Genomic DNA, 72,089 nt, shown 5'->3' with positions numbered 1-72,089 from the left:
GCCCTCTATATACTGCACAATCACATTTTGAATATTCTTTATACCCAATTAGGGGAGCGGCTTTATGTTCTTATAGTTTTTCTAGTATTTACAAATAGGCGTGGAGCCCTTATCACTTTTTCATCCCCATGGTATGTGCAGGCTTTTTATTTTACTGCACAGTGCAGTGGACCGGAGAGTTCCCCCTACTGTAGCACAGAGCTGAGGAGGTGTTTCAGGGCTCCTCTGCTCCATGCTACAAAGGCTGAGTATCGGCGACAAGCAGGGATGGAAGCTTCCTCCCGAATCACCGCAGCAGCTGAAGGTCGGGATCTGGGACCTCACCAGTGATCGAGGGCAGCAGCCCTGAGTGTCCAGCGCTGGCACAGAGAAGCCAGTAGAGGAAGTGCCCTGTGCAGAAAACTTCATGACAGGATGGAAAAGAGAGGAGAAGGTCACCAAAGGTTCCGGATAGCAGTGGGGTGCTCATAAGCAAGGCCTGCCTGGGTGAGAACAGCGTGTTGATTGTTAACATGGGACAAACTACAGAAACAGATCTAAGGATGACTCTTCCCCAGTGCAGGAAAGAGACTTAAACTGCAATCAACTCCACTCTATACTGTCAATATACTACATCCCTTCAGCACTGTATAATGATAATATGTAGGAAAAATAGCACATAGCAGGGGCCCGGAAGCACTGGGGTAGGCCCAACCTCCCCGTTGAACAAATGGGGTCTGGGCCTAGTACTGGAAGACTGATGGCCCTGACCCTAGGTATACTCTAGCTGGGATGTTGGGTGTCTGATGGCATGTGGTTTAGGGGCAAAGCCAGATGTAAGGATCTATCAATGTTCTTCTCAGTGATAGGGTTACTCAGCGTGCTCCCAATCTCTTGGGCATGTGAGACACTTCTGATGTAAGCACTGCAGAAGCATTATTCCCTATTGCTTACATTGCCTGCTGCCAGCGCTCCTATGGCATAAGCTCAAAAGCTAATCAAATCTGCTCCTAGGCTTAGTGCTAGACCATGGCTGTCACTGACTGGTGGAGATGCAGGAAAACAGTGAAGTATATACGTAGCAGCATGGAAAAAGGCCATTGTGTCACTTTACATCAAACCCCCCCTCCCCTTCCTGTGTCCTCACCAACCCATCCAGTGCCACACCTGCACACTAATCCCCACCCTTACCACTGTGTATGCCAGTAGGATTAAAGAGCAGAATAATAGAGATATAAGAACATTAATCTGCTGCCTCTCCTATCACTATCCAGTCTCAGGTTGGGCATGAGGAGGGGGCCTGTAAGTGAAAGTTCGATCTGCCAAAAAATAGTATTTTTGCCCGAACCAGTCTTAAATGAATCCCAGCTCTTCCAGACTGCACAGCACAGTCAGACCTGTGTTTCTGTATGTAGCACTACCCCCGAAGGAGCTGCTGATAAAAATGTTCAATTCTGCACCCTGCCTCTCAACCCCCAAGAACGGCCCCAACCCCTCTGGTACACCTGTATAGTGATGCGAGTGTTGGACCCAGCAGTAAAGGAAACACAGTAATGATACACTAAACAGTATATTTACCGTAACCTTGGGACCCGTCACTTCACCAGCTGTAATAATAGATAGAGACTCACACGAAATATAAATTGACCATTCTGGAAGTTTACTGATATGGAAATATAACACAAGGAACAGTGTGGTAATTTGAAGGTAATTAATGACAACGGATAACAGTCAATGTATATATGAAACCATAAATTAAATGCTCACTATAGAGATGTATATACAGACAGGCGCACAATAGGACAAACGCTCAATATTCTCAAAACTTATATTAAGTGCCTTCCCACTGACCTCAAAGCATTCACATCAAATCTGCAGTAAATGTTATAAACATGCAATAGTACAATACAATATGTATATCCTGTGCTCAAGGGCTCCCCCTAGGTTGTACTGAAATGTTCCTAATGCAAAGTGAACTGCGATGCTTTGTAGAAGATGAATAAAAGTCCCTTGTCTTCTTGATCTTCAGCTACCTTATGGTATTAGACTACATTATGTTTGCAAATCCAAACAGGGAAACAAGTAGAAAGCAAATTGTAGGATAAATGATGCGGTGGTAATTGTGTACTTGCACATATAAGGCACTTATAATACTTTCTCCTTAGCAGTGGATGTGATTCAGAATTCAGAACAAATCCTAAAGTACAACTGTATGCAGCCTGTGGATCAGGGAGATCACTTCTGTGGGACTACAAGTCTCACCAGCAATCTGTAGATGGCACACTTAGTTAATAATGTACTCTACTGAAATAGGCATGTGCCCTTCTCACCACATAGACCTAGAGGCTATGAGGCTCCATCCAGACTCCCCTCTTTGTATCTCAGTCTGATGAAAGATGATTCCGCCACTCTGTATCGCTCCTCCGGATAGCTGAGGTGCAGATGGCTTCAAATGCTCTGAAGCGCAGACCAATCCTCCTGCTCGATCAGCAGAGCCGTTCACAAGGATTCCTCTGGGGTGGATGATCCGCTCTCCGCTGTAGGCCGCAGGCTCTTCCAGCCCTCGGCACACACACAGACCTCCTGCTATGTGTTAAATGGCGGAGAGAGCCAAAGCATGCCACACCTGTCCTTTTATCTGCTTACCCAGCAGGCTATTCTGTGACTTGGCATTGTGGGTAGGTGAACTGGGTAGTGAGGGTCAGTAGTTCCCAGACTGAGTTAAGCACATGAGTCATTTTCTGCATTAAACTACTAATCCCACAATGCATAACTGTATGCTTCTAAAGTAGAGAAAAGGTCATGCCAAAGTTTTAGAGACCATTTTGGTCACAACCCCTGCGTTACATACTCCCCCCCACTTGAAGTCTTTGGTCCCCAAAGATAGTCAAAATGTGTGACCTGTTACATGCTTTTAAACACAAGCGGGGGAAAGGGTTAATGCACACATGGCAACAAACAATTTGCATTTTCATGAGAAGAGTTCAAACTCAAACAGTTCATATCATGACACAGAGCTGACAGAGGAGCCTCCCACCAATTGTCACAAGAAGGGAGACTATTCTGTACACCTGCTGCTGACACCGTGGTGTCCTCGGTATCCACTTCCAGAACACAGTGGAGTAACCCTCTGACACTTTGACATGAACTCTCCCATAGCAGTGAAAAATTCTGGCCCAATCATGGCTGAGGGTTTCGTGGATGGAACTTCTTCCTTCAATACAATATGTATATCCTGTGCTCAAGGGCTCCCCCTAGGTTGTACTGAAATGTTCCTAATGCAAAGTGAACTGCGATGCTTTGTAGAAGATGAATAAAAGTCCCTTGTCTTCTTGATCTTCAGCTACCTTATGGTATTAGACTACATTATGTTTGCAAATCCAAACAGGGAAACAAGTAGAAAGCAAATTGTAGGATAAATGATGCGCTGGTAATTGTGTACTTGCACATATAAGGCACTTATAATACTTTCTCCTTAGCAGTGGATGTGATTCAGAATTCAGAACAAATCCTAAAGTACAACTGTATGCAGCCTGTGGATCAGTGAGATCACTTCTGTGGGACTACAAGTCTCACCAGCAATCTGTAGATGGCACACTTAGTTAATAATGTACTCTACTGAAATAGGCATGTGCCCTTCTCACCACATAGACCTAGAGGCTATGAGGCTCCATCCAGACTCCCCTCTCTGTATCTCAGTCTGATGAAAGATGATTCCGCCACTCTGTATCGCTCCTCCGGATAGCTGAGGTGCAGATGGCTTCAAATGCTCTGAAGCGCAGACCAATCCTCCTGCTCGATCAGCAGAGCCGTTCACAAGGATTCCTCTGGGGCGGATGATCCGCTCTCCGCTGTAGGCCGCAGGCTCTTAGAGCCCTCGGCACACACACAGACCTCCTGCTATGTGTTAAATGGCGGAGAGAGCCAAAGCATGCCACACCTGTCCTTTTTTCTGCTTACCTAGCAGGCTATTCTGTGACTTGGCATTGTGGGTAGGTGAACTGGGCAGTGAGGGTCAGTAGTTCCCAGACTGAGTTAAGCACATGAGTCATTTCCGCATTAAACTACTAATCCCACAATGCATAACTGTATGCTTCTAAAGTAGAGAAAAGGTCATGCCAAAGTTTTAGAGACCATTTTGGTCACAACCCCTGCGTTACATACTCCCCCCCACTTGAAGTCTTTGGTCCCCAAAGATAGTCAAAATGTGTGACCTGTTACATGCTTTTAACCACAAGCGGGGGAAAGGGTTAATGCACACATGGCAACAAACAATTTGCATTTTCATGAGAAGAGTTCAAACTCAAACAGTTCATATCATGACACAGAGCTGACAGAGGAGCCTCCCACCAATTGTCACAAGAAGGGAGACTGTTCTGTACACCTGCTGCTGACACTGTGGTGTCCTCGGTATCCACTTCCAGAACACAGTGGAGTAAACCTCTGACACTTTGACATGAAATCTCCCATAGCAGTGAAAAATTCTGGCCCAATCATGGCTGAGGGTTTCGTGGATGGAACTTCTTCCTTCGTGGCCTTAACTCGACTGGTACTTGGCCGAAACTGTCTGGTGTGTGTGACTGGATTAAATGAAACTCAGTCTGGTCGGCCAACTGCACGCTGGATCCTTGGAAACGGTCAGGGATCCCCTTATTCCATTCCAGTAGCACATGTGTGCATGAAGCCTCATGGTCAGGTCTGACATCGATCACCCATATTTTCTTGCCGAAGGACAATGTCTGCACTACCTGACCAATCTTCTCCTCGGTCCAGGCCTCCCCAGGGAGTTCAATCACTACTCTTGATTCGGGGTTGGCTTCTTCTTCTTCGCACCACTGAATAGCAGCGTCAGGGTCCATTCTGGTGCCTATAGGGGTCCCCTCTAGAGGAGTTGATTGCAGAGTAGCAGAGATCCCGGGCAAGCCCCCACGTGTAGCACTACCCCCGAAGGAGCTGCTGATAAATGTTCAATTCTGCACCCTGCCTCTCAACTCCCAAGAACGGTCTCGACCCCACAGGCACACCTGTATAGTGATGTGAGTGTGGGACCCAGCAGTAAAGAGAACACAGTAATGATACACTATACAATATATTTACCGTAACCTTGGGACCCGTCACTTCACCAGCTGTAATAATAGATAGAGACTCACACAAAATATAAATGAACCATTCATGAAGTTTACTGATAAAGAAATTTAACAAAAGGAACAGTGTGGTAATTTTAAGGTAATTAATGACAACGAACAGTCAATGTATATATGAAACCATAAATTCAATGGTCACTATAGAGATGTATATGCAGACAGGCGCACAATAGGACAAACGCTCAATATTCTCAAAACTTATATTAAGCGCCTTCCCACCGACCTCAAAGCATACACACCAAATCTGCAGTAAATGTTATAAACATGCAATCGTACAATACAATATATATATATATATCCTGTGCTCAAGGGCTCCCCCTAGGTTGTACTGCAATGTTCCTAATGCAAAGTGAACTGCGATGCTTTGTAGAGGATGAATAAAAGCCCCTTGTCTTCTTGATCTTCAGCTAGCTTATGGTATTAGACTGCAGTATTTGTAAATCCAAAAAGGGAAACAAATAGAAAGCAAATTGTAGGATAAATGATGCGGTGGTAATTGTGTACTTGCACATATAAGGCACTTATAATACTTTCTCCTTAGCAGTGGATATGATTCAGTACGGACTTTATAGCACAGAGAAACAAATCCTAAAGTACAACTGTATGCAGCCTGTGGATCAGTGAGTTCACTTCTGTGGGACTACAAGTCTCACCAGCAGTCTGTAGATGGCACACTTAGTTAATAATGTACTCTACTGAAATAGGTATGTGCCCTTCTCACCACATAGACCCAGAGGCTATGAGGCTCCATCCAGACTCCCCTCCCGGTATCTCAGTCTGATGAAAGATGACTCCGCCACTCTGTATCGCTCCTCCGGATAGCTGAGGTGCAGATGGCTTCAAATGCTCTGAAGTGCAGACCGATCCTCCTGCTTGATCAGCAGGGCCGTTCACAAGGATCCCTCTGGGGAGGGCGATCCGCTCTCCGCTGTAGGCCACAGGCTCTTCCAGCCCTGGGCAGACACACACAGACCTCCTGCTGTGTGTTAAATGGCATCCGGAGAGAGCCAAAGCATGCCACGCCTGTCCTTTTATCTGCTTACCCAACAGGTTGTTCTGTGACTTGGCATTGCGGGTAGGTGAGCTGGGCATTGTGGGTCAGTAGTTCCCAGACTGAGTTAAGCACATGAGTCATTTCCTCATTAAAGTACTAATCCCATAATGCATAACTGTTTGCTTCTAAAATAGAGAAAAGGTCATGCCAAAGTTTTAGAGACCACTAGAGGGAGCCAAACCCTTACTTAAGAAACAACACATTGCTTAGCATGATAACTTTGGTCACAACCCCTGCGTTACATGTACAATACAGCTAGGTCCCCTCCCCACTCCTAGCTTGTGATTGGACAGTGAAGGATTAGCAGTTAACTGATGGGGTTAACTCACTGCTTTTCCCTTGCTGTCAGCAACTTTTTTTTATAAACACATATGAGTGTGGGACACTTAATTTTTCAGTCCCTGTCCTACTCTAAGTGCAGCTTTACAGTGAATTACGAGAGGTTAATACCAAGTCAAAGCAAAAGGTAGAAATAACAGTAACACCCTTAAAATATTATAAAACCAATATAAAATAACAGCACTACCCTCTTAAGCAGCCCATAGATCATACATTTTTCTTTCCTTCCACCAGGCCTAGTCTGAACCCAGACTTAAACCCCATTGAAAATCTGTGGCATGACTTAAAGACTGCATTCCACAAATGGTCACCATCAAATTTAACTGAACTTGAACAGTTCTACAAAGAAGAGTGGGCAAATATTTAAACATCTAGATGTATAAAGTTAATAGAGACATATCCCAACAGACTAAAGGCTGTAATGAAAGCAAAAGGTGGTTCAACAAAATACTGACACAAGGGGTCCTTTTTTCAACTCAGTGATTCTGTTTTGTTTTTTTCTGACATGTTGGTGTTATATCTTTTACTTGGATGTTATAAGTTGTAATAAGAGTAAATACAGCTGGGTAAAACAAATACTGTGTCTGTCTTCATTTCAGGCTGCAAAGCAACAAACTGTGATTATTTTAAAGGGTGTTGATTCTTTTCTATACCCACCAGGGCCATAACTAGAGCCTTCAGGGCCCCGGTGCCCTGAAACCATGATGGGTCCCCCTGACCTCCCCCCCTTCCTTCCAAGCTCCGGCTTCCAATTTTGGGAGGATGGCCCCATATGCCCTCTGGGATGTGCATCCAGCGCAATCATGGTGGCCCTTTACCATGTGATCAGGTGATCACATGTAAACAGACTTTCTGGTTATCCGCAGCCCTTTCCTCCCACGCTGTGTCTGTGTGAGGAAAGGAGAGCCGTTAACCATCAAGAATGCCAGTAAATTGTTTACACTGATAATCAGTGCTGCCTAGCAGTGCTCATCAATGCCACCTATTAGTGTCTATCAATGCTGCCTATCAGTGCCGCCTATTAGTGCTCATCAATGCTGCCTATCAATGCCCATCAATGCTGCCTATCAGTGCCCATTAGTACCGCCTATCAATGCCCCCTATCAGTGCTCATCAATTCCGCCTATCAGTGCTGCATTTCAGTCCCGCCTATCAGTACTCATCAATACTGCCTATCAGTGCCCATCAATGCTGTCTATCAGTGCCCATCAATGTCACCTATCAGCGTCCATCAGTGCTGCCTATCAACTTCTATCAGTGCCACCTATCAGTGCTGCCTATCAGTGCTCATTGCCTATCAGTGTCCATCAATTCCGCCTATCAGTGCCGCCTATCAGTGCTAATCAATGATACCTAGCAGTGCCATCTATCAGTGCTCATCAATGCCGCCTATCAGCATCTATCAGCGCCACCTATCAGTGCTCAATGCCCATCAAGGCCGCCTTTCAGTGCCCATCTATTCCGCCTATCAGCGCAGCCTTTCAGTGCTCATCAATGATGCCTATTAGTGCCACCTATTGAGCTTATCAATGCTGCCTATCTGCATCCATCAGTGCCACCTATCAGTGCTCATCAATGTCGCCTTTCAGCGTCTATCAGTGCCACCTATCAGGGCTGCCTATCAGTGCTCAATGCCCATCAGTGCTGCCTATCAGTGATCAGTGCCCATCAGTACTGTGTATCTGTGCTCATCAATGCCGCCTATCAGTGCCCATCAGTGCAGCCTCTGAGTGTTGCCTATCAGTGCTCATTAATGCCCATCAGTGCCACATATCAGTGCTCATCAATGTTGCCTATCAGTGCCGCCTATAAGTGCTACCTATCAGTGCTCATCAATGCCCATCAGTGCCACCTATCTGTGCCACAGATCATTGCTCATCAATGCCACCTATCAGTGCTGTGTATCAGTGCCACCTATCAGTGCCCATCAGTGCTGCCTATAAGTGCAGCCTATAAGTGCAGCCTATCCGTGCTTATCAATCCCACCTATCGCTGTCCATCAGTGCCTCCTATCAACCATGCCTATCAATGCAGCCGAACAGTCCTCATCAATGCCGCCTGCCTCTTCAACATTTGTTTGTTTGTTTGTTTCAGTTACTTATATAGCGCCGTCAATTTACGCAGCGCTTTACATATACATTGTACATTCACATCAGTCCCTAACCCTCAAGGAGCTTACAAGGTCCCTAACTCACATTCATACATACTGGGGACAATTTAGACAGGATCCAATTAACCTACCAGCATGTCTTTGGAGTGTGGGAGGAAACTGGAGTACCCGGAGGAAACCCACGCAGGCACAGGGAGAACATGCAAACTCCAGGCAGGTAGTGTCGTGGTTGGGATTCGAACCAGCGACCCTTCTTACTGCTAGACGAGAGTGCTATCCACTACACCACTGTGCCGCCCATGGCTCTGAGCTGAGAGCGTCTCTTTCATACAGCTCAGAGCCGGCTTTGACAGTTATCCCTGCTCTTTCCCTCCTCCCTCACACAGGAGGAGAGTGGAGACAGCCGAATTGCTCCTTCTCCCCCCTCCCCTCTCCTGTGTGTGCACCGTGGGAAGTGTGAGCTCCTTAGCTTCACACTTGACTATCCGAGGTACACACACAGGAGGAGAGCGGTGGGGGCAGAAGGAGCAGATTGGCTGTCTCCTCTCTCGTCCCGTGCGAGGGAGGAGGGAGGGAGCAGGCAGAACTGTCAATGCCGGCTCTGAGCTGTATGAGAGAGATGCTATCAGCTCAGAGCCCTGGGACTAGCAACCCCGCTGGGCCCCCGACAGTGGCAGAATGCCAGGGCCCGGTCGCAAGTGCGACTGCTGCGACATTGGTAGTTCCGCCACTGATACCCAATGTAGGAGCCAAGGTGGTTGGATGGTCAATCCAAGAGAACACTGATCCTTTCACAAAAACTGGCACTGTTCAAGCATAGCGTATTTCCTTTCCTATTAGAACCGAGTAAAATAAGGGAAGTAATATCTTACTCTTTCATACAATATATACCGAGGGACTTCAGGGAGCAGTTTGTTGTGTAAGCAGCAGTTTATTTGGACTTGAAATAGTGTGTGGACCAAATGTTCATAGTTTGGGACTTGATGATAATGGTGTTCATTTTATACAAATTCATACAGTGATTGCATTAAAAAAATGATTTTTTTTTTTTTTTAGGAAATACAATCAGAACTGCGTTCATTGTTTTTTTTTTTTCTCTGAGTTTAGCTTTTCGTAGCCATGGCTAAATATAATTCTGACACTAATTAGGATACCAACTGTGACAGCTAATGGTCCCACTGGAAGGCTTTGTTGCAGTTGCTACACATGTGCCATCTTAATTCAAAGCAAAGCTTTCTGAAGGCTATAAAAGCTTCACTGGATGATCCCATAATGCATAGAATTCAACGGAAAGCAATGTAGCAGAAACCACTTAAAAAAGTATCCATAGAGTACAATTGTCTTCCCATTTCCTTAACATTATCCAGATTAAAATGTTCTGATTAGTGTACTGTGTGCTACAAGAAATAAAGCCTATCCACAATTTTATCCATGGAGAACATAACAACCTACACAAATTTTGTCCTTTTGGGGCTTGTTGAGATGGAATCATTTAGATACTTATATGCTCTATCTGCGTTTACAGTTTATTTAGCTTCATTCTTTGTGAGTGCAATGATTGTCTATGTAACCTGGACAGAGGAAAGTTTGCATGAACCGATGTACATCTTTATATGCGGCTTGGTCCTCAACGTGATGTTTGGGAGTTCTGCTTACCTCCCCAAGCTGCTTATTGACTTATTTTCTAAAAATTCAACTATTTCTCTCTCTGGATGTCTATTACAGGCCTACTGCATCCAGACTCATGCAGCTGCTGAAATGTTTACTTTTGCTGCTATAGCATATGATCGATATTTGGCGGTAGGTCACCCTCTGAGGTACCCCACTCTGATGACAAACTTGACAAGTCAAAAGTTACTACTTGCCATATGGATTCTAGTTCTTATGGGAGTATGTGTGGTTGTATTGTTAACAGCAAGGCTGACATTTTGTGCGATGAATATCAACAATGTCTACTGTGAGACCATGTCCCTTCTACGGCTTTCTTGCAGCGATATCACAGTTAACAATATCTATGGAATAACATGGACCTTGTCCATCACTATTAGCTCAATGCTTGTGATCATTTATTGCTACATAAGAACGATTGTCATCTGTCTCAAACTTCCTGGGGAAGCTTCACAGAAAGCCGCCCAAACTTTGGTGACTCATGTAACTGCCTATTTCATTTTTATGGTTGGAACTATGTTTATTGCCTTTAGATACAGACTAAGCAGCATTTCTCTCACAACTGTTGCCCATGTTGTCATCTCAATGAGTGGTATGGGTACATCTATTACTGTTAACCCTCTGATCTACGGCATAAGGACCAAGGCTCTCAGAATAAGAATTGCACGCAACCTGCAGATGATCTTAGGAAATTCAAAATAACACGTTTAGTTCATAATTTGTAGTAGATTTACCATCTTTGTAATATTTTGTCCATTACTTATTCAGTTTCATGTAGTTATGCAGTATGTAGCCGAAAATAAGGTTTCGGTCGTGAGAAGGGTAAAGCCCGTATCATGCCCGTGTGGTGAGTTATATCAGTTGCTAATGTTCATTGAGGTAAGATAGCCCATTTATTTAGAATGGGTTGCTAACGCACACCAGTGTGGTCCTAACCTTCAATTTTTTTTTTTTGCTGCAACACAGGTACATTATACTTTGGGGCGTCATTGAAAAAGAATAGCACTACAATGCACCAACACAATACAAGCAATGCAATCAATGTTGATTAGTTGATTTTTTTATGATTTTTTCAGATATGCAATTTAGCACCATATTTATTCACCAACATTTTCTGCAGGATAAAAAGGTCGTAAGCTTGCTGGTGGATTATTGATTATCGTGTGGTCCCTATGGAAGCACGTATCTACGTAAAGGATAACTATACTTATAAACAAGCTAAGGCTTACAGACCTCATTTTCTAATTCTAACTATACTTCCTTTCTTCATCTCAACAGGCGGCCTCTTCAAGAAGTTTGGCCTACAACCAACGGCTTACCTTTCTTCTTCTGAGCCATGTATATATTTTTTCTGTAGGCCTTAATGGAAAAGCTATCTACTTGCAAGCCTGTTTGTTGATGATTTGTCTGTTAAGGTTTGTGAAGAACAGGCTTATGGCCACTCTTTCAAAGGCTGCCTCTACTATAGGGTTCCAGAAGTAAATATAAGAATGAACACAGTATGTAGCATGGAGGATGAGGAAGGTTGTAAGGTTTAGGTTGCTTAGAAGGTCAGTTAGCCTTTAAAATATGGTATACTGCATGTTTAGAGAAAAAAAACATGATAAATTTCTATTATTTTAAATAATAAAAAAAAATGATTCATATTTAACTTTCTTTTTTTTTTTTGAAAATCAAAGTGTAAGTTTTTTTGTAAAGTGAACAGCTAGAGAAGGAGGTCACACGCTGTGAACTTGCAGAGTGATCGGCTTAAATGGCTTGGAGTGCCCCCCACTAAAATTGGCCATACAGGAGTTAATTTTTTTTCGTTCAACCAGCAGGTTGAGTAAAAAAAAAAAGGCCTGCATCCCCCATCCACACGAATCCATTCGATTCCTTGTATTCTGGCAGAGGGGAGTCTCCCCTGCCCTAAGAATACAGCCTATTGCCTGCAATGCTGATCAAGTGAAAATATACAAACAGGGCAGTTGAACTTCTGTTCAAACCTAATTGTGCCACATGGATCGAAATTTGGTCATTGCCTGCTGAACTGGCCAAATTTTGATCCATGTATGGCCAGCATAAGCTAAACTGGAGCTGGGAGCATGCATCCTGGTCCTCTTTTTCTGGAGATTAGGGATGAGCCGAACACCCCCCGGTTCGGTTCGCACCAGAACCCGCGAACGGACCGAAAGTTCGCACGAACGTTAGAACCCCATTGACGTCTATGGGACTCGAACGTTCGAAATCAAAAGTGCTCATTTTAAAGGCTAATTTGCATGGTATTGTCCTAAAAAGGGTTTGGGGACCCGGGTCCTACCCCAGGGGACATGTATCAATGCAAAAAAAACTTTTAAAAACGGCCGTTTTTTCGGGAGCAGTGATTTTAATGATGCTTAAAGTAAAAAAAAAAAAGTGAAATATTCCTTTAAATATCGTACCTGGGGGGTGTCTATAGTATGCCTGTAAAGTGACGCGTGTTTCCCATGTTTAGAACAGTCCCTGCACCAAATGTCATTTTTAAAGGAAAAAATCTCATTTAAAACTGCTTGCGGGTTTAATGTCATGTCGGGTCATGGCAATATGGATGAAAATCAGTGAGACAAACGGCATGGGTACCCCCCAGTCCATTACCAGTCCCTTTGGGTCTTGTATGGATATTAAGGGGAACCCCGCACCCAAATTAAAATAAGGAAAGGTGTGGGGCCACCAGGCCCTATATACTCTGAACAGCAGTATACAGGCGGTGCAAACAAGACAGGGACTGTAGGTTTGTTGTTAAGTAGAATCTGTTTGTAATTTTGAACATTTTTAACGTGTTTAGCTCCAGCCAAAAAATCTTTTCTAAGCTTTTTGGAAAACATAGGGAAGGGTTATCACCCCTGTGACATTTGTTTTGCTGTCTTTCCTCCTCTTCAGAAGATTTCACCTCACTTTTTTGTCCCAATGAAAAATGTTTTTTGAAAATTTGGGTTTTTTTGTGGAACAAGGATTGGAAAGCATCAGTGGAAAGGAGAACTTGTTTTCCCATATTAACTCTTACAGGAGAGAATTTCCCTTCCTAGGGGTAGATTTCATCTCACTTCCTGTTGTCTCCTTCCGTTTGCAAGTAGGAGTCGTTTGTAAGTTAGATGTTTGAAAGTAGGGTCCTGCCCTATATACTCAGCAGAAATTTGGGCCTTAGGTGTTGCTGTGGCCACAACACTGTAAGCCCTCACAGGGCCCTGCTGTGAAATATTAGATCAAGAATTGTAATTACATGCCCCTGTTGAACAGCAGCTGAAAAATTAGGCCTTAGGCACTGGTGCTGGTGCCACAACACTGCAACCCCTCACAGACACTCTAGTTGGAACGCAGGAACGAGCCCTGCTGCAAATTATTGCTTCAAAAATTGTAATTACACGCCCCTGTTAGACAGGGGCAGAAAAATTGGGCCTTAGGCACTGGTGCTGGTGCCACAACACTGCAACCCCTCACAGACACTCTAGTTGGAACGCAGGAACGAGCCCTGCTGCAAATGATTGCTTCAAAAATTGTAATTACACGCCCCTGTTAGACAGGGGCAGAAAAATTGGGCCTTAGGCACTGGTGCTGGTGCCACAACACTGCAACCCCTCACAGACACTCTAGTTGGAACGCAGGAACGAGCCCTACTGCAAAGTATTGCATCAAAAATTGTAATTACACGCCCCTGTTAGACAGGGGCAGAAAAATTGGGCCTTAGGCACTGGTGCTGGTGCCACAACACTGCAACCCCTCACAGACACTCTAGTTGGAACGCAGGAACGAGCCCTGCTGCAAAGTATTGCATCAAAAATTGTAATTACACGCCCCTGTTAGACAGGGGCAGAAAAATTGGGCCCTAGGCACTGGTGCTGGTGCCACAACACTGCAACCCCTCACAGACACTCTAGTTGGAATGCAGGAACGAGCCCTGCTGCAAAGTATTACATCAAAAATTGTAATTACACGCCCCTGTTAAACAGGGGCTGAAAAATTGTGCCTTAGGCACTGGTGGTGGCGCCCAGAACCAAAAATGTTCTTACAAGCTATCAGCGTGATGATTGAGGAGGAAGAGGATAATTACTCAGGGATAGTCACTCAGCATCAGCATAGGCAGTCTTTGAAGGGATCTGAGATTTCAAAAAAAATTATTCGGTTACATCAGCATCAGGTGCTTGGTAGCTGGTGGTGATCCAAGACTCATTCATTTTTATGAAGGTCAGCCGATCGACCGAGTCGGTGGACAGACGCACCCTGTGATCGGTTACCACGCCTCCAGCAGCACTGAATGTGCGTTCCGAAAGAACGCTGGATGCAGGACAGGCCAGTAGCTCAATTGCATACTGTGCAAGCTCTGGCCAGTGATCCATCCTCAAGACCCAGTAACCCAGAGGATTTTCGGTGGGAAAGGTGTCCAAGTCTGATCTTGCCCCTAGGTATTCCTGCACCATGTAAAACAGACGCTGGCGATGGTTGCTGGAACCGATCATACCTTGGGGCTGCGGACCAAAAAATTGTCTGAACGCATCGGTCAGACGGCCACCTTCTCCACCGCTCCTTCTTTGACTGACCGAAGCCTCAGCAACACGTTGTCCAGAAACAGGAGTTTGTAACCTCCCAGTCTCTGGGAACGCGTTGCACAGACCTTTCTGCAAGGCCTCCCGAAGATGTTTCATCCTCTGCTCCCTCTGCGATGGCAAGATAAGGTTCGCAACCTTACCCTTGTAACGTGGATCAAGGAGGGTTGCCAGCCAGTATTGGTCCTTCTCCTTGATACCACGAATACGAGGATCCTTACGCAGGCTTTGCAGGATCAGGGAGGCCATGCAGCGTAGGTTTGCTGAGGCATTCGGTCCGGAGTCCTCTGGGTCACTAAGAACGACATGGTCCGCAGCCACCTCCTCCCAGCCACGTACAAGTCCATGTGTTTCTTGGGACTGATCCCTTAAAGACTGCTGCTGATGCTGAGTGCCAGGCTCCACCTCCATACTGACACAATCTTCCTCCTCCTCCTCTTCCTCCTCGTCCTCTTCCTGTGTGATCGGCGGGCACGCAGGAACACTGTCTGGATAAAGGGGGCCTTGAGAGCTAAGGAAGTCCTCCTCTTCCTGCCTCTGTTCTGCCTCAAGTGCCCTGTCCATTATTCCACGCAGCGTGTGCTCCAACAGGTGGACAAGGGGGACAGTGTCACTGATGCATGCACTGTCACTGCTCACCATCCTCGTGGCCTCCTCGAATGGTGACAGGACAGTGCATGCATCCCTGATCATGGCCCACTGGCGTGGGGAAAAAAAACCAAGCTCCCCTGACCCTGTCCTGGTGCCATAGTCGCACAGGTACTCATTGATGGCCCTCTGCTGCGTGTGCAGCCGCTGCAGCATGGCCAACGTTGAGTTCCACCTGGTGGGCATGTCACAGATTAGGCGGTTCTTGGGCAGGTTAAACTCCTTTTGGAGGTCCGTCAGCCGAGCACTGGCATTATATGACCGGCGGAAATGCACACAGACTTTCCTGGCCTGCCTCAGGACATCCTGTAAGCCCGGGTACCTGCCCAAGAACCGCTGCACCACCAAGTTAAGGACGTGAGCCAAACAGGGCACATGGGTCATTTGTCCCTGTCGGAGGGCAGAGAGGAGGTTGGTGCCATTGTCGCAAACCACCATTCCTGCCTTAAGTTGGCGTGGCGTCAACCACCTCTGAACCTGCCCCTGCAGAGCTGACAGAACCTCTGCCCCAGTGTGGCTCCTGTCCCCCAAGCACACCAGCTCAAGCACCGCATGGCATCTTTTGGCCTGCGTACTTGCGTAGCCCCTTGAACGCCTACGGAGCACCGCTGGTTCCGAGGAAGAGGCCATGGAGGAAGAAGAAGAGGAGGGGGTGGAGGAGAGAGGTGTGTCACAATCAGCATTTTGGAGGCGTGGTGGCGGAACAACCTCCAACACTACTGCACCTTGTCCTGCATCCTTCCCAGCTGCCAGCAGAGTCACCCAATGCGCCGTGAAACTTAGGTAACGTCCCTGTCCATGCCTGCTGGACCATGAGTCAGCGGTAATATGCACCTTACCGCTGACCGCCCTGTCCAGCGAGGCATGGACATTGCCTTCCACATGCCGGTAGAGAGCCGGAATCGCCTTCCGTGAGAAAAAGTGGCGTTTGGGTACCTGCCACTGAGGAACCGCACATTCCACAAACTCACGGAAGGGGGCAGAGTCTACCAACTGAAAAGGCAGCAGTTGAAGTGCTAGCAATTTTGCCAAGCTAGCATTCAACCGCTGGGCATGTGGATGGCTGGGAGCAAACTTCTTTCGGCGGTGCAGCAGCTGGGGCAGGGAAATTTGCCTGGTACAATCTGACGTCGGTGTACCAAAAGCAGATTGCCCACAAGTACTTGGCTGTGACACACCTAATTCTACACCTTCATTCCTCTCACTGTAGGTCTCAGAGAGGACTGAAGGTCTAGTGGGGTTGGAAATCTCAGCTGATGAGGAGCAAGGAGAGATCCTCTTTGTTCTTTGGTGTGGGTCTTTTAGATACGCTTGCCAACGAACTGCATGGCAGGTCAACATATGTCTGGTCAAGCATGTGGTACCCAAGCGGGAGATATTTTGGCCACGCGAGATACGCTTGAGACATATGTTGCAAATAGCAGCGGTGCGATCTGATGCACTCGTCTCAAAAAAGGCCCACACCAAAGAACTTTTTGAATAACGCGCAGAGACTGCAGCGCCCTGCACATGTGGAGCTTTGGGGTGTGATGCAGTCAATGTGCTGCCCTTAGGCTGGCCCCTGGAGGGCATCCTGCCTCGTTGGTGATGTGCTGCCGCCTCCTCCTCCTCCTCCTCCTCCTCCTCCTCCTCCTCCTCCTCCTCTCTCCTATCAGGCACCCACGTTGAGTCAGTGACCTCATCATCCCCTCCCTCCTCATCACTGGAGCAAACCTGGCAGTATGCTGCAGCAGGGGGAGCATGACTGCCAGATTGCTGTCCTTCTTGGGCACCCCCTCTGTCCGCGCTCATGTTACTGCCTTCATCGAGCTCAGTATCGTCATCAGAGCCTTCCAAACGCTGGGCATCCTCCTGGAGCATGTACCCAACACTGTGGTCAAACAGTTCGAGGGAATCCTCATGAGGACATGGTGGAGCTAGGGAAGGAGTCACTGATGACATTGAGCTGAGGGAAGAGGCCGCTGCTTTGCCAGACAAAGCACCCTGGGCATGGGTGAGAGAGGATGAGGAGGATGAGGACGGCTTGGTCATCCACTCGACCAAGTCTTCCGCATGTTGCGGCTCAACATGGCCAGCTGCCGAAAAAAAGGCCAAGCGTGTCCCATGGCCACGTGCTGATGAGGATGCACCGTCTCCACGACCAGCACTAGACACAGAGCCTGCTTGCCCTCTCTTATTGGCTTGTGACTGTCTGCCTCTCCTTCTTGGCCTTCCAGACATACTAATGGCCTGTAGCTGCACTAAGCTGGGATAGAACACCTGTAATTTTCTTCAAGTAGCTTTATATACTGTAACCAGACAAGCCTGCCTGTCAGTAGGAAGATAACAGGAACGGATCTAGCTGAACACTGTGAGCAGGACGCACTGTACTAAATGTAAATAGTCTAGCTGCCTGACCGTGGTACTAATAGGATCAAATAGAACACCTGTAATTTTCTTCAGGTAGCTTTATATACTGTAACCAGACAAGCCTGCCTGTCAGTAGGAAGATAACAGGAACGGATCTAGCTGTACACTGTGAGCAGGACGCACTGTACTAAATGTAAATAGTCTAGCTGCCTGACCGTGGTACTAATAGGATCAAATAGAACACCTGTAATTTTCTTCAGGTAGCTTTATATACTGTAACCAGACAAGCCTGCCTGTCAGTAGGAAGATAACAGGAACGGATCTAGCTGTACACTGTGAGCAGGACGCACTGTACTAAATGTAAATAGTCTAGCTGCCTGACCGTGGTACTAATAGGATCAAATAGAACACCTGTAATTTTCTTCAGGTAGCTTTATATACTGTAACCAGACAAGCCTGCCTGTCAGTAGGAAGATAACAGGAACGGATCTAGCTGAACACTGTGAGCAGGACACACTGTACTAAATGTAAATAGTCTAGCTGCCTGACCGTGGTACTAATAGGATCAAATAGAACACCTGTAATTTTCTTCAGGTAGCTTTATATACTGTAACCAGACAAGCCTGCCTGTCAGTAGGAAGATAACAGGAACGGATCTAGCTGAACACTGTGAGCAGGACACACTGTACTAAATGTAAATAGTCTAGCTGCCTGACCGTGGTACTAATAGGATCAAATAGAACACCTGTAATTTTCTTCAGGTAGCTTTATATACTGTAACCAGACAAGCCTGCCGGTCAGTAGGAATTTAACAGGAACGGATCTAGCTGAACACTGTGAGCAGGACGCACTGCATTAAATGTAAATAGTCTAGATAGAAGATAACAGGAACGGATCTAGCTAAACTGAATACAGTGTATATATATATATGCAACACCTGGGATGCATATATATACACAATACACTGTAAGTGCAGCTAACTGACTGACTGTTCTGCCTAATCTATCTAACTCAAATCAAATGACACTGTCTCTCTCTCTCTCTATCTCTCAGCACACCGGAACACACACTACACAGGGCCGCCGTGCAGGCGGCCTTATATAGTGTGGGGTGTGTACTAAATGCCCTGAGCCGTAATTGGCCAAAGCCACCCTGGCTTTGGCCAATTACAGCTCTCTCTACTGACAGCGCTGTGATTGGCCAAGCATGCGGGTCATAGTGCATGCTTGGCCAATCATCAGCCAGCAATGCACTGCGATGCCGCAGTGAATTATGGGCCGTGACGCGCCACACGAATTTAGCGCGAACGGCCCATAACGTTCGCAATTCGGCGAACGATCGAACAGCCGATGTTCGAGTCGAACATGGGTTCGACTCGAACACGAAGCTCATCCCTACTGGAGATGACCAATAGCTGCATCTGAAATGGAAGGACCTTCACCATTTCTAATAGAGGGAGCTACAGTATGTACTAATCATTGGAACTACAATTGCATAGGGGGGATTTTCTGAAAATCTTCCTCAAAGATAAACTTACATTTTAACTAAGTGGGCCCCCCTCTGCCCAAGGCAATGAAGGTGAAAAGAATAAGCAGAAATACTTACCTTATGTCACAAGCTACCCTGCTGCATGCTGCAGGACCTGTCCCCCTACCCGCTTCTCCTTGCCATTCAACCTCTCCTGCGTTATTACATACAATGCAGAACCAGTAGTCCGGTACTGCACAGTAGGACATCAAGGGTCCTGTCCAAATCATGGAAAGTGGAGAAGAGTGCCAGCTGCCAGGGGAATGAGGCATAAGGGTGAATTATTTATGTTTATTTTTTTACTACCAGATACTAAGTCATTCCAGTTGTCTATGAGTTTAATGGCAATGTCCCACTGAAAGATTGAATTTTGCCCCAGGCTCAAGTCTTAGGTTTTTGGGGATCTGTTAAGGATAAATTGAGAACAACCCTAGTCAGTAGATAAAGGGGGGGATGGAGGGGAGAGTAGTGAAGTTCTTTAGGTAAAAGAAAAAAGAAGCAAAAATGTGTAATACAATTCTCTATATTTTTGTTTTTCTTACTGTCTCCACTTTTCTTTCATCTTTGACCAGAATAACCTTGATATTACTTTATATTCTGTTGTTTACTGCCCAGGCAATCTATATCCTTCCCCAACATATCATTATGGGTTTAGCTGGTCAACCCTGAAGTGGTCCACTGGTATCTACATCATCTGTCCATCAATTTTATGCTAGGAAATCAACACTGGGTACAACCTAGAAATACTCTGGAAAGTATTTGGTTCTCTTTTCATGGCTTATTTCCTATTATTTGCCTGACTATATTTCTGGAAAATCTTTGTAATCACAATTTAAATTTCTGGGTCAGCATTTATCATCCTTTCCATAAATGAAAAATTCTATTGTATATTTCTCAATGCATTATATATTTGTAATCCAACCTCTTTCCATAACTAAAAATTGTAAAAAAAAGTTTTAATATAGTAATAAATAAATTATACAAAAGCATACAGCCATGCACACAAAATATACATAAATACAGTTAGGATATGTACACAAAATCCTATAATGCTATACATTTTAAGGATCTCCACACTTTTTTAGAGGCAGAGGAATGGATTCATGGTCATCTTTTTAGTCTTATGCCGCGTACACACGATTGGACATTCTGACAACAAAATCCTGGATTTAGAAATCAAGGGGAGGGACTTTGGACTTTTTAGGCACAGTAACACAAAATAAATTACAAAAAAATGTATTGAAAAAACATATAAAATGCAATTATTAAAAACCACAAAGCAACCTAGATGCATAAATATTCAATAAAGTTGCTACTGTACAGAGCCATACAAATATATACAAAACCCGGAAATCTGGACATCAATCCAAGGTATGTAGAGATCCAGGGGTATGGCTGGACAGTGGACATACGATACTGTGCTCAACATGTTGCGCGTGCCTTCACGCTTCTTCAGGAGCAAAGATTATTGTGAATGAACTAAAATAGATAAAAGCATACAATCAATATACAATAATCTAGTAAACAGGAAAGATATATCATCAGTCAAAACAGCTATAAAGCCCATAAAAGCCAGATTGTATCAGCACAAAATGAGCGAGACGGGGGGCAGAACAAACGGTCCCCACATTATCAAACAGTGTAAGATAATGAAAAAGGATTTTTAGGGGTATATAACCAAATATGTTAGTATCCCATAATAGTGACAATGCATATAAAATTCAAATCAATATAATTGGTCAATGGTAGTGACTCCAAGTAGAATTCTGATAAAAAACGAATAATACGTACTATATAATGTAGCTTAGGATACAAAGATTGTTTAAAATACAGTTATTAAGACAAGGACAGTCTAGGATTGTAGTGGAAAAAAGCACGGAGTCCAAAGTTGGCATGAATATACTGCTTGCCTACAGAGGAATATAGGGTATTGAGATAATAATAAGAAAGAGACCATAATAACTCAAGTGATTCGTAGAGTGATATGCAAAACAACTCACCAATTGGAAGGTGAAGTTTGAAAAATATGCCGAGAGTTTCAAGATGGAGTTGCTGCAGACAATCATCCAAGTCATACAACCAAGATTGATATCGATAGACCTGCAGGACGCTTACCTCCATGTCCCTATTCTACCATCTTTTCAAAAGTATCTAAGGTTCACAGTGGGTCATGTCCACCTGCAATTCCAGGCTCTGCCCTTCGGGCTGTGCACCTCCCCTCGGGTGTTTACGAAGGTGTTGATATCTGTCCTAGCCCCTCTAAGAGAGAGGGGATTAAGAATTTTTCACTATCTGGACGATATCCTCTTACTATCAAACATCCTGAATCCACTTATAACCCAGGAGAATATCAAGCTCAGGAGATTCTTCTCTCCCCGGCCACACCCACAAGCGTAGGGAGTAGACACGCTATCATGTCCTTGGAACTTCAAGATGGCTTACGCCTTTCCTCCTCGACCACTCATCTCAAAATTTCTCCTCAGTCTCCTAAGGGAACCAGTCCAAATACTAGCAGTGTTACCTGACTGGCCAAAGAGACCTTGGTTTCCCCTAGCCATGCACCTCAGTTTGAATCCTCCTGTCAGAATTCACCCCTTCCCACAGTTGTTGACCAAGGGCAGACTGATCCATCCAGACCCACAAAAACTGGATCTTCGAATATGGAGGTTGAAAGGAGGAGGTTCGAGTTGTTAGGGTGTTCCCAAGAAGTCATATCTACCCTGCTGAAGGCCCGAAAGCCAACAACCAACGTAATATATATGCGAAGATTTAGGACAAATTCTTAGCCTACGCCACAGGAAAGGGGTTTGATCCAGTCTCCCCTGCCACTGTCGATGTTTTGAGCTTTCTTCAAACTGGTTTTGATTTGGGACTCAGCCAGAGCTCTCTTAAAGTGCAAGTGTCGGAAATTTCTGCAGCAATTAACACAAGGTGGGCAGAAGATCCTCTATTGATTACATTCCTCAGAGGTGTACTGAAGATGCGTCCTCCAACCAGGCATTCCTTTCCGAAATGAGACCTTCCTCTAATACTGGAAGTCTTATCTACTCACCCATTTGTGCCAGTAAAAAAAAATCCGAGGGTTCACACCTAAAGTCACCACAACGGCACATCTATTGGAACCATGGCCATTACCAGTCTTTTCCAAATCAGAATCAAACTCCTGCCATGAGTTAGATATATCCAAAAGTCCTCAGTGCCTACTTGGAAGCCACAGCAAGATTCAAGAAACTCTGAAAGACTTTTCATCGTTCCGTGGCGCAAAAATAGAGGAAGGGAAGTTTCCCCCAGAACCTTGGCGTCCTGGGTTGTCAAGTTAATACAAAAAGCTTACAGGGTGAAGAACTTGGAACCTCCAGCTCAGGTGAATGCTCATTAAACGAGAGCGGTATCAGCATCTTGGGCAGCAAGGGCGAATGTTTCTCTGGAAACAGTATGCAGGGCTACCACTTGGTCTTCTCGACACACGTTCCTTAAATATTATCGTATTGATCCCAGGGCTCTTACAACAGTAGAGTTCGGGAGAAGAGCACTTCATGCCGATATGTCTGTGTCTAATTACATTTTTTTTGTTAAAGCATTAAACCCACCCATGTGAGCTAGTTATTTATCACATGTATGCTGCCATGGAGGCACCAGGAAAACGGAAAATTGTATCATACTTACCATAATTTTCCTTTCCTGGTGCCTATCCATGGCAGCATAAACTCCCACCCTCGGTATTCTATATGAATGTTGGGGGAGGGGCTATGCCTTTAATTTATGCTATTCACTAGTCCTGAAGGAGGAGCCGAGACGGAGCTCTATTACATGTATGCTGCCATGGATAGGCTACAGGGAAAGGAAAATTATGGTAAGTATGATACAATTTTCCTTTATTTTTACCTTTTTTTAGTGCCATTCATTGCCTGTCACGTGACCGCATTCCCCCCTCCTTTCTATTCTAAAAATGGCCGGCGGTGGTGTCTGGATATCGATAGAGGTGTAATTTCCCAAAGCTGCAATATATAGGTTCCCCGTGGATCTCTCTCATGAATGAGGACACATGTGCCTTCTCAGTCATGAAAATAATGTGAAGTCGCAGATGGGCTAGGGCAAGGCGCAGTTGAGCTAGGTTGTGCCAGGCTGGACTGTGCTATACTGGGCTGAGCAGGGCGAGGCGGGACTTTTTGAATAGACATCAACAATGATACTAGGCTGCACAGGGGAACAGTTGTCGGTGAGAAATAGGAAGGTTGCCTATATGTCGGTATTAGAAGGTTGTTTCTAATCTGACATTTAGCAATCCAATTAGTGCTTAATATAAAAGTTTATTATATTTTTATATTTTATATATTAAGAAATAGAGGACACATTTTTAATTTTAACTGGAATTCCAGTTAAATTAAGAATGTAAACTCTTCCCCTGGAGCTCAGTTTGTTTCTTTAGCTCCACCACAGGGCACTTGTTTTTCAGCCCTGTTTTTCTGAACGCCCTGTCCGGGACTGTTCACACAGGCTACACACTGACTCTGACGTTTATTGTTGCACAGACCCAGCCCTGCTTTACCGTTCACCCTTTTCCCTTTTTTTCCCCCTATTTTTTCTTCTCACACCTCAGTTGGGCTGTTCTACACTGCCTTTTTTTTGTTTTTTGAGGACGAATGTATTCCCTTACACCTAGATATGTATTTTGACATGTATAGTTCTTCCTCCACACTGGGCTCAGCCTGGATCACCCTAGCGGGATGGATGGCTCCTCCACCCCCCCTCCACCGTACTGCAAAACACACCACTTGCCAATGGAGCTCTTTTGACTCCCCCTTGACACGTCTGATGACGGTGTGGAGGAACACATGTTTTCAGAAAGGTATTGATAATGGCACCAGTTTAGCCACATGGGAGACTGTTGACTCCAGTTCTGTTTTTATTGTTCTGCCTCGTGGGCCCCGGGACCAGGAGGCACTCCGTGTGCTTACTACGTTTATCCCCACTTAGGACCGATAGCGCATGTACGTGCACTGCACCATGTTTAGTTTGTTCTACATTTTAGTGCTACAAACTTTTTTTTACTGTTGGTTTAACGTTGCCACCTAGTGGCCAGATAATTTCTTTCCTCTGTTATTTGCTGAGGTGGGTACTGTGTCCCACCACTCTACTGATTTCTGACTCCACAGTCTGGAGGAGGACTCTTCCCACCCCCTCCTGTCTCTTCTATACCTTACTTCTTACTCTGTTCTACCTCCCCCTCCTGTTTGCTTCCCCACTTCCTTTCTTCACCCCCTGGTTGAGCAGTCCCCTAGATACAGATGAATGGTTGTCGGCCGTTATAAGAATATTTAATGTCCACCCCTTCTACTACCACCATGCAACCCCTTGATCATATAGCTTTATCCTCCTATAACTGCAGGGGCTTTAATACACCAGAAAAGAGAAGCCAGATCCTGTACCATTTCCACAAAGCTAAAACCCAAATCCTGCTTTTACAGGAAACACATTTTAAGAGCTCATCAGTCCCGACCTTTAAAAATCCCTACTACCAACAATGGTTTCACAGCACAAACCCTCAAGCAAAGTCCAAAGGAGTATCAATAGCTTTCCACAAATCATTTCACCCGGAAGTCCTAGACCCCTCAGGTCTTTTTCTCTTTCTCAAATTGAAATCTAACTCCTCTATCTTTACAGTGGCTAACGTATATGGACCGAACCAAGATCAGGGGGCCTTCTTATTCATGGTCCTAGACAAATTACTCTCTTTTGGTGGCCCCTGTGGAGATCTCAACATGACACTCTCTCCGGCTGTGGACACCTCCTCCAGTAAGTCATCCATTCCACACCCCACTCTTACACACATAAAATCACTCTTGCACTCCGCTCATTTTGTTGCAGTTTGGCGAATGCAACATCCATTTGAGAGAGACTACAGCTGTTACTCCATTGCCCATAATTCCTATAGCCATATTGATTACTTCTTGATCTCCCAATCCCTCTTAGATGTTCCAATCAAGTCATCCCTCGGCAACATACTATGGTCTGACCATGCCCCCGCTCATTTAAGCCTAGCCCACCCCCCCAAATTTCGTAAATTGTTTTTCCTGGCGCTTAAACCACAACCTACTGAAAGACACCCCCTGCATCATAGCTATTGAGCAGACAATTCGCAACTTTATCCGAGACCATCAAAACAACGACACCAACCCCCTCACTAAATGGGAAGCTTTAAAATGCGTAATTCGAGGGAGGTTCATTCAACACGGATCTCGCCTAAAAAAAGCCAGGACCGCTGACATCACAAAATTATTGACCACTATACACACACTGGAACAGACTCACAAACAAAACCCAGATCCCACAGTATATGTGGATCTCTCGAACGCCTGTAGGGAGCTACTCCACATCCTAGATGCCCACTCCCTCATTGCCAGGGATAAGGGACGTAACCGTCACTATGTCTCAGCTAACATAGCCTTCCAGAAACGTACACTGCTACGCTTCTTTCTGTCAGCTGCCAAAACAGCTTATCCCCCTCTTCTGGAAGACCACCACCACCCCACCCCTATCTGCCTGGGTCTCAACGGTCAATGATATCATGCGCATGGAGGAAATGATAGCCCTAGACAATGACACCTTCAACAAATGTAAAACCCTCTGGCTTATCTGGATAGAATATTCTACCTCTGACTCCCTAAAGGCGATGTTGACACCTCATAGCTAATCCGGACTCACCCCCAGACCCTATTTTCCCAGCCTGTTACATGGGGGTCTGCTCAACCCTCCCTAACCTTCCTTTCCCCTCACTATACACTTCCCCCTCCTCCTCTCTTTCTCTCTACTTCCTTTTTATTTTATTTTTCTCTCTCTCTCTCCTCCATTTCCCCCTCCTTCTTTCCCTATGTTCGAATGATGGCTGCTCAGATGTCTACTCCCCCATACTCTATAAATCTGTCATGCAATACACTATAGTTCTAACCACCTTCGGTTTGAAAGATGGGCACGCTTGCGTGCCACACTAAAGAGAGGCCTGGAGCAGGTGGAATGAAATGAAGCTAGCAGAAGGCCGGCATGACAGGGGGATAAGGGTACAGCAAGGGTTAAAATGGAAGTTGTTTTAGATTTATGGTGAGGGGATTGGGTACAGGTAATGTTGAAGGGGGAGGGGTTTAGGTTATTTAGGGGTCAGGAGGGGGTCCCGGGCAGCATTGCGGGGAGAGTTACAGAGAGGAGGAAGTTTCCCACCCACCCTCCCTGAATAAGTGGTTGTGTATCTTGGGTTAATGTTTTATTTACAGGTGGTATGATGGATTACATCGTGGCAGCATATTAATGGCGGTGGTGGTGGTCTTTGATGATAGTAACTAACCTAGGAGATGGAAGTGTGGGGGGACTCAACGGTTATGGGCCCCTATTGGTGTGTACAGTTAACACTGATTAGCTGAAGATGGTAATGGTGACACTGCGGGTAACGAGTTGTCTTTGGGCTGATGTTATCATGGCCATAGGCCTATTATGATAGAAGGCCCGCAGTGTAGATGTGGAACAGAAGTTACGTTGGGAAGTGCCGTCATTGACCACCAGGAGGAGAAACTGACAGTTGATTTTGTTACGTTAAAATGTTACAGATATATATATATATTTTATATAGATTTATATTGGTTAATAAAAGGCTGCTATGGCCAGTTTTACTCCAACATGGTGTGGTGTCGTCACTATAGTTAAGGATAAGGGGGACTTAAAGTTGGGGTATGATAGATGGCGGCAGCCATTAAAGGAAAAAGGTGTGCATCTTATTTACACTGGTCAAGGGCATACGGACTTATATTTGACATGAATCCCACACTGTATTGCTTAATGTACAGAACATCTGATCATCACCCATGTACTGTTGTTTTTCTTCTGTAAAATACAATAAAAATATATTTGACTCTAAATTAAGAATGTAAAATAAAAACCTTAACACCTGAACCTGTTCTTCACGTTTGACATGTGTCAGTAAACCCATACATCTCTTTGCTCTACTTAGTGGATCTTATTAAATTATACTTTGTTTTTTCAGGACAAATTGGGTCTTCGTTTGGTGGTAAATGTTATTGGATATCTCCTGACTTTGTTTTATTATCAAAGGAAAACTGACATTTGTTGCCATTGCCATTACCCACCACCAAAAAAAAACCCAAAATAAATTCTACTCCTCTGTGCATGGGGATACCACATATGAGGCCTCATTACTAGCAGGATGGTGGCAAATTAAAGGATTAAAGTGGTTGCAAACTTGAGGCTGGATTCACACCAGTCCAGTGCAAATTCCAGCTCCATTCTCTGTGCGAAGAGAAAAAGCAGCTGTTCAGCGATTTCTCTCCTTGTAGCTGCCGATCAGCTGAGCAGGGAGAGGGGAGGTGAAGTGAGGAGGGGGAGAGAATGCCTGTTCACAACGGAATGCATCTGCGAATCAGATGTGTTCCCATAGAAGAATATGTGCCTGAAATTCGCACCGCACTGCCTAGAAAACGCACATGTTTTTTGGGCAATGCAGACTGCAAATGCAACGCACATATGTGGACCAGACTGACTGAAAGTAATAGATTTTAAAATGTTCTGCAAATTTGATGCGGTGTAAGCCGCATCCAATTCACATAGGTGTGAACTCAGCTTCAGACATGACATGTGAACAAAGCATATTCCTCTATAGGGTGTACTTGTCCCTATTAAGATCCCAAGTGCCTTTTCTGTCTGCTTTCTTTGTTCCTTCGGTATCAGCATTATTCACTTCTGACAAGTTTTCCTGACACCATGAGAAAAAAGGTGACAGGGGAGGGACCTCCAGCAGATTGACATCCTCAGCTCTGTTCATGTGAGCTGTGTGGAGGGGTGTGTGTCCCTTTCCTGTGTGTGGGGGGAGGTGCTTGTATGGTGGGAAGGTAGAGATCCATGTTTCTGCTTAGTAGAAACACGAGGTCACTACCTTCCCTTTTCACAGAACTGCGATCTTCCTTTTTCCTTTTAGATCGCCGCCCTGCCTGTGCCTCGAACGATCAGTGGGTCCCGGGGGACGTTGCATCTGCCAGATCCGCTGATTTGCTTCTGCTGTGTCCAATCACAGCAGGGGCGGGTTGCCTGGTGGCACGCGTGCATGCCCAGACCCGGAAGTGCAGAATCATGTACCTGCATGTTTTAATTGTGTGCTACTTTAGATGCTCTGTTTAGTTGTATTTTTTCCCTTCAGAAGGCACCTTGAGCATATTGTAGAGTGGAAAATGTACAGGCATACTGACCTGGCCATCTGGAAGCAGTCCAGTGCCGCAGCATGCCTTACAGATGGTACATATACCCACTTGCTGTGCCCGCCTCCCCATGCCATTTTATTTGGGGGGGGGGGGGGGGCAGACAGAAAAAATAGCTAAGTTTTAAAGTGGTTCTAAAGCCTAAATATGTTTAACCTTATAATATTCCTTGCATTAAGGTAAAAAATATTTAAGGCAGCAGTATTGCCCCTCACCCCCCCCCCTTTTACTTACCTGAGCCCTTATTCAATCCAGCTATGGGCCCATGTGCAGCTCTTCTCTCTCTTCACTTCCTGGTCTCTCCGGCATTGCTGAGGCATTGGGAGCCATTGGCTCCTGCTGCTTTCAATCAAAGCCACTGATGAGGGAGAGGGGGGCATGGCCAAGTCCCTCTGTCTGTGTCAATAGATGCAGACAGCAAACCTCAAGAGCAAGCCTGCCTGAGTGCCCCAATAGAAAGCAACTTTTTATGGGGGCATTCGTCAGATAGCAGGAGCCAGGAGAACCGGAGGGGGGACCCGAGAAGAGGAGGTTCGGGACTGCTCTGTGCAATTCCGTTGCACAGAGCAGGTAAGTATACACCAGTTTGTAATTTTGTTTTTTAAATAATCAAAGCTTTACAACCACTTTAACTCCCACAGACTTCAATAGGTTTGGCTGCTAAGGTTAGGTTTTGTGGACTATTAGCTTAATTCACCGAACCTCCCACAAACTGAGCCTAGTCTGATTCACTCATCCCTAATACTCTGGTTATGTGGAAGTCGAGATGGTCAGATGATCAAGCCAGGAGAACACTTCACATGAATAGGCAAATTTTAAGTATAACCTATCTGGTGATGTCACATCCGCCCTGCCGTCCATGGTGGTTCTTCTGGCTTCCCTGTGGCTACAGACGCCATCCAGCTTCTCTAAATCACCAGTGCCCTCTGTGCACAGCGCGATGTCCGTGAGATGGATCAGAACGCCCTCCCCCTTACACCAGATGAGCCTGTTTGAGACTTTTATCTTGTGAGTGTTTTTATTCCTATGATTAAACTGCTTGTTTTAATACTACACTCAGGTGGCGCTTCCTGTTTGTCTCTTCTTCGAATTTGGAATCCAGTGTAGGCCAAGTGATCATAGTGTGAGCAAAATGGGACGGTCAAGTTGTGTTATCACCCAAAGAGATACTATGGAAGCTCACAAGCAACAACCTGTGGACTTTGGTAACCCGGAACGTTTTGTGTTAGAGCAAGTGCAAACTAAGAGGGGAAGTGGTATTATTTTATACAAATCCATACACTGGTTGCATCTAAAATAAATATAATACATTTTAGTAAATACAATGATAACTGCATCCATTGTTATTTTAATTCTCGGAGGTCATTTATGCAGCCATGGCTGAATGCATTTCTGACATCAATTAGGATACCAGCCGTGACAGCTAATGGTCCCACTGGAAAACTTGCCATCTTAATTCAAAGCAAAGGTTTACCTTTCTAAAGGCTATAAAAGCCTTGCTGAATTGGAATGTCTTAGTCATCTGATATGTAGAATTAGGAGAATAATTTAGGAGGAACCATATTCAAATATCCACAGAGTAGAATTTTTCTTCCTATTCTCCTAATATTATCCTAACTGAACTAAAATGTTATGATTAGTCTACCGTGTGCTACGAGAAATAAAGCCTATGCCCAGTTCTATAGATGGAGAACATATCAACAACCTACACCAATTTTGTCCTTGTTGGGCTTGTCCAAATGGAATCATTAAGATTCTTGTATGCTCTACTTACTTTTGCAGTATATTCAACTTCTTTCTTTGTGAGTTCAATGATTGTCTATGTAACCTGGACAGAGGAAAGTTTGCATGAACCGATGTACATCTTTATATGCAGCTTGGTCCTCAATGTGATGTTCGGAAGTTCGGCTTACCTCCCCAAGCTGCTGATTGACTTATTGTCTAAAAATTCAGCTATTTCTCTCCCTGGATGTCTATTTCAGGCCTTCTGCATGCAAACTTACGCAGCTGCTGAAATTTTTACTTTCACTGTCATAGCATATGATCGATATTTGGCGGTGGGTCACCCTCTTAGGTACTCTGCGCTGATGACAAACTTGACCAGTCAAAAGTTACTACTTGCCATATGGGTTTTTGTTCTTATGGGTATATGTGGGGTTGTATTGTTAACAGCAAGGCTGACCTTTTGTGGGGTAGATATCAACAATGTCTACTGTGAGACCATGTCCCTCCTACGACTCTCTTGTGGCGATATCACAGTTAATAATATTTATGGTATAACATGGACCTTGCTCATCACGGTTTGCCCCATGCTTTTAATTATTTATTGTTATATAAAGACGACTGTCATCTGTCTCAAACTTCCTGCGGAAGCCTCTCAGAAAGCCGCCCAAACGTTGGTGACTCATGCAATCGCTTTTAGCGTTTTTATGGTTGGAACTCTGTTTATTGTCTTTAGGTACAGACTAAGCAGTAGTTCTCTCTCAACTGTTGCCCATGTGGTCATCTCTATGAGTGGTATGAGTACATCTGTTACTGTTAACCCTCTGATCTACGGCATAAGGACCAAGGCTCTCAGAATAAGAATCGCACGCACTCTGCAGAAGATATTAGGAAACTCAAAATAACACGCTTAGGTCATATTTTCTTTAGATTTTACCTTTGTAACTATGTTTATTAATTGATCCATTTCATGTAGTCATACAGCATGAAGCAGAAAATTAGATTTTAATAATGGGAAAGGTAAGGCCTGGATCATACCTCAGCAGTCCATTAGGTCAGGTGCTAATGCGTATTGTGAAGAGGTAGTCCATTCATTTAGAATGGGTTGCTAACGGACACCAATGTGGCCCAAAACGCACCATTCCATTTTTTTCTTAACACATTGCAATGTGTTGCGGCATTCTGCAACATAGGTACATCGTACGTTTGGGTGGCATTGAAAATGAATAGCACTACAGTGCACATAGGCAACACAAGCAATGTGATCAATATTGATTGGTTGATTCACAAAAGAGGTTTCGCGAAAATGTGCAATTTAGCACCATATTCAATCACCAACCATTTTTAGGATAACAAAGTTTGGGTGGTAAGCTTGCTGGTAAGTTGTTGGTTATGACATGGTTTCTCTACAGAAGTATTTCTCTACATAAAGGATAGCTGTACTGATAAACAAGCTAAGGCTAACAGCCCCCCTCTCTCCTCACATTTTATCTATTTTAGCTATACCCCCTTGTACTTGTTCAGCCCAACAGGCAGCTCCTTCAAGATGCCTATAACAATGATCTTTCCCCTTCCGAGTGCAGTATTGCCATGCATATCTTTTCTTTGTAGGCTTTAATAGGAAAGCTGTCTACTTTCAAGCCTGTATGGTAATGTATTTTCTATTAGGGTCTGTGGAGAACAGGCATGCACAGTACAAGGTGGCCCCACCAGCTTTGAAGAAAAAAAAAAGTATTGTCCATTCTTTTAAAGGTTGCATTTCCTGAACGGGTTCTAAAGATAAATACAAGAATCCATATGTACAGTAGCATTGGGAATGAGGGGTCTTGTAAGGTTTAGGTTGCTTAAAAGTGTTGTTATCCTTTAAAATACTTTATACTGCATGTTTACAAAAAAATCTGGTATTTTAAATAATATTAAAGAAAATTCTTTATTTTTGTTAATTCACTTTAAAGGAGAACAGCAGCGAAACCACAAGTTAACCTTTGCAGTGGGTATCCCTCCCCACCGCACCAGTTAAATGCAACTTTTTTCTAGAGGTAGAGGAAAAAGCAGAGATACTTGCCTTATTACTCAAGTTTCCTCCCTGTCACATGACCTGTACCTATAGCCTTGTCTCTTTGCCACTACACCAGTTGAAGCCTTTTCTTTGCCACCCAGTGGTCCTGCATTATAGGTTAGGGCATCAAGGGCAAAAATCCTTGTGTGTTGGATAGTGGAGAAGATTGGCAGCTGCCAAGGTAAATATTTTTGCTCATTCCTCTACCTTTAGACAAAACCAGCATTTACCCTTTGCAGTGTGGAGGGGTGGGGTGGGGTGGAGTGGAGGGGTACCCACTTTGGAGTAAATTTTCTTTCTCCTGGAATTTTGATTTAACGTAGAATCAAGCTTACACCTAGCTAGCCTTAAAAATGTCCCTCCCCCCTTCCAAACATGTACACTGACTAACCTGTGTAAAGGAGATGTATATACTGACCTTTTTTCAGCCACACCAGTACAGTCACGTCATCTGTCTCCCGTGATTCGGCCAGCGCCAGCTGCAGGGGAAAGGAGGGAGCTCCAGCAATGGATGGGCCATTGAAGCTTATGGGTGATATCACTGCTTCAGGCTTTACCAGCTGTTGTTGGGTGCTCTTTTCTCTCCCCTGCATTTGCTTCTGGCTGAAAATGGGTAAGTAAACACACCTTTCTTACACAGGTTAGCAACCATATATGTTAGGAGGGGAAAGCAACATTTTTAAAACTGGTTAGGTATAAGCTAGAATTCTACTTTAAGGCTTTCACTGGCAGACATTGTATTCCTTTTTCACATGCACAATGAAATGTTCTAAAAATGCTAATATCTCCATAAAGGACATCCTACATGAATACTGATACAACTGGATTGGACCACTTTTGGCAACAATCACAGCTAAAAGTCTTTTTGAAGTGGGCTCTACCAGCCTTGTACACCTCAATCCTGCCGTTTTCCCATCCTTCTTGGCACAATTGCTTTAGCTCTGTCAGGTTTATTAGACTCCAATAATGAAAACATTTTCATGTCTCATCACAGATGTTCAGTTGAATGGAGGACTAAGCTTTGACTGGACCATTGTAAGATCCTCATGTTCTTGGGTTTTATTAATTCCAGTATAAGAGGCATTGTCATTACAAAAGATGAACCGGTGCACCAGTTTCAAACGTTTCAAAATATCTGGGTACTATATCAATGTGGTTTCAGCTGGTCTACCCCAGAGTGACCTACTGATATCTACACAATCTGTCCCGTAATCTTATGGAATCAACATTTCTTACAACCTAGAAATACTCAAACATACATTTGGTTTTCTCCACATGGCTTATTTTCTGTTATTTGCCTGACTACATTCCTTCAATGCCTTTGTAACCACAAGTAAAATTTCAGGGTCATCCCTCATCTTCCTTTTTGGAAATGAAAAACCTGTGTTGGATATTTCACAATGCTATATGTTTGTAATTCAACTTCTTTTTTGAATAATAAAATAGTAAAAAAAAACAAGTTTAATACAATAATATAAAAAAATTATAAAAAACACATATAGCCATGCACACAAAATGTACATAAATAGAGTTAGGATATGTACACAAATATTTTAGGCATTGCACACTTTTTAGAGACAGAAAAATAGATTCATGGCAATCTTTTTAGTGTAATTCTGAATTGATGAGTAGTAAAAGATGTGCAGCAGTTGGTTATTTTTTTCTTGTTTTTCTCTTTCACAAGCACATGCTATTTGAATCTTAGGCTTAATGTACACTGCAGCTGGTAAACTCACATTTAGGAGCATTTGGGCATTTTTTTCAGCAGCCCCTGAACTCTCCTCAAAGTTATGTTATGGGTACATGTACACTCATACGGTTATAGCAGTTTAGAAGCAGTTGAGGTCAGAAGCATTTTTTTGAAAGCCAAAATTTGCGTTCAGGCTGGTAGTTCTGGGGCATTTGAAATACCAAATGATTGTAACAGCATGTAAACGCGTCTAAACGCAATTGCATTGTAGGCAATTGGAAGGGTCTACAGATCTGTAACAACAGTTATCTGTTAAAAACGCGCATAAACGCAAACGACGCTCAACGCGGCAAAACGGGCGGTTTTAAACATCGGTTACTAGCTCTCGAGTTTCAGCATTCAGAAGGGGTTATCAAACGTCCCGTGTACATGAAGCCTTAGATATACGCTATATAGCCAAAGGTAAGTATCCATCCCTCCAAAGTATTGAGTTCAGGTTGAAATACAGCTCCATAATAGTTTGATGAGATTTGTGTAAAGGAACTCAAGTGGCCTGCATAGATCCCTGACCGCAGCCCTAATACGTTTTGGCATGACTTGTAATACCATTTGTGAGCCAGGTCTCCTCATCCAATATCAATAGTTGCCCTCACAAATGCCACACTAGTTCAATGAATTATTCACTTTTTTCAAAACATTGTCTATCAGTAACTATAACAGTTTTGGTGTTACCTTTTGGGCTATTTAAAAAAAAAGGCTAGGTGTATCTAGAACATTAGCAGTTGCCGTTGTGATGTTTTTGAGAACGTGACCCTGGATCTTTGGTCCAAGGTTATCTTCCTAATGATGAGGGTAAAATAAACCAAAAACACTTGTACCCAGTGTTGCAACTTTGTATCCAGGTAAATTATACCTCGTTTTTTCAGGACAAGTTGGACATTCATTTTGGTCATAAATGTTAATGGATATCTCCTGAGTTTTTTTATTACTAAAGGAAAACTAACATTTCTTGCCATTACCCTTAACCACCACCAAAAAAAGCCTAACATACTGCTCCTGCGTGCATGGAGTTACCACATATGGTGGCCCCTCTACCAACAGGACTGTAGGTAATTTTATCCTGGCCAGTGTAGTAAGTAGAACTTGGCATTGTAAGGCCTGGTCATTTGTATGCAAGGTCTGATATTTATTGTGCTGCTGTTAGTATAGTATCTTTGGTTGTTTGTACTGTTTGCCTAACCAATTTATTTTACAGGACTTTCGTTCATGAATAAATCCCATTGAAATGTTTGCAGACAATGTGTCAGTGGTTACTCGGGTCTAGGTACAGGATGGGTCATCACTAGTGAAAGGCATGAACAAATCCCAAAATAATCCAGCAGGTCTCCTGTTGGGTGGTACTACATATCCATTATGTGTTTGCCCACACAGTAGTGCCTAGAAACCGTTATGCATATTTTGCTTTTAGCGAATAGTCCGGACAGCTGTGCTTTTATGCATCTGTATAAATGTGCTCAATGCACCCAATATATATTGAAATGAGGAACTGAGAGTAACGGGCACTCTACTGGAACAGGCAGGGTGACATTTAGAAGATCGATCGGGCAGAAGATGTGACATTTATTGTAATAGAATGATGAGGTGCTCATAAGCAAGGATTGTCTGAGCTGTACACATCAGAATGTTAGTCCTTAGCAAGGAACAAATTATAATAACAGATTCACAGAGGCCTCTTCTTCATTGCATCCAGGATCTAATCTACATTTGCCCCTCCTATGTACTCTTGCACCGTCAATCAGCTTTGGTCCTCCAACATCATACAGCAGCCTTTCTAAACCTTTTATCCCAGAGGAACCCCTATAACAAGTTTCTGGTCTTGGGGGAACCCTTACTATAACCGATTGATCAGGGATCAATGAGAAAAATGACCGTTACATTCATGTCAGTTGGAAGATATCAATCCTTACAGTGGCAGTCATAAAGCCACCCTTACATAAAGCTAAAAACATAATTGGTGTCAGGCTGCTGACTTTCCCAAGTGCTGTTGGTCCTGGGATTATACAGGCACCATTAAATGGGTGTTCAATGATCCACTTCTCAAGGAACCCTGGAGGAATTCTGGTGGAGAATAGCCACCATAGCGTGATGTGATGTACAATCAGAGGGGAGTAGCGCAGAGCGGGGGCCGAGCTGCAGCAGAAGGATGTCAATGGGGAAATAGGCTTGGTATAAGAGGTTTGACTGACCTGATCCCTGGTGTAACTTAGTTGGAATGGACGCTAAATATAAATAAATGTAAAAACTTTTTTTCATCCTGTCTAAAGCACACACCTAGGCGCTAATAATGACACATTACAATCTGACCATATAACCTTTGTGCAATCAACTTTAAATTGACCAAATATGAGGACCTATCTTGTCTAATCCTTATCTAATCATCCAATCATTTCTCATCTAATCAGGCAGGTCCTTGCACTACTTGTACACGTGTAATGCTAACACTGATACTAGATCTAGATCAAGATCTGATTTAGCTATTTTATCTTTATTTATTTATTTATTACAGACTTCTTTTTCACATATTTCTTCTCTAGAGAAGAGAAAAAGTTACATTGTTTCTTTTTCTCAAAGAGGAGAGAGATGAAGGGGAGGTGTTCAAGTGGTCACAGGTACGCATATATGCAGCCATGTAAAAAGACCAACTTCTGTGAGGCCTCATATGTTTGTATGCTCAGCAGGAAGTGGTTAAGGCAGTGCATGTGCCTAGTATTGAGAATGACATAGCGGACGCATTGTCTCGGTTCCAGCAAGAGTGCTTCAAGGAGCTGGCGCTAGACACAGAGCAATCACTAGGTCGGGCAACTAAGAACCTTTGGAGCATTGAGTTATCTGTTTGGTAGTTTGGGTGGAAAAACTCTGTGGCAAATACTACTTGGGCTTTTTAACCAGTGTGGAGACAATGATATGCAGGGGGTAAGGAAGTGATATCAGATGCAGTGTGGAAAGACTTGTTACTCTTCTTTTTTAGTGAATCTCTGTAGTTTTGCCATTTGAGTGTCGTGGAAAGGGCACTTTCTGCAAGATGTTTCAGTGCTACAGGTGGTGAAAGAATTTCACAGGGTGGTTCAGACCATGGATCAGAAAAGACTTCTTTGGAGAATTAGGGATGTCATGATGTTTACAAAAGACACTGGTATAGGCTGGCCATATCTTTAGCCTTTGGTGCATTTCCAATTATGGAATGATAACTCGTTGTAAAATTTTCAAATTGCAAACTTTAATGGGAGCCCCATTGAAGGCAATGAAAAAAAATGATAAATAACATCAAAAGTATCAGTGACACATGTTTTTTTATCTAGTAGTAATAGACTTTAGTTGAGCAGTTAAAATAGTAGACAGAACAGATTAAAATCTTTTAGAAGTTTTATACTTCCAAATACAAAAAAAGCTAAATTATTTGCCAACAGTGCCAAAACATGTTTCACAGCATTGCATGGGACCTTTATTGCCAGCACATTGCCGCACCTGATTGTCTAAAAAGTTTAATAAAATGTCAACACAAACTGAATAAAAACACCTCAAAAACAGACAAGGCAAGTGTTATGAAAAAATTAAAATGACAGAGCCATACTTTAGAAAATATAGTCAAACATATAGCACAGTGGCTGGGGAGTATGTAAACAGCTTAGCTAGGCAACAGTGTAAGAGGGGGAGACAAAGCAGATTTATAAAAAATAAAATAAAAATTATAGTGGATTATGTCAGAAACGCAAAGCAGAAATATTACAGATATGATGCACATCATGTACAGTGAGGACAGAAAGTATTCAGACCCCCTTAAATTTTTCACTCTTTGTTATATTGCAGCCATTTGCTAAAATCATTTAAGTAAATTTTTTTCCTCATTAATGTACACACAGCACCCCATATTGACAGAAAAACACAGAATTGTTGACATTTTTGCAGATTTATTAAAAAAGATAAACTGAAATATCACATGGTCCTAAGTATTCAGACCCTTTGCTCAGTATTTAGTAGAAGCACCCTTTTGATCTAATACAGCCATGAGTCTTTTTGGGAAAGATGCAACGAGTTTTTCACACCTGGATTTGGGGATCCTCTGCCATTTTTCCTTGCAGATCCTCTCCAGTTCTGTCAGGTTGGATGGTAAACGTTGGTGGACAGTCATTTTTAGGTCTCTCCAGAGATGCTCAATTGGGCTTAAGTCAGGGCTCTGGCTGGGCCATTTAAGAACAGTCACGGAGTTGTTGTGAAGCCACTCCTTCATTATTTTACCTGTGTGCTTAGGGTCATTGTCTTGTTGGAAGGTAAACCTTCGGCCCAGTCTGAGGTCCTGAGCACTCTGGAGAAGGTTTTCGTCCAGGATATCCCTGTACTTAGCCGCATTCATCTTTCTCTCGATTGCAACCAGTCGTCTTGTCCCAGCAGCTGAAAAACACCCCCACAGCATGATGCTGCCACCACCATGCTTCACTGTTGGGACTGTATTGGACAGGTGATGAGCAGTGCCCGGTTTTCTCCACACATACCACTTAGAATTAAGGCCAAAAAGTTCTATCTTGGTCTCATCAGACCAGAGAATCTTATTTCTCACCTTCTTGGAGTCCTTCAGGTGTTTTTTTGCAAACTCCATGCGGGCTTTCATGTGTCTTGCACTGAGGCTTCCGTCGGGCCACTCTGCCATAAAGCCCCGACTGGTGGAGGGCTGCAGTGATGGTTGACTTTCTACAACTTTCTCCCATCTCCCGACTGCATCTCTGGAGCTCAGCCACAGTGATCTTTGGGTTCTTCTTTACCTCTCTCACCAAGGCTCTTCTCCCCCGATAGCTCAGTTTGGCCGGACAGCCAGCTCTAGGAAGGGTTCTGGTCGTCCCAAACATCTTCCATTTAAGGATTATGGAGGCCACTATGCTCTTAGGAACCTTAAGTGCAGCAGAAATGTTTTTGTAACCTTGGCCAGATCTATGCCTTGCCACAATTCTGTCTCTGAGCTCTTCAGGCAGTTACGTTCACCTCATGATTCTCATTTGCTCTGGTAGACCAAGGAAGACATCAAAGCGTCAAGACAGAAATCCAATCATCCACAGTCCACGATTGCCTTTCCTTAGCCCATTGTAACCTTGTTTTTTTGTGTTTAGGTGTTAGAGATGGCTTTCTTTTAGCTTTTCTGTAGGTAAATCCCATTTCCTTTAGGCGGTTTCTTATAGTTTGGTCACAGATGTTGACTCCAGTTTCCTCCCATTTGTTCCTCATTTGTTTTGTTGCACATTTTCTGTTTTCAAGGAATATTGCTTTAAGTTTTCTGTCTTGACGCTTTGATGTTTTCCTTGGTCTACCAGTATGCTTGCCTTTAACCACCTTCCCATGTTGTTTGTATTTGGTCCATGTTTTAGACACAGCCGACTGTGAACAACCAACATCTTGTGCAACACTGCGTGATGATTTACCCTCTTTAAGGAGTTTGATAATCCTCTCCTTTTTTCAATTGACATCTCTGGTGTTGGAGCCATGCTTCATGTCAGTCCACTTGTTGCAACAGCTCTCCAAGGTGTGATCACTCCTTTTTACCTACATACTAACAAGCAGATTTAATCTGATGCAGGTGTTAGTGTTTGTAATGAAAATTTACAGGGTGATTCCATAATTTTTTCCTCAGAATTGAGTGATTCCATAATTTATTCCCTGTGCTTGTTCTATAAATCTAGCTGTTACTGGCCACCACAATTATTTTTCTTGATTTCTTTTAGTGTTTCTTAAAGCCAGAAAGTTGCCATTTGAAATGCCTTTAGTTTTTGGCCATGTCCGTGATCTGGTTTTTTTCTACAACAATAAACAACTGAAGGAACATCCCCAGGGACTGGTGATTCCATAATTTTTGCCAGGGGTTGTATATGAGTGTCACAGCAAAGGGTCTGAATACTTAGGACCATGTGATATTTCAGTTTTTCTTTTTTAATAAATCTGCAAAAATGACAACAATTCTGTGTTTTTCTGTCAATATGGGGTGCTGTGTGTACATTAATGAGGACAAAAATTAACTTAAATGATTTTAGCAAATGGCTGCAATATAACAAAGAGTGAAAAATTTAAGGGGGTCTGAATACTCTCCGTCCCCACTGTAAGTCTTTCTAGTAGTCCACATTTGAACAGGGAGAGACAAAGCTATTTTTTTGCATCCAGAAAAAAAACATACAATTGATTATGACATAGACACAACGTAGAAATATTGTACAGTCAACACTGAATCAACACTGAATCAGTTGGAGCAAGATGCGTTTTGAAAAGGGAACACAGCTTTTCATCCTACCATTACACCATACTGTATAAGATACAAAAAAAAATGAGGAAATACTATCCACACTACATAGACAACATTTCAACTGTTGTAGTAGGCTACATTGAAAGCTTGACACAAACCACAGAGCCTGTTAAGGTCAAATATAATATACAAAAAGAGTTTTTATGCAAAATAAAGGAACAAAAATGGTACACACTGCATAAGTTTTATTTTCACCATTTCTGGTGGGTCCTATTGCTAAAACTACATTTCAAGTTAGCATTGGGGCAAGAAAACGGAAAATTGTATACTCACCTTTCCGTAATTTTCCTTTCCTGACGCCTTTCCATGGCAGCACACGCTGGGTTGTGACTCCGCCCCCACAACCTGACAGGATTGGTTAGCTATAAGTTTGAAGGGGAGACACCCCGCTGCATTCTCTGTAAATATATCACCATAAAACGGGGTGGGAATCTGTGTGCTGCCATGGAAAGGCGTCAGGAAAGGAAAATTACGGAAAGGTGAGTATACAATTTTCCGTTTTCCTGACGCCTCCATGGCAGCACACGCTGGGAAATAACTCGCCAGTCGGGTGGGAGCAAGAAAATAATATTTATTCCTTATAATGCGGAAGAATTGGCTCTAACAACGGATCTACCGAAGTCTGCCATAGCCAAATGAGCAGAATCTACTCTATAATGAGAAATAAACGTATGTCTGGAGGACCAAGTTGCTGCCTTGCAAATAGTCTCCGGTGAAACCCTGCAATACGCTGCCCAGGAGGTAGCCACTGCCCTGGTCGAGTGAGCCCTGATGTCTTCAGGAATTGCCATATGCCGCATGGAGTATGCCTTCTTGATGGACTTGACTAACCAGGAGGCGATAGTACGTGAGGTAGCCGCTTGACCTCGTCTGTTTCCATGTGGGATGACCATGAGGGTATCCGTCTTTCTAAAAGAATTCGTAGCTGTCAGGTAACTAATGATGGTAGTTTTAACATCCAGGGGATGAGGTTCACCCTGATCATTAGTGAAGGATGGTAAGACAATATCTTGGTTGTAATGGAAGGAAGTTGCTACCTTCGGGATGAAGTGGTCTGAAGGTCTTAGTACTACCTTATCAGGAAAGAATACCAAGTAAGGTTCTGATGCCATCAGTGCTTGGATCTCAGACACCCTCCTTGCTGAAGTGATTGCAATGAGAAAGGATAGTTTTAGAGTCAAATCCCATAGAGATATTGATTCAGATGGAGTAAAAGGAGGATTGGTGAAGGCTTCAAGAACTATTGAGAGATCCCATGATGGAAAAACTGGTTTTTTAGGAGGTTTGATTTTCAGGCAGGCTCTCAGAAATTGGATAACCAGCGGATGTAATGCCCATCTGGTGCCTGTTTTGGCCGACAAAGCAGATACTTGTACCTTAAGGGTACTTGAACTTAGACCTTTGTTGATTCCTGATTGGAGGAATTCTAGGATTTGAGAAGGTTCTGGAGCAATAGGATCCCATCCCTTCTGCTGCGCCATTCTAAAGAATTGGTTCCAAATTCTTGTATAGGTGGTGTTGGTGGTGCTCTTCCTGGCTTGCATCAAAGTCGATATTACTTCCTGTGAGCAGCCCTGTTCCCTTAACCTAACCCTTTCAACTTCCATGCTGTCAGATGTAGTTTCTCTGGAGCTGGATGTAGGAATTGGCCTTGAAATAGCAGATCCGGAGTTACCGGAAGGAGGATTGGAGGTTGAAGGCTGAGCTGCAATAGTGTCGTGAACCATGGTCTTCTCGGCCAAAGAGGAATTATCGCGATTACCGTGGCTGAAGATCTCCGAAGCCTGGACAGGAATCTTGCAATTAGCGGAGTTGGCGGGAATATGTACCCCAACTTGAAGTTCCAGGGGTGAACTAGACAATCTATCCCCTCGGCTGAAGGGAAAGATGCTCTGGACAGGAACCTCCGACACTTCGTATTCGCCGGAGTAGCTGCTAAGTCGATCTCTGGTACTCCCCATGTCTTCGTAAGAAGAGAAAAGACCTGGAGACTCAGGGACCATTCGTTGTTGGAAAGAGTTTCTCGACTCAGGTAGTCGGCTAACATGTTCTGTGCCGCAGGAACATATATTGCTTTTAGATCCGCTAGGTGTGCCTGTGCCCATTCCAGGATAGGGCGGACTTCCTCCAACAATGTGAGACTCTTGGTACCCCCTTGCCTCTGGATGTAGGACACTGCCACCTTGTTGTCCATCCGAATAAGCACGTTCTTCCCTCTGAGGACTGGTGCAAATGCCATGAGGGCCTGGAAGGCTGCTCTGAGCTCCAGTATATTCGATACTAAATCCTGGCCCCGGAACTGCCATCGGCCCTGCGCTGCTTGATCTTGACAGTGAGCTCCCCAGCCGCTCTGACAGGCGTCCGAGGTGACTATTATCGGATCTGGGGGAACTATCAGTTTGTATTTCCTGAGGTTGGTTAAGTGTGTCCACCACCACACTGATTGCTTCATTGGTCTGGAGATGGTAATGGTCTGACGCATCGATACTCCATCCCACTGCCTCAGAAAGGAGTTTTGGAGGATTCTCATGTGCCATTGTGACCATTGCACCATGGGCAGGGTTGCCGCCATAGACCCTAGCACACTTAAGCAGATTCTGGCTGGAAGATGCCTTGCTGATAGTAATCTCCACATCTTCTGTACTAGAGGCTGAATCTTCTCCTGAGGAAGTTGTACCATGTTCAATTTGGTGTTCAGATCTGCTCCCAGGAATACCATGTTTTGAGTGGGTTGTAAGCTGCTCTTTTTCCAGTTGACTAACCAGCCGAAGTCTTGGAGAGTCGTGAGTAAGATCTTCCGATGGCATAGCAAGGTTTCTTGATCCTCTGCCAAGAGCAGGATGTCGTCCAAATAATGGTGGACTCGCAGACCCTTCTCCCTGAGGAATGCAACCAAGGGTAGAAGGACCTTGGTAAATGTCCTGGGAGCCGACGAGATGCCGAAAGGAAGGCACTGAAATTGGAAGTGGCTTTTGTTGATGGCAAATCGGAGGAATTTTTGAAAGGCAGGATGAATTGGAATATGTAGATAAGCGTCTGATAAATCTACTGAGAGCATCCAGTCGCCCAGGTTCACTGCTAGAAGTATAGACTGCAGACTCTCCATTTTGAAGGCCTCTGTTTTTATGTTCCTGTTGAGATTTTTTAAATCCAATACAGGACGTAAGTCTCCAGTCTTCTTCTTTACGAGAAAAAGTGGGGAATAGAACCCCCTCCCCTTTTGATCTGACGGAACCTCCAGTATTGCCCCTTTCTCCTTCAATTCCACTATATATTTTAATAGTAACTTCCTTTTGACTAGTGAAGATGGCAGTCTTGTTGATTGGAAGTGATTCTTTGGGATTTTGCCCATAAACTTCCACTTGTGTCCAAATTTGATCGTGGAAAGAGTCCACTGATCCTCTATATGGCTTGACCAAATCTGTGCGAAGTCCTTGAGCCTGGCGCCCACCTGTACTGAGTGGGCAGGCGAACCTTCAAAAAGACTTCTGCTGCTCCCCTACCGAGGTAGGCTTGGACTTCTGCATCCTTAGGAAGGAAGGTCTTGTGTTCTTCCAGTCCCTTCTAAATTCCCTACCAGGACGGTAGGATCTAGCTTCCCTATATTTCTCAGGAAGGTTGCGCCTGAGGAAGGAACCCTTTTGGGCCTTGGGTCTTCTATCTGAGGGAATTAATCCCGACTTCCCTCCTGTTACCTTTGAAATAGCGGTGTCCAATTTAGACCCAAACAGGTTTGAGCCATCATATGGAATTCTGCACCAGTTTGTTTTGGATGCAGTATCGGCCATCCATGGTTTCAGCCACAAGGCCCTTCTTGCTGTGACTGAGGCTAGCATTGATCTCGCCGAGGATCTTATAATATCCACTGAGGCTTCTGCCACGAAGTCACCTGCCAACTTGATCTCCTGAAGAGAAGATATTATTTTATCTATTTCAGTACCGTCTTGCAGATCCTTCTCCACCTTGGATGCCCAACCTGATATGGCTTTTGCCACTGCTGCTGTGGTAATTGCTGGTCTGCATGCGCCCCCAGCAGTGGAGTATGCTTTCTTCAATTCTAGATCCAATTTCCGATCCAGAACATCCCGAAAGGAAACTGCGTCCTCAATAGGCAGAGTGACATGCCGTGCAAGACGCATCAAGGAGGAGTCGACTACTGGAGCGTTCATCAATGTTTTGACTTTTGACTCCTTCAGAGGATACATTTTTGTCAGTCTGTTGGTGAGACTGGACCGCTTATCAGATCTTTCCCATTCATCTTTAATTAGATCCTCCAGTTCACCTATAAAAGGGAAATTTTCTGGTTCTTTTCTTAAATTTGGGAAATATTTCCGGACTTTCTGCGGTTCCTCTATATCTTCTTCCCAGCCTATTGCTTCTTTGACTGACTTTGCGAAAGGCTGTACCAGGGAAAAATCAAAACCTGCTGACATGTCCTGGTCCTCATCTCCTGAGGAGGGTTCTGATGCCTGGGGTTGGCGGTCATCCGCCACCGATGTGCTAGGCGTAGGCCTATCGATTAGTGGTGCTGTTGTCTCCCTTATGGATTCCCGCACAGATTCTTTTATGAGCTCCGTAGCCATTGCTGCGTCTAGCTCTTTGTCCTTTGCTGCCTCATTGAAGCAGGCTCTGCAGACTAGTTTATCTGGCAAGGCTGGTGCGCCGCATACCCAGCAAGCGTTTGCTGCAGGACGGGTGTGGCGGCTTTGGCGGTGCGATGAAGATGACCGTCTGCGGTGTGACCGACTGTGACGGGAGCGGCTGCGTCTTGAGCGGCTGTGACGTGAGCGGCTATGTCTTCGGTGGCGAGAAGAGGATCTTGAGCGGCTTCTGCGGGACTTTTTGCTTGACCCATGGCTTGATTTCCTCTCACGCCTGGAACTTGCGGCTCTTGACCTGGTGGGGCTGCCAAAAACGCAGCGTTAGTGGTTGGCTCTCTTTTTTCTCCCCTTTCTTCAATACTTACCGATGACGAATAGCCTCTTACCTCGTTTGCTGATGGTGGTCTGCGCGGGCAGTGGTCTCCATAATGATAGTAGACAGTGTAGACTGAAGGAATAAGAGAAAGAAAGAAAGTTTTTTTTTTTTTTTTTAAAACCTACTCTTTCTCTTTTTTTTTTTTTTTTTGGAAGGCTAAATCAATAAATAGACTTACCTGGTCTTGCTGAGTCGTTTTCTTGGCAAAGCAGTTGAACGCCGGTGAACATTCAGGTATTTGAAAAACTGCTCAGCAAAAAACACAGAAAATGCCTGTGTTTTTAAATCTGCCGCCGCCGTCGCGGCAAAATGACGCTCCCGCGCATGCGCAGAGCGTCCCGAGCGCCTCGGCGCCATCTTGGACAAGGGCATTGCCTTCCTAAGGCAGAACTAAGCCCTGAAGCCAATTGCAGAGTGGAGGAGGCGGCCTCGGCGGCCATGACGGTTCCTACAGAGGACAACAAGTGCCAGCAGATCTCTAAACAGAGAAACACCATAAGTAAATTACAGGCAAAGGTACAGGCAAAAAGGAAAAGGAGACCACTGCAAAAATATGAAGCTTCTTTAAAGCTTACTGTGCCAGATGTCCAGACGCCCCCTGAGACCACCAGACCGGGGGTTCCCTCCATAGAAGCTCCTTTAGAGACTGTACAGGAGGGACTTCCAAACAGGAGAGGCTTGAACCTGCTGGGGCGAGTGCGGTAAGAGGCTTTTTTCTATATCTTGACAACAGGAGCAAGCTGCTTATCCCAATCTGTCAGGTGAGGATAAAAAAGAGAATGCAGCGGGGTGTCTCCCCTTCAAACTTATAGCTAACCAATCCTGTCAGGTTGTGGGGGCGGAGTCACAACCCAGCGTGTGCTGCCATGGAGGCGTCAGGAAAATCAATTTGAATATAATATTTTGAAATAAAGTGCAGCATTTTTTTGACCTGATTAGCTAAATCACATCCACATTTATCTTGTGAGGGTCCAAACAAACAGGTATCATTTATATTTCCAATGAAAGTAATATGCCATTCACAGCATATGTAATATTTATAACATTTCTTGTAGCTCACATTGGCTAAACCAAATGAAGGAATCAAAAAAAAAAAACAAACCTTTTTTTTAATGATTCCGACAGAAGTAAGATGACACACACAGCATATACAATAATTCTACCATTCCTTTCAGACCTCGTTGGCTAAATCACATCCCCATTTAGCTTTGGAGTGTCAAAAAAGTAAAATAGATTTTATCAAGATTAAAACATTCCTGGGAAGCCATATTTGATAAATCATTTATCTAATGCAGCTTTTGAGGACAAAAGGATTTCTGGGAAGCCTCAGTTGATAAAACACTTATCTCATGCAGCTTTTGAGGACAAAAAAAATAGTTTTGATATTTTTTTAACTTTGAAAAAAAGTAATATAGTAAAAATTGCATAAGACAGCATAGCAAAAATCAATTGTGGATCAGACTTTGAAAATGACGGAATTGATGTACATTTTCTGGAGGAAAGAAGGGAAAGGGGAGACATGATTGGAACCTTTAACCACTTTAAGACCACCCAACTGCAGCAGGGCGGCTCTATTGCACGAAACAACGTACCTGTACGTCATTTCATGCAATAGATACTGTGGGCGCGCGCGTCCATTGCGCGCCGCAGGAGCACGCACGTGGGTTCGGTGGACTCGATGTCCACCGGCCACTTGCGGTCGCAGTACAGAGAGGCAGAATAGGGATCCGCCTATGTTAACAAGGCAAGTCTCCGTTCTGACAGGGGACAACATGGAGATCTGCTGTTCCCAGTGATCAGGAACAGCGATCTCTGTGTTGCCGCAGTGAGCCCATCTCCACACAGTTAGAACACACTTAGGGAACACACTTAACCCTCTGATCGCCCCCTAATGTTAACCCCTTCCCTGCCAGTGTCATTTATACTTTGATTGGTGCATTTTTAAAAAAAAACTGATCACTGTAATAATGTCACTGGTCCCCAACAAGTGTCACTTGGGGTCAGATTTGTCCGGCGCAATGTCGCAGTCCCGCAAAAAATCGCAGATCACCGCCATTACCAGTAAAAACATTAAAAAATAAATAAAAGTCATCTATCCTCTATTTTGTAGATGCTATAACTTTGTGCAAACCAATCAATATACGCTTATTGTGATTTTTTTTTAACAAAAATATGTAGAGGAATACATATTGGCCTAAACCGATGAATAAATGTGTTTCTTTATATACTTTTTGTATATGTATTATAGCAGAAAGTAAACATTTTTTTTTTTTTTTTTCAAAATTGACGGTCTTTTTTTGTTTATAGAGCAAAGAATGAAAACTGCAGAGGTGGTCAAATACCACCAAAAGAAAGCTCTATTTGTGGGAAAAAAAAAGATATCGATTTTGTTTGGGTACAACGTCGCACAACCGCGCAATTGTCAGTTAAAGTGACGCAGTGCCGTATCGCAAAAATGGCCTAGTCATTAAGGGGGTAAATCCTTCCGGGGCTGAAGTGGTTAAATACATCAAGGGGGTGAATAAGGTTCAGGAGGGCGGTTTTTTTAATAAGAAACCAAAACTGGAGGGACGTTCAAAACTAATTTTAGTAAGTATTATTTTACTGAAAGGGTAGTTGATGATTGGAATACACTTCCAGCAGAGGTAGTGAGACAACAGGGGCTTCAAACATGCTTGGGACAAACACAGATCTATATTCCAACAATAAAGTTAATGGGAAAAAAAAAAAAAAAAGAAAATGGGCAGTCGCAATGGACTTCTCGGCCTTTTTCTGTTGATGCTTTTCTATGTTTCTATGTTTTCAGGCTAAAAATTCACATTTAAGCATATATTTCAGGGTAAAAACAAATAAATAATTCAATAACTTAATGGACAGTTAGGCTGCATTGTTTTTTTTTTTTTTTTTTTTTTTTATTCTTTTTATTAGTTTTGCCAAGAAAATACAAATCAGAGCCTCTGGGCATTCCCGGCTCAAAACAAATAAAACAAGAATAAGAAAAGAAAACATAAGATTACATAACATTATCTAACAAAACAGCTGCTCAGAGCTAAGGCTGCCATTTCAACTGGGGAGACCACAATCCGCTTTTTTTTCAAAAAAATAAAAAAATCAACATTAGAGTGTCACTTTCCACCATAAAAACAGCAACATATTTTACTGACTCACTACACATAAACCACTTCAGCCCCGGAAGGATTTACCCCCCTTCCTGACCAGAGTACTTTTTGCGATTCTGCACTGCGTCGCTTTAACTGACAACTGCGCGGTCGTGAGACGTTGCACCCAAACAAAATTGACGTCCTTTTTTTCCCACAAATAGAGCTTTCTTTTGATGGTATTTGATCACCTCTGCGGTTTTTATTTTTTGTGCTATAAACAAAAAAGAGCGTCAATTTTGAAAAAAACGCAATATTTTTTTACATTTTGCTATAATAAATATCCCCCAAAGATATATAAAAAAACTATTTTTTTCCTCAGTTTAGGCCGATATGTATTCTTCTACATATTTTTGGTAAAAAAGTTATAGCGTCTACAAAATAGGGGATAGTTTTATGGCATTTTTATTATTAATTTTATTTTTACTAGTAATGGCGGCGATCTGTGATTTGTATTGGGACTGCGACATTATGGCGGACACATCGGACAATTTTGACACATTTTTGGGACCATTGTCATTTTTACAGCGATCAGTGCTATAAAAATGCATTGATTACTGTAAAAATGTCACTGGCAGGGAAGGGGTTAACCACTAGGGGGCGATCAGGGGGTTAATTTGTTCCCTAGTGTGTGTTCTAACTGAAGGGGGGAGGGGACTGTGCAGGGGAGGTGACAGATCGCTGTTCATACTCTCTATGAACAGACGTTCTGTCTGTTCTCCCTTCAGAGAACTGGAAACTATGTGTTTGCACACACAGATCCCGGTTCTTAGTGTGCCCCAAGCGATCGTGGGAGCCCGGCGGTGATCATGACCGCCGGGCACTCGCATCAGCTCGGTGGGCAAGCAGGGGGCAGCATGCACGCGCCCCCTAGTATCTGAATATGTTACCGACGTAACATGACGGCGATTCGTGCAACCGAGCCATGTTGCCGTAGTAAAATGCAGAGAGTATCTATGCAGAGATGTGAACGGGGCTTGACAGCTGAGCGTTTCTGTCCACTCCTTCCTATGTACTTGGATAAAGATGGCCATACACTATGCCATCTGATTGTGTATTTAGTGAGAAGGGTGATCACTGATTGATTGTATTTGATTCAAAAAACATGCAGCTGGGAATGGGAGGGTGGATGATGCAGGGTGTGTGCTAATGAGGTCAGCTGGTCAACTCCTTCCTGTGTCATGACCTCTAGTCTGTAAGGAGGTAAGACAGAAGCAATAGATACGTTTGGAATCATAGATGGAGGACAGTAAGGCTCGGTTCACACAGGGGCAACACGACTCTGGCCGCGACTTTGCGAGCAGACGTGGACACGACCTGAGGGCGACACCACAGCGCGACTTGGGGCGACTTGGGGCGACTTACAAGGCGACTTCAAGTCCCCTCCAGGACAGGCGACTTTCCAGTGGCCAATCAAACAACAATCAGCTCTGTGAGAGGGAGGGGTTTGCTTGAGAAAACCATCTTCTCTTCCTGTATTGTTGCTTCAGTTAAGACACGATCCGACTTTGGAGGCGACTTCCATTGAAATCAATGGGTACAAGTCGCCTAGAAGTCGGATTGAAGTAGTACAGGAACCTTTTCTGAAGTTGGAGCGACTTCAGTAGCGTACATTAAGACGGCTCTCATTCACTTGAATGGAATTTCTGATGTCAAGCGACTTGGGGCGACTTGAGGTCTGACAAGTCGGATCCTAAATCGCGGTAGTGTGAACCGGCACTCAGGTATGTTTCTGTAGATTTTATGGAAAGCTTTGATACTTTTGCAAGAAAAGTACATAAATGCTATATTGGTGCATAGGGGAGCTGGAATTTAGAGAAAAAAAAAAAGATGAACTTATCCTTTAACCGTCTCACTCCCGCCCGCCGTCATATGACGTGACGGACTTTGAACGGTGATATCTGAATGATGGGCGTAGCTACAGACATCATTCAGATATTGCCGTTTTCAGCCGGCGATTCCCTACACCATAAGAATGATCATAGCGGCTGGTCCAGCTCGTGACCGTTCTTACGGGAGGTGAGAGGGGACATCCCCCCCTCCCGCCGCCCTCCGGTGCTTCTACCGACTCACTGATACAATCAGTGAGTCGGACAAAGGATCCGCCGGCCCCAGATATTGATCATAGAGATTTCCGGTGGACCAGATGGTCGCCGGAGTCTCTATGATTGTCGAAGGCCGGGCACGATGTTATGACGTCACGCCCGGCCTCTGCATTCAAAAAACGGCGCTGCTTCGGCTGGGAAGCGGTGATCGGTTTATTTTATTTTTTTTATTTCAGACCTCCCAGCCTACTGGTGAGATGTGGGGTCTTATTGACCCCATATCTCACTATAAAGAGGACCTGTTATGTCATATTCCTATTACAAGGGATGTTTACATTCCTTGTAATAGGAATAAAAGTGATCAAAATTTTTTTTTTCAAAAAAGTGTCAAAATAAAAAAGTATAATTAACAATAAAAAAAAAAAAAATTGAAAGCGCCCCTGTCCCCGTGTGCTCGCATGCAGAAGCGAACGCATACGTAAGTCCCGCCCACATATGAAAACGGTGTTCAAACCACACATGTGAGGTAACGACGCGAACGTTAGAGCGAGAGCAATAATTTTTTTCTCTAGACCTCCTCTGTAACTCAAAACATGTAACCAGTAAAAAAATTTCAAGCGTCGCCTATGGGGATTTTTAAGTACCGAACTTTGTCGTCATTCCACGAGCGTGTGCAATTTTGAATCATGACATGTTAGGTATATATTTACTCGGCGTAACTTCATCTTTCACAATATGCAAAAACATTGGGCTAACTTTACTGTTTTTTTTTTTTTTTAAAGCACAAAACTGTTTTTTTCCCCCTAAAAAAAGCGTTCGAAAAATTGCTGCGCAAATACCGTGCGAGATAAAAAGTTGCAACAACCACCATTGTATTCTCTAGGGTCTTTGCTAAGAAAAACATATATAAAAAACATATGTTTGGGGGGTGCTATGTCATTTTCTAGCAAAAAAATGATGATTTTTACACATAGGAGAGAAATGTCAGAATTAGCCTGGGTGGCAAGGGGTCAAATTGCCTTCTCAGGTGATTTGACTTGGGGGGGTGAAAGCTTTTTCATGGAAGGTCCGCTTTATCGAAAAGGACTTGGATCTGTTCCACTCTCCCAGTCTCTTTTTTCTCTCCTTGTTTGGAAAATCAGTGAAATATTTTTGGATGGCACCTTTCTCTTTCCTCTCAATAATGTGAAGATCAAATGGGGGTCCGGCTGATCAGAAGTGGCACTTGTGGAAACCATTTATGCTTCTAAATATGCATGTTGATTCTTCTCGGTAGGCATAACAGACACACAATAATGATCTCTTCCTGAAGAATCAGGCCTTGTCCTGAGAAATGTGTAGAAGATTTTTATGTGTTGGCATCCTTGATAGAATATCACATCGGGGACAATATTTTTTTGTTGCTTGTTGTATTATGTTTGTATGTTAATCTGCAATATGATAAACACAGTAGCATATTTCTACCTATCTCTTGTCCTGCCCCATTGAGGGTCTTCTTGTAAACAATTTGTATGCAATGTTTTGAATAAAGCTTACACATTTTATATTATCTTTTGGTGCGGTACCTAAAAAATCCTACATTAGTTGCAGTTGGTTTAGGGACTTTTTTTTTTATATGCTTTACTGCATTAGTTTGCTGGGTCCACAAACTTCAAACACACGGCATTCGCCACAGCCCTGGAAGATTATACCCCCTTCCTGACCAGAGCACTTTTTGCGATTCGGCGCTGCGCCGTTTTAACTGACAATTGCGAGGTCATGCGACTTTCCCCAAAAACAAAATTGACGTCCTTTTTTTCCCACAAATAGAGCTTTCTTTTGATGGTATTTGATCACCTCTGCGGTTTTTATTTTTTGCACTATAAACAAAAAAAGAGCGATAATTTGAAAAAAAAGCAATATTTTTGCTATAATAAATATCCCCCAAAAATATATAAAAAAACAAAACAAATGTTTTCCACAGTTTAGACTGATATGTATTCTTCTACATATTTTTGGTAAAAAAAAATCGCAATAAGGGTATATTTGGTTTGCGCAAAAGTTATAGCGGATAGATTTATGCCATTTTTATTATTTTTTTTTTTTATTAGTAATGGCGACATTCTATGATTTTTATCATTACTGTGACATTGTGGAGGACACAACGGACACATTTGACACTAATTTGGGACCATTGGCATTTATACAGCGATCAATGCTATAAAAATGCACTGATTACTATATAAATGAGACTGGCAGTGAAGGGGGTTAACCACTAGGGGGGCGATGAAGGGGTTAAGTGTGTCCTAGGGAGTGATTCTAACTGTGGGGGGGGATGGGCTTCAACACACATGACAGAGATCACTGCTCCCGATGACATGGAGCAGTGATCTCTGTCATGTCACTAGGCAGAATGAGGAAATGCCTTGTTTACATAGACATCTCCCCGTTCTGCGGCTCAGTGACACGATCGCCGGGACACCGGCAGACATTGAGTCCGCGGGACCCGCCAATTAAAGGGGACGTACAGGTACGTCCATTTGCCTACCGCTGCCATTGTGCCGATGTATATAGGCGTGCAGCAGTCGGCAAGTGGTTAAAGGGTGTTACCCAAACATTTTCCTATGTGCTTGTGTTACCATGTACAATATACTTGTATTGTAATGTGTATCCTGTTCTCTTTGCATTGCTTTCTTTGTGTGCAATACCTGGTGATCCTGCCATTTCAAATTGACCATACAAGTGCATACAAGCACATCCCTCCCAGTTTGGTCAGTTGGCTTCCTCGAATTCCACTCGGGAGCATAGCCTGCCTGTACTCCAATAGTCAGACTTATGCTGACATGCCCCCCCCCCCATCGGTGTACTGTAGTTTCTCTGCCTTCTGTAGACCAGCCCCCTGCAGTCTCCACCCCCAGCTCTTTACGTCCCTTACGCAGCTGAGAGCAGAGGTCATGTAATCATTTATTAAAAAGTATTTATAATGTGTATATATTTGCCTTGCATTTCTATTTTGGACTGAATGGGTTGTTTTACAAGGTAAAGCTTCACATACTGTATTCTTTCAGAAGTCCACCTCAAACAAATACATCGACAGAAGACCCACATTCCGCGCCAGTTTCCCACACCACATTCCAATCACACTGTCCCTGTTATCTGCAGCGGGTATCAGTGCAAAGTTAACGACACCCCAAATGCAGGCTGGATTGCACTGGATTGCTTAGTGCTTTTCCCATTGCAGTGCATTTCCAAAAGCAATACATGCACTACTTTTGTGCGGTGAAGTGAGGTTTCAAGACATTCTAAAATAATGGGCTGAAATTACATTGCACAGAATGTGAATCGCTTGGGAACCGCACAACATTCCTGTGCGATTCACATACAGTTCTTAATGCGAATGGGCCCTTAATCCCGTATATCTCACTGATGTCTATTTAGGTGATTCCTCTTTCTCTCCAACCTTCCATTGAAGGAATCATTTTTCTTGGTGGCTCCGCAGCTCCATATTTACCTTACTAGATCTCCAAGACAACTCAACCTTTACCTCTACAACAGAACTACTGGAAGAGAGCAAGATATCAACGCTTACAAATCAGATCCTTTTTTGTAACATATTCATTTTCCCATAAACCCAATCACTCCCTGCACAGTTTGAACACATTTACTTTTTTCCTTCTAGAGAAAAAGTGGTCATATCCTTTCTTTACCAATAATTGAACAGCCTTCAACTGTCATTTAAAACAGCATCAAGATTAATTGGGAAACCAATATAGGTATAGGTCTTACCCTAAATATTGGGATGTAATGCAAACTAACTTACACAAGCACACACGATTACTTTCAGCCAGTAAAATTACACACAGGATGAACCTTCAAAAACTTCACACAATTTTCCCTGAAGTTTCTCAGATGGGTTTGGGGGATGTCCTTCTATAGCAGCCTTTCTCAACCTTTTTACCCATGAGGAACCCTTAAAATAACTTTCAGGTCCCGGGGGAACCCCTGCTAAATCCAATTCATGGGGGGTCAGTGGGAAGATGCCACCCTTACAATGTAGTCAGAATGCCACCTATACTGATAGCTAAAAAAAATCATTGGTGTCATGCCTCTGATGTTACCAAGTATTGTTGACCCTGGAGCTGTGCAGGCACCATCAAATGGAAGGTCAATCAGTCACAGCTAAAGGAACCCCAAGCAACCTCTGGAGGGAACCTAGGGTTCCATGGAACCCTTGTTGAAAATAGCTTCTCTATAGGGTCCTCTGAACACATCCCCTCAGTCTCTTACCATTGTATGAAACTTTTGCATACCCTATTCATCATGGTACAATAGGTTATCTCCTTACATTGGCATTCATAGTCATCTCCCTTTTGAAGAAGCTCATGGAGTGGTCGTAACACATACAGGGGGGAGGAGATGTTAACACTGATGTCATTTTACCAATTTGTATTAGTGTGGTGAGCTGATAATATGCATTTTTTGCTTGGATTTTTGTGAGTGTTTTCATCCCTTGTTAATTTTAATAAATATATATCTAGCAGAGAGCACTATGTTTTCTGTTTTCATGATATATCACATGATCATTGAGAGTGAGAGGTGGAGGACTAAGATTCAGAGTTGCTACCAGAGGGAATGATCCAGTACCATCCAGTATCATCTTAAGTGGAGGACACAAAGGCGTTTTTGACTCTGTCGTGGGGTCAGATATCGGAGGTGAGTAGGAATTTTGCCTGAAGGTGGTGGGCACCGAACACGTTGGATACAACTATTGACTGTCACTATGTTTACACTACGGTGGAAATTTTACGAATGGGACCTTGATATAGACATTTTAGTTATCACAATAATGATATAACCTGATTTGGATACTGTTATTTATTTGTTTTTGATTGCGCTGCACTTATTTGATGCACTTTATTATTGGTTGGTGAATGGACACACTTTGACAGATTATTACCACTCCAATTCCCTTTATACTTGCTTTTTTGACTTGCTTTGTATTTAAAGTTTTTTGTGAAACAACTTCAAGAAAAGTTAAAGAAAATTGTAGATAATAAATTATATTCCTTTACTTGGCAGGTAAATGTTTTCATTGAAATGCCACACCGTTATTTACAGTATCTCACAAAAGTGAGTACACCCCTCACATTTTTGTAAATATTTTATTATATCTTTTCATGTGACAACAATGAAGAAATGACACTTTGTTGCTATGTAAAGTAGTGAGTGTACAGCTTGTATAACAGTGTACATTTACTGTCCCCTCAAAATAACTCAACACACAGCCATTAATGTCTAAACTGCTGGCAACAAAAGTGAGTACACCCCTAAGTGAAAATGCCCAAAATGGGCCCAAACTGTTAATATTTTGTGTGGCCACCATTCTTTTCCAGCCCTGTCTTAACCCCCTTGGACATGGAGTTCACCAGAGCTTCACAGGTTGCTACTGGAATCCTTTTCCACTCCTCCATGACAACATCACGGAGCTGGTGGATGTTAGAGACCTTGCACTCCTCCACCCTCTGTTTTAGGCTACCCTACAGATGTTCAATATGGTTTAGGTCTGAAGACATGCTTAGCCAGTCCATCACCTTTACCCTCAGCTTCTTTAGCAAGACAGTGGTAGTCTTGGAGGTGTGTTTGGGGTCGTTATCATGTTGGAATACTGCCATGTGACCCAGTCTCTGAAGGGAGGGGATCATGCTCTGCTTCAGTATGTCACAGTACATGTTGGCATTCATGGTTCCCTCAATGAACTGTAGCTCCCCAGTGCTGGCAGCACTCATGCACCCCCAGACCATGACACTCCCACCACCATGCTTGACTGTAGGCAAGACACACTTGTCTTTGTACAACCTGGTTGCCGCGACACACGGTTGACATCATCTGAACCAAATAAGTTTATCTTAGTCTCATCAGACCACAGGACCTGTTTCCAGTAATCCATGTGCTTTAGTCTGCTTGTCATTAGCAAACTGTTTGCGGGTTTTCTTGTGCATCATCTTTAGAAGAGGCTTGCTTCTGGGACGGCAGACCAATCTGATGCAGTGTGCGGCATATGGTCTGAGCATTGACAGGCTGACCCCCCACCCCTTCAACCTCTGCAACAATGCTGGCAGCACTCATACGTCTATTTCCCAAAGACAACCTCTGGATATGACGCTGAGCATGTGCACTCAACTTCTTTGGTGAACCATGGCGAGGCCTGTTCTGAGTGGAACCTGTCCTGTTAAAGCGCTGTATGGTCTTGGCCACCATGCTGCAGCTCAGTTTCAGGGTCTTGGCAATCTTCTTATAGCCTAGGCCTAGCCTTTTTTTCAGATCCTCAGAGAGTTCTTTGCCATGAGGTGCCATGTTGACCTTTCAGTGACCAGTATGCGAGAGTGAGAGCGATAACACCAAATTTAACACACCTGCTCCCCATTCACACCTGAGACCTTGTAACACTAACGAGTCACATGACACTGGGGAGGGAAAATGGCTAATTGGGCCCAATTTGGACTTTTTCACTTAGGGGTGTACTGACTTTTGTTGCCAGCCGTTTAGACATTAATGGCTGTGTGTTGAGTTTTTTTGAGGGGACAGCAAATTTACACTGTTATACAAGCTGTACACTCACTACTTTGCATTGTAGAAAAGTGTAGTTTCTTCAGTGTTGTCACATGAAAAGATAGTAAAATATTTACAAAAATGTGAGGGGTGTACTTACTTTTGTGAGATACTGTAACTGCCTTCCTAACCTATTAAACCTTGAGCATTATTATTCTGAATATGCAATTATCAGGCTGAAACTAAGGGAGAAGCTGAAACTTAATTTTACTTCCTTTATTTGTCTTTTACAATATATATGTATAAAATAAAGCTTGACTTACTTTATACCCACATGCATGGAATTGTGGATTAGCAGTCAAGAATCAACTTGTATGCAGAAAATAACAACAATTTTTCAATTTGTTTTTCAGTGTTTTGCATATACCCTCTTATACAAAGGTTAGGAAGGCCATTATATACATCACTTTTATTGTGAAAGCTGAAATACATGATATTGATGAAGCTCCATAACCAGGTGCAGATACACAAGAATGGCCACAGCAACAATCATTACTGTGCTTCATTATAGTAAACTGAGACACCCCCAGATATCAGATTTCTGTTTAAAATAATAGAGGGTGTGATTTTCCCACTCGCCTTACAGCAGATGTGTACAAGATCCTTCCCTGGAATTACGTATAACTGCCTAGTATTAAATGTCACCTATTGCTAAAACTAAACACACTTATAGGTAAACTCCACGTTCATGGAAAAAAAACAAAGCTTATACAATTGTTAGACAAGCCATATTGTAATTTAATGTATTTAAAATATACCTTTCCCTATTTGGGGTTTAGGGCTTTATTTATTTACAAAAAAAAAAATGTTACATTTTTTTAAGGGAGGTATATCATATATTTTATTATTTTGATAGAATCTTGTACATTTTTTCAAGATCAGCTGCCTGAACTTGTTGGCGACATAGGCAAAGCTGTCCTCATCACTTTACACACCATCGCACACTATTGCAGTCTAGTGTACTTCACAAAATCACTGCAGTGTAAAAGAACCCCATCCTCAATTCCCCTGTTGCCATAGCTGCTAAAACAGCTAAGCAATCCTCATGTTTACTTGCAGCTAGTATAGGGAAAGCAGGTGGAAAAGGTGGTGGAGTGGATAGCCAAGTCTTCATCATCCTCCTCTTCATTCTCCAAAACACAGACTATCACAATGTCTACAGTGGCTGAAAATGTGGCCCCTTTTTCCTCCTCTTCAACATCTAATCCCATCGTACCCCCACAAACTGGAACTGAGGACACCATAAGTCAATTGCAGAAGAAGGATGCACAGCAATTCATTTTAGCAGATGTTGAAGAAGAGCCCCGACCCCTACAATATTGGCAAACAAATGACGCCAGCAGTATTGAAAAACATAGCCGTGCTCTAGAGCTCCTTTGGTGTAACTAAGACTAATGCCGTGTACACACGAGCGGAATTTCCGACAGAAAGGGTCCGATGGGAGCTTTTCATCGTATATTCCAACCGCGTGTATGCCCCATCAAACGTTTTCTGTCGAAAATTCAGATGGACTTAGATAGAGAACTATTCTGTTAACTGTTAACTGTTTTATATTTTTCCGATGGAACAAATTACCATCAGAAAAAACGCTCGTCTGTATGCTGTTCAGACGCACCAAAAACAACGCATGCTCTGAAGCAAGTATGAGACGGAAGCTATTGCACTTCCGTTTTCTAGTCCCGTTCTACGTGTTGTACGTCACCGCGTTCTGGACGGTCGGAATTTGGTGTGACCGTGTGTATGCAAGACAGCTTGAGCGGAATTCCGTCGTGAACTCCGTCGTAAAAACCTTCAGAGTTTATTCCGACGGCAAAACCGGTCGTGTGTACAGGGCATAAGTCACAGAAAGATTTCAACCAATATAAATCTGCCCTCCAAAAATACATTTCCTACCTCCACACGACCAAGTTATCACTCTTATTAACAACTTGTCAGTGCCTGTCAACGCTTCTCTACCTGCAACTTCATTCTCCACTATCTCTACCCACTAACTCACTCACTGCCCAGGATATCACCAATCACTCCAAAAAAAGATTGATACAATTCATGAGATCTCTGCTGTGTGGATACCTCCCCGACTTAACACTCCATGTCCACAATTGCAATCACTACTTTCCTCATTCAACCCCGCGAGGTTGAGGTTGCTAAACTTTTTTATAATGTCCACCTAACCATCTGCCCCTGTTCCCTCGCAAATACTATGGACACCCTCTAGTTTTATCCTACGCTCTCTAACTCACAACTTCAATCTCTCACTCGCTTCTGGAATCTTCCCCAACTCTCTAAAACATGTACAGGTCACCCCTATACTTAAAAAACTCTAATTTGACCCCACCAGTCCTAACAACCCTTTGCCCCATCTCATTGCGCCCCTTTTTCTTAAGACTCCTTGATTGTCTGGTCTACAACCGACTGAGCGACCAACTCACTGAGAACCACCTTCTTGATCCCCTTCAGTCTGGATTTTGCCCTCAACACTCTACAGAAATTGCTCTCCTAAAACTCACAATCTACTAATTGCTAAAACCTATGGATAATATTCGGTACACCTACTCCTGGACTTCCCTGCTGCCTTTGACACAGTGGACCACTCCCTCCTCCTCAAAAAAACTCCACTTGTTTGGTTTCCGTGGCTGTACTGTTCGCTGGTTCTCATCCTACCTATCCTGCCGCACCTTCAGTGTCACTTACAATTTTACTTCATCCTCTTCCTTCCTCTGTCGGGATCCCCCAAGGTTCTTGGACCTCTACTGCTCTTGAACTACACCTGCTCCCTGGGTCTGCTTCCCATGGCTTTCAATACCATTTTAATGCTGATGACACCCAAATCTATCTCTCCAACTCCTCAGCTCACTCCATCAGTCTCCATACACATCATTAATTTACTAAGAGGCATAACATGTTGTAAAGTGCTGCGCAAACTGTTGCCCCTATATAAATCCTGTTTGATAATAATAATTAGTCTGGATGTCACACCACTTCCTGAAGCTGCAGCTTTTCAGAGAGTGATAGGAAAAACTTCATGGCCAACATTCCTCGAATACAGTGAAAGGTGGGGCAGTGGCTAGGACGGCTTTCGGGTCTTTATTCACAATTCATCCTCCAGGCCTGGCTGCTGGAAGTAGTCACATGCATCACATTACTCATATGATTGGTGATTACATGGGGTCAAGGGCATATGTGGACATTCTGATAACAGATGACCCATTTCACTACTGGGTTTCAAAGCTAGACCAGTGGGCTGAGCTTGCCCAGCATGCAATCAAGCTGCTGGGCTTCCCTGCAGCCAATGTCCTATCAGAATAGGCATTTAGTGCAGCAGGTGTTTTTTTTTATAGAAAAAAAGAATCTGTCTGTCCTCAGACACAGTTGAGTAGTTCACCTTTATAAAAAAATGAACCAGTCCCAGAGCGGCGATGAGTACTAAACCCCTGCAGTGTATGTTATTAATTAAATGTTTTCCTTGAGTCTGGCCCTAAAAACATTATTATACAATATAGTGTAGCAATAACTCTCGGTGGAGCTGCTGGTTTAAAGCGGGCTGTTACTGTCACCTTCATTACCTCAATTTCACCAGAACCGGGTCTAGGGTCCCGTTGAGTTTAATACCAGACAATGTAGGCACCGGACACTTGAGTATCTTTTCCAATGCTTTAATAAACGTAACTGAAGGAAGTAGCAGGAAAGAGGTAGTAGAAGAGTTGCAGGGAAGTTCAAATACCTTTTCTTAGTGTAGTATAAGAAATTGGAATCTTGTAGATGAATGTACTTTCCTCTTAGAGTTGAATCTTTGCCCGCCTGGATAGGTTTCTCTCACTAACCTAGCAGCCAGTACGCAGCACGAACAAAAGTCTCTGCCACAGACTTGAAGGGAATAGAAACTCATATGATCCTCTGCCACAGGATGTATTGGTTTACGATGGATAGCAAACACAGCACTAGAACCTTTAAGCCGACCCGGCAGTACTATGCGGTAGGATAACTTTAGGATACGTCCTCCAATTGAGTCACCAGGCCCCTCTCCAGACCAGCACTCTGCATGATCCTTACATGACGGGTCCTCCCCTGGGATCTTCTCAGTTGTCCAGCTTCTTCCCGTAGGACAGACAGCCCAGGACCATTCCCCTGCTACATACTCCCTCCACTACAATAGACGTTGTCCTCAACATCTGTCAAAATAACTCCCAAGCCTGAGAGTAGGTATTTGAACTTGAAAAAGCTTGGATGAAGAAGAAGAAAAGATAGTATGGAAATATGACAGTTTTAACATTTATAGAACAACATGTTCACATCCGCAAAAAGAAATCACATTTAGAACTGTTACAAACCCCACTATCTATCTAGCTGAAAAGCCTAACAGCTTGATAGGAGATCCAATTGTTCCTGAAAAAAAACAAAGTTAGACACACACTAAATATGTACAGTATCCGCACTAAACATGTTAGGAGCAAAGCCACATTCCAAAAGAAGAATGACACTCTCTTCCCGTATCTTTTCCTTTTAATGGAAACAAACTAAAGTAACTTGAAAAGTTCATCCCTATCTTTAAGTGAATTACATCCTATCAATCAAGAAAATCCAGCTAGCAAAGAGTCTTTGGATTTGAGAACGCTGGGATGAATATTATCTCTTGACCACAGAGATCTCTAAACACTGACACTTTCTAACTATACACCCCAAAGTTCTTTTTTCATAATCACCAATAAAACTGGGGATCTGGCAATGTCAGTTTCTTTCCCAGTTTATCCACTGTAGTGATAAAGTACACAACATCATCTTTTCCAGGTCTGCAAATGACCACTTTGTCAGCATAGATGTGCCGACCATAGTTCCAGTGTAGGAAACATCCACTAAAGCGTTCATCCATGGCAACAGAATATCCAACTTTCCGGAAAGGTTTTGGCACAGATAAATAGTCCCAAACAGCTTCACTGTACCACTGTTCCCGGTTGGCCTCAATTTCCTGCATAATTTATTGAGTAACATAAGGAAATTCCAGACCATATTCTAAGGCAAATCGTTTAGTGAGCATTCTTTGCAAACGAGCAAGTTTAGGCAAAGGTCTATTTTTCCTCAAACCCGGAGGCACACAAGAGTTGGGGATTTACTCACCATAGACCCGACGGGTGTCGGAAGCAAATTAGCAACTTTAGACAATGTCTCTTTGGTAGTACTGTGCGGCTCCACACAAGGTGATGTCTTCCCAGAATCCAGGGCTGTCCACTCTGAGAAAGTAAGGACAGAAGCAACATCTTCACCCTGGGCCCACAATAGTTCCTGTGACATTGTTTCAAACAAATCATCATCACCGGAAAGATCTGACATAGAATCTATCTCCGAGTCTCTCAACTCTTCTGCTGGCAAATATTTACAAAGAGTCCCAGATATGTTCCCCTTTGATCTCTCACCCGTTCCTGACGTGGACTTCTCCGGATTCAAATACTTCACCGGCTCCGGTTCGGGTAGTCTCTGGGGTAAGCCTCGACCACGGCCGCGGGAAGCCTTCACATATCCCACCTTCCTCTGAACAGGTGCAACGGGGATAGGTGTAGTAGACGTAGAAATGAAGGTGATGTCCGTTGAGGAAGCCGTAAAAGTGGCATCTTCCTCAAAAGCACTCACGGTTGCAGACGAGATCACGGCCTGTTGCTCTCCAGCAGCAATGGCAGTAGTTTCTACTGTGGCAATTCCTGTATCCAAATCCACACGATAAGCACGGGGCAACATGGTAGGTTGCTCCACTGTGAACAAATACTCTCTGCACTGCAAACAGTGAACAAATCGACGGAGATGTATGGCCAGTCCTTCACACTTGTGGCAAAGCATGCCCAGCCCTTCGATATCTCCAACTGTGTATAGCACAAACCTCCCCTGTGGCTTCAGACGAATGCCGGTATCTGTCAGCAGGGTTCCAGTCAGCATAGCACCCGCAGCGGTACTCGTAGGGAACATCCTGGATCCCATAGTAGACGATACCAATGGAAAAGAAGACATGGCCGCACTCTGATCCTCTTCAGCACGATCACGAGGCCTCTCTTCTCCTCTGGCACCAAACACACACACACGCGTCCCATGCGGTAACAAGTAGGTTAGGCTCCTCCCACTTGTTCCTCTGATCACGTAGCTCCTGGGCTTTTACTTCTTACCCGCAGCCTACGCAGCCAGAATTAAAGTCCTGCAATTTAACCCCTTCTTCTCTGGGAAAATGACAAAGTCCAGAAACTTCTTTTAACATAAACTCCCGGTGAAATACTTCTCAGGGTTGCGGGAAGTTGACAGCTAACAATCCCGGACAAGCCCCCACATTCTCAGTGAAGCTGCTGGTTTAAAGTGGGCTGTTACCATCACCTTCGTTACCTCAATTTCACCAGAACCGGGCCTAGGGTCCCGTTGAGTTTAATACCAGACAATGCAGGCACCGGACACTTGAGTATCTTTTCCAATGCTTTAATAAACATAACTGAAGGAAGTAGCAGGAAAGAGGTAGAAGAAGAGTTGCAGGGAAGTTCAAATACCTTTTCTTAGTGTAGTATTAGAAATTGGAATCTTGTAGATGAATGTACTTTCTTCTTAGAGTTGAATCTTTGCCCGCCTGGATAGGTTTCTCTCAATAACCTAGCAGCCAGTACGCAGCACGAACAAAAGTCTCTGCCACAGACTTGAATGGAATAGAAACCCATACGATCCTCTGCCACAGGATGTAATGGTTTACGACGGATAGCAAACACAGCACTAGAACCTTTAAGCCGACCCGGCAGTACTATGCGGTAGGATAACTTTAGGATATGTCCTCCAACTGAGTCACCAGGTCCCTCTCCAGACCAGCACTCTGCATGATCCTTCCATGCCGGGTCCTCCCCTGGGATCTTCTCAGTTGTCCAGCTTCTTCCCGTAGGACAGACAGCCCAGGACCATTCCCCTGCCGCTGTGGTAGGCCCCAGACAGGCTTCTGGGCCCACCCACACGCTGCAGCAGCGTGGGCCCCCCGGTCGGAGGACCACGCGGTAGTACTCCTAACACATACCTGTCGGCCAGCAGGGCCAGCAGGTGGAATGAAAAGAACCCTAGAACATGGCGTCTGTCCCATAAATACCCTCTCCCAGAATGCAACTCGGAGGACCACCTCCATCGAGTTATCTCCGGGACAGAGGAACACTCATTCACTTCAACATGTTGCCTTTCCAACACCGACCCATGGTGACAACGACACCCACAGGCACAGTGTGAAACTACATGCAACTCAGCCAAGCTGGAACAGAGGCAAATCTGACTATGTATGAACAGATAACCCACTAAATTTACCTATAAGCAGTAGATTGAAAAATACAATACAATAGTATCACCATCTCCTACCACCGCTGCTGGTCTGCCACCATCTACATCTACTGCCACCACTGCTGGCCATCCATTACAATCTCCTGGCACCAATACCATCTCCTTATGCTTATGCTCCCCTGGGTCATGGAGCAGCTGCTTTAGGGAAAAGGAGGAAACGCCAACAACGGATGCACAATGGAAGCCAACAGGTGATGTCATGGCTCCCGAAATTCCGCCCCTTTATTGAATGTTCTTTAACACAGGGAAGCCAGAGCTTCTGCCTCACGTGCCCAGACCAGAGCAAATTGGAATAAGGTATTAACACAGATCTTATTACCAGCACTACACAACATACTTTTGAGGAATGGGAAAGTAGTGGTCGCAAGCATATTTACAGTTATGCAGCCTTTACTTCCAGTTTAACATCTTCTTGTACCATTACCACCTCCTGTCACTGTCTAAGGCTTGGCTAGCATTGCCATATCATGCCCCCTCTACAGCTCCAGTTCACTGGCACTATCAAGGTGCAACAGCTTATGTTTCTGCAGTTCTTCCTCAGTTGCTAAATTTAGGATTTTTTTTTTATGCCATAATCATCTTCTGCCATCTTCTGGCTTACCATCCATTACTATCTTATAACACCATTACCATCTCCTTTCAGCATTGCGGGCCTACCAGCGTTACCATTTTGTGCAGCTTCCACAGCTCTCTTCCAGTTATTTGGCGCTGTCAAGGTTCCGCAGCTAATGTTACTGCACTGCCTCCTCAACTACCAAATTGCTCTTTAGTTGTAAAATTTGTAGTGCTTGAAGCAGGCTATATTATGCTCTTTATCTTCCATTTTCCAGCTCATTCCTGTGCTCCATTAATACTTGTGGCTATTGTCTCTCTGAAATGATGTATTCTAAAATTATTATTTTTTCCTTATAACCTTCCTGGCCTACAATAAACTGTGGATTATCAAAAGTGCTTACACACTGGATTCTTGGAAATATTTTGCTGACTTGTTTTAGGTAAATAATTAATTCTAATGTCAAAGTTTTGAATTCAAGCTGCCTACTGTCTCTACTGATGAAAATGAGGGCATTTTTTTTATATCTAATGTGTAGTGATTCAGTGCAAATTTTATTTTCTGAAGAACTCTAAAGTTGATAAGGTGACTATGGATTCTTCTGTTCAAAGTTGTGCCATAACTGCAAACAGCTTTGTCCTTTCTGACACACCTGGCTGGGAAGAGGATTGATGCAAACTTCTACACCTCCTCTCTTGGTCACTTGATAACCTCCCACGGCCTCTAATACCATCTCTACGCTAAAGAAATCAAAATCTATCTCTCTACTCCTCACCTTACTCCTTCAGTCTCCTCCCACATTACTAAAGTACTAACTGACATATTAACATGGATGTTGCACCACTTCCTCAAACCAAATATTTCTAAAAGAAAGCTTGTAATATTCCCACCCACCCATGCCCTTCTCCCTGACTATTCCATCAAGATCATTAATACAACCATCAGTCCCTCCCCTCACGCCAGGGTACTAAGTGTAATCCTAGATTTTGATCTGTCATTTCAGCCCTAAATCCACCTGCTGTCAAAAGCTTGTAGACTGTACCTCTGTAACATCTCTAAAGTCCCCCCACCCCTTTTTAACCAGTGAAATCAACAAGCTACTCATTCATGCCCTTGTTATCTTTCGCCTTGACTATTACAACTTCCTTCCCATAGGCCTACCAATCCTTAGGCTATCCCCTCTTTAGTCGATCATGAATGCTGCTGCCAGACTCATCGACCTTAGCAACCATTCAGTGTCTGCCACCCCTCTCTGCCAATCTCTCTAATGGCCTCTGATTGCCCAGCAAATTAAATTCAAAATATTAGCAACAACATACAAAGCTATCTACAACACTTCCCCGAGCTACATCACTGATCTTGTCTCCAAATATCACCCAAACCATCCTCTCCACTCCTCCCAAGAACTCCTGCTCTCATGCTGTCTTGTCCCTTCCTCCAATGCTTATCTCTGGGACTTCTCCAGAGCCATTCCCATCTTCTGGAACTCTCTACCTCAACCTGTTCAGCTATCTCTACTCTGGCCACCTTTAGATGATTCCTGACAACTCATCTCTTCAGGGAAGCCTATCACGCTTCAACTAACAATTAAACTTTTAACTCTTCCATCAACTCATCCCCCACAGTTATTACATTTTGTACCACTTGCCCCATCCTATTAGATTGTAAGCTCTCAGGAGCAGAACCCTCCTAACTCTCTTGTATTGAATTGTATTGTTGTTGTACTGTCTCCCTTTATATTGTAAATCTCTGTGGAGTATGTTGGCACTATATAAACCTTGAATAATAATGATAATAATACATGCACTAATATAACTATATGTAGTTATTAGCCTGCAGTTATTGTGACTCACAATTACTGTTAAACCACAGAAGTACATCAAGCAAAGAATCATATCAGCAATAAACAGTATCAAGAAGATTTTCCAACATGGTAGTAACCTGTGAACGTCCTAAAGTGCAGTTTGAGCGTAACCTGCAAAAGGTGTCTCTGAAACTCGGTGGGTGATCAACATGAAAGCAGTCAGTAATTGGTTTCTTGATATCGATCTTCTCCTGGCTATGTGGTGGGGTCCAGTCTTTATGGTGGCTCACTTAAATAATGTTCTTTAAGGATATCTGCATGCAGTGGTATAATGACTCTAACTGATGATTAGCTTCCATCTGCTAGCAACAGTAACATGAACACAACAAGTGACTGCTCACCAGTCCATGCGTGCTAGACAACTTCAACCCAGGTACTTGCCAACCAAGGATTCCTCTGGCACTGCGTTCAGTACCTCTCTGTGGCTCTGGTTTCTAACCATCTGGGTCACGGTCTCAGGCCCAAGAAGGCGTCCTTCTCTGCTGACTGTGCTCAGCTAAGCAGAGATATGCACATCACCATCTCCCTCTCAAAAAAGAGGAAGTTCACCCTTTTACAGTCCAGGAAAACTACAATCTGCTACTCTCCTTCCATCATGTCCCTCCATTGGGAATTGTAGTCTTTCGGCCCATTCACAACCATAGCTGAGTCCTTCTAATGAACTACATCTCCCATGATCCACCATGAGCTTGCATCAAAGTCTTTGTGATACGTTGTGTCCCATCGGCCCCCTCTAGTGGATGAAAACAGAACAGCACTGGCTAAATCAGCATATAATTCCTATGTGTGGACTATAGATTATGCCTTTGTGAGGCTTTTAGAAGATAAATGTGGTTTAGTCAATGAGGTCCATAATACATTTAGAAAAATGACATATACTGTGTGCAGAATATTACTGCTATGGTTGGCATATGGTCCATTTCTATTTATTTATTTATTTTATTATTTTGGATAATTTGTTTGGTATAATTGTATGGCCTTTTCACACTTTTATAAAATAATTTTTTTGTATTTCTTTATCCTTTGGTTTTTGATCACCCTCCAGCGTGCTCTAGCTGACCCCCTTTGCAGGTAAGTGGGTGGCCATACAGACACTCAGGGATTCATTGATGGCCTTGGGCTGAGGTGTTTATTTTTGGTCTTAGTCGTTGGCTTCTTAGTGGCACCCATTGTTCACTGCCTACCCACGTGTCAGTTTTATCTCCTGGGTGATTGATTTACCATCCACTAGACCCCATTGCTTCATTTTATACCATCTGTCATTGGACAACTAGGCTATTATGGGATAACATCACCTGGCTGCCACTAGAGGTTTCCAGGTGTTTAGCCTTTTTTATCCTATGTCTAGGCCCTGTTTTGGCTTCTGGGCATGGATATTCCAAAATGGCGGCGTCATGTGGTGCATGCGTATGATGTAATTTCCCAGTCAAGTAAACCGTGCATGCGCAGTGACATAATTAAGCGCCCATGTCCAGCCGGTAATGTCAGATGCTGGCGAGGAGGAAGGGATACAAAAAATGGCAGGCTCCTTTATTAATTTTGTTTGGTTCATATTTTTTGAAGGGGGTTTTTTCTCATTTGTTTTCTGTTCCCTATTGAGCTCCAATAATAATTTAGACCTATTATACATTTCTTACATGTGAACCATTCTTGTTGGGAGTTGTTTGTTATCTTTCTATCGCTCCTGTGGCTCACTTCCTTGGGTTAAGGTCGGATGCATTCTGGATAATTGTGATCTGTTCATGTTCAGGTAAAGATTAAACACATTTTTTGGTCAAGTGCTCTCCAAAAGATTCAGTCTTTTTGTATGTATTGTATCTATGATTTAATTAAGCACATGCATTCTAGTATATACAGTTGTGCTAAAAAATGTACATACCCTTGGGGAATTGGTGGTGTACCTGTACCTTTTTTAAAGAAAACATGAGTGAGCGGGTAAAACACATATCTTTATTTTTTATGGGATTCATATTTGGTAAATGTAGGTCATAAGAGAATGGCACAATCATAAATAAAACATGGCAACAAGTAAACAAATAAAGGACCCCTGTTTAAAGTATGCATACCCTTAGTTCTTAATACTGTGTATTGCCCCCTTTAGCATCAATGACAGTGTGCAGTCTTTTGTAATAGTTGTCTATGAGGCTCCAAATTCTTGAAGGTGGTAAAGCCACCCATTTATCCTGGCAAAATGCCTTCAGATCATGAAAAGTCTTTGGTCTTCTTGCATAAACCGCACTTTGAGATCTCCCCAGAGTGGCTCGTTGATATTAAGGTCAGGAGACTGTGATGGCCACTCTAGAACCTTCCCCTTTTTCTGTTGTAACCACTGGAGGGTCAACTTGGCCTTCTGCTTAGGGTGTTTGTTGTGCTGAAAATTTCTAGAGCGTCCCATGCACAGCTTTTTTTGGAAGAGTTTTTTCCTCCTTTGTTTTCTCTTCCCTTTGAGCTCCAATAATAATTTATACATATTATACATTTTTTACATGTGTACAGTTCTTGTGGAGAGTTTGTGTTTGGTTAATTGCTCTGTTTTTCAATTTTAGTGGCTAGCACTCAAAAGTCTCCCGATGAAGCCAGTATAGTGGTGAAACATGTAGAAATGAAGTGACTGCATGAACATAACATATGGATATACACTGCAGCATGTTGCCAAGTGAAAAAATATGGAATTTTTTTAATGGTTTTTTTTTGGTTTATATGTTAATCATAAATAAAATATACCATTCCATTTATTGGTGGCACCTTAAAAATCCCAAGACTATCTCTTGAAATATATTTATAAAAAAAAAAAATATTTAAATTGATTTTGTTGCTTCAATGCTAAATTGAGATGTAATGTTGTTTTTAACAATAAGATCCATCAGAAATGGTCAAAATAATACTTATGCAATATTCATAATATGAAACAGGTGCATTCAATGAGACAACAGGAGAAATTTCCAGCATTGGTTTATCAATGTTTCAAGACCTGAGGGCCAGTACCCTTATACGTGTGTGGGTGGTGGCTCATTTCTACACTACCTATGCAGTATTCACAATATTTCTTCTTAAAAGAAAATACTATTTACTGTATATATTTGGCCTGATCAGCTGCTTGCTTTCTGTGAAGGTTAAAACGGGGCCTGCTTCACCAACTGAACTTGTGTTTATGTTGCATAGGCAATACTTCCTTTTTTCTGTTTAATTTCTCTATCTTCAAATGCAAACTACTACTACATTTTTCATGATGTGCAGTGTGTCTCTATATCATTTCTGCCTTATCATTGAAATGTTTAATTCTGAATAGAAAAAAAAACCTTGCCTCTCCCTCTTCAAATGTGGTCTCCTAAAAAGGCTCACATTATTTTTACTGACAGTCTACTGACTGGAATGGTACCAGCTGATTGGAGAAAAGTCAATGTAGCACCAATATTTAAAAACGGGCCAAAATACATCCCTGGGAATTACAGACCAGTTAGCCTAACATCAATAGTATGCAAGCTCTTGGAGGAGATGATAAGGGACTATATACCAGATTTGAATAATGAAAATGGTATCATTAGGGCAGCACAGTGGTGTAGTGGATAGCACTTTCACCTAGCAGCAATATTGTCGCTGGTTCAAATCCCGACCACAACACCATCTGCCTGGATTTTGCATGTTCTCCCTGTGCCTGCGTGGGTTTCCTCCGGGTACTCCGGTTTCCTCCCACACTCCAAAGACATGCTGGTAGGTTAATTAGGTTCTGTCAAAAAAATTGGCCAAATATGTGTATGTTGTATGTGTTTGTAAGCGTGTCTAGACCCCATGGGGCAAAGGACATCGTTATACCGCAGATGGACACCGACACAAGTCTCTCATTCATTCATTCATTCATTGGCAGTAATCAGCATGGATTCATGAAGAATCGTTCTTGCCAAACCAATCTTTTAACCTTCTATGAGGAGGTGAGTTGCCATCTAGATAAAGGAAGGCTCATAGACGTGGTGTATCTGGACTTTGCAAAAGCATTTGACACAGTTCCCCATAAACGTTTACTGTACAAAGCAAGGTGCGTTTGCATGGACCATAGGGTGAGTAAATGGATTGAAAAGTGGCTACAAGGACGAATTCATAGGGTGGTAATAAATGGGAAATACTCAGAATGGTCAGGGGTGGGAAGTGGGGTCCCCCAGGGTTCTGTGCTGGGACCAATCCTGTTTAATTTGTTCACAAACGACCCGGAGGATGGGGTAAACAGCTCAATCTCTGTATTTGCGGACGACACTATGCTAAGCAGTTCAAAAACTTCTCTGCAGGATGTGGAAACCTTGCAAGAAGATCTGAACAAATTAATGGGGTGGGCAACTACATGGCAAATGAGGTTTAATGTAGAAAAATGTAAAATAATGCATTTGGGTGGCAAAATATGAATGCAATCTATTCACTAGGGGGAGAACCTCTGGGGAAATCTAGGATGGAAAAGGACCTGGGGGTCCTAGTAGATGATAGGCTCAGCAATGGCATGCAATGCCAAGCTGATGCTAACAAAGCAAACAGAATATTGGCATGCATTAAAAAGGGGATTAACTCCAGAGATAAAACGATAATTCTCCCGCTCTACAAGACTCTGGTCCGGCTGCACTTGGTGTATGCTGTCCAGTTCTGGGCACCAGTCCTCAGGAAGGATGTACTGGAAATGGAGCGAGTACAAAGAAGGGCAACAAAGCTAATAAAGGGTCTGGAGGATATTAGATATGAAGAAAAGTTGCGAGCACTGAACTTATTCTCTCTGGAGAAGAGACGCTTGAGAAGGGATATGACTTCAATTACAAATACCATACTGGTGACCATACTGGTCACAATAGGGATAAAACTTTTTTGCGGAAGGGAGTTTAATAAGACACGTGGCCACTCACTAAAATTATAAGAAAAGAGGTTTAACCTTAAAGTGCATAGAGGGTTTTTTACTGTAAGAGCGGCAAGGGTGTGGAAATCCCTTCACAGGTGGTGGTTTCAGCGTGGGGCATCGATAGTTTCAAAAAACTATTAGATAAGCACCTGAACAACCACAACATATAGGGATATACACTTTAATACTGACCTATAATCACACACATAGGTTGGACTTGATGGACTTGTGTCTTTTTTCAACCTCACCTA

General features: G+C 43.5%; 2 protein-coding genes across 2 annotated transcripts; both read left to right on the top strand.

The window, feature by feature from the left end:
- Positions 1-10,057: 10,057 nt before the first annotated feature.
- LOC141129698 (olfactory receptor 51E1-like) lies at positions 10,058-10,996 on the top strand. Its single transcript, XM_073617793.1, has one exon. The coding sequence runs from the start codon at positions 10,058-10,060 to the stop codon at positions 10,994-10,996; it is 939 nt and encodes a 312-aa protein (XP_073473894.1).
- A 19,323-nt stretch (positions 10,997-30,319) lies between these two features.
- LOC141129697 (olfactory receptor 1500-like) lies at positions 30,320-31,261 on the top strand. The gene has a single exon (XM_073617792.1). The coding sequence runs from the start codon at positions 30,320-30,322 to the stop codon at positions 31,259-31,261; it is 942 nt and encodes a 313-aa protein (XP_073473893.1).
- Positions 31,262-72,089: the final 40,828 nt, after the last annotated feature.

This window comes from Aquarana catesbeiana, linkage group LG02 (assembly GCF_042186555.1).
Source record: "Aquarana catesbeiana isolate 2022-GZ linkage group LG02, ASM4218655v1, whole genome shotgun sequence".
Classification (NCBI taxonomy): Eukaryota; Metazoa; Chordata; class Amphibia; order Anura; family Ranidae; genus Aquarana; species Aquarana catesbeiana.
Note: the sequence above shows the minus strand (reverse complement) of the source record. Positions and strands in the feature narration are given on the sequence as shown.

Excerpts from the sequence above, each read along its gene's own strand:
- LOC141129698 (XM_073617793.1), top strand. The coding sequence starts at position 10,058 with ATGGAGAACATAACAACCTACACAAATTTTGTCCTTTTGGGGCTTGTT.
- LOC141129697 (XM_073617792.1), top strand. The coding sequence starts at position 30,320 with ATGGAGAACATATCAACAACCTACACCAATTTTGTCCTTGTTGGGCTT.